At 43.0% G+C, this 72,089-nt stretch overlaps 1 protein-coding gene, 1 long non-coding RNA gene and 3 pseudogenes across 3 annotated transcripts; all 5 read left to right on the top strand.

Moving 5' to 3' along the window:
* The first annotated feature begins 32,060 nt into the window (after window positions 1-32,060).
* Window positions 32,061-33,568, top strand: LOC125528430 (noroxomaritidine synthase 2-like; annotated as a pseudogene).
* A 4,368-nt stretch (window positions 33,569-37,936) lies between these two features.
* LOC147972702 (noroxomaritidine synthase 2 pseudogene) lies at window positions 37,937-39,405 on the top strand (annotated as a pseudogene).
* A 6,683-nt stretch (window positions 39,406-46,088) lies between these two features.
* On the top strand, window positions 46,089-48,175 carry LOC125528428 (noroxomaritidine synthase 1 pseudogene; annotated as a pseudogene).
* A 46-nt stretch (window positions 48,176-48,221) lies between these two features.
* Window positions 48,222-49,762, top strand: LOC147972701 (uncharacterized). The gene is made up of 3 exons (XR_015603488.1): window positions 48,222-48,603; window positions 48,814-49,062; window positions 49,257-49,762. It is a non-coding gene; the product is annotated as an uncharacterized LOC147972701 (long non-coding RNA).
* Window positions 49,763-66,585: 16,823 nt separating this feature from the next.
* Window positions 66,586-68,370, top strand: LOC125528427 (noroxomaritidine synthase 2-like). 2 transcript variants are annotated; one of them, XM_087523522.1, is made up of 2 exons: window positions 66,586-67,937; window positions 68,037-68,370. In XM_087523522.1, exons 1-2 carry the CDS (start codon window positions 66,650-66,652, stop codon window positions 68,213-68,215), a joined length of 1,467 nt encoding a protein of 488 aa, XP_087379648.1. In that variant the 5' UTR covers window positions 66,586-66,649; the 3' UTR covers window positions 68,216-68,370. The 2 variants fall into 2 exon arrangements, with proteins under 2 accessions (XP_087379648.1, XP_087379647.1); XM_087523521.1 differs by having other exon boundaries at window positions 66,586-68,370.
* The last annotated feature ends 3,719 nt before the right edge of the window (window positions 68,371-72,089 follow it).

Here is a 72,089-nt window from a genome sequence, read left to right as displayed (position 1 = left end):
ATCACCCTAGCATATCCTTCTGGAATCGGCCGGCAGTGAAAAGTTGCGCCGGGTTCAGTAGGATAAACAGAGCCAACAGCCGCCTTGACCTTCAAATTCATCCATTGCGTCATAAGGTTGCAATTTTGAGACTCCGTTATAGCATCCATGGGATAGCTGGCAGGAGCCTTCAAGGCATGCTCCAGCTGAAGCAGCTCGGTGGAAGCCACGCTGCTTCTGCGCTGAGATGGCGGGGTAGCTTCGGGGGAGGCTTCGGCAGTACGTTTGCTGCGATTTGCTTCTCATTCCTCTATCGCGTCTACCCTTGCTTGCAGCGCCTGTATTTGGGTCTGCTGCACTTTTTTCCTCCTCTCATGGGATTTGTAACCGCCTGCGTCCGGAAACCCAACCTTCCACGGAATGGAGCCTGGCGTGCCTCGTGTCCGTCCAGGGTGCTCCGGATTCCCGAGGGCCATTGTGAGATCGTCGTTCTCTCTGTCTGGAAAGAACGTCCCTTCCTGCGCTGCTTCGATATACTGCTTAAGCTTACTGACTGGTATGTCCATTTGATCGTTTGTCCAAATGCACTTCCCTGTTACAGGGTCTAGGGTTCCGCCAGCCCCGAAGAACCAAGTCCGGTAACGGTCTGGCCAGTTAATTGTCTCTGGTTCGATCCCTTTATGAACCAGATCATTCTCAATCTTGGACCACTTAGCCCGGGCTATGAGGTAGCCACCTGACCCCGTGCGATGGTGAAGCTTCTTCTTCGCAGCATTTTGCTTGTTTGTCGCCGACATCTTCTTACTCTTTTCTGATGTCTTGTGGGCCACAAATGCGTGCCAGTGATCTCTGATCTTCTCATATCTGCCCTTGAATTCTGGTGTCTCATTATTTTCGACAAACTTCTTCAGCTCTTTCTTCCACCTCCTGAATAGTTCTGCCATCCTCTTCAGAGCAAAAGACTTGATTAATTTCTCTTTAACTGGGTTCTCTGGATTATCCTTAGGCGGTAGGGTGAAATTTGACTTCAGCTCAGTCCAAAGATCATTTTTCTGCATATCATTGACATAAGACACCTCAGGGTCTTCTGTAGCCGGCTTAAACCATTGCTGGATGCTTATCGGGATCTTGTCCCTAACCAGAACTCCGCACTGAGCAACAAATGCGCTCTTTGTCCGGAGGGGTTCAATAGGTTGGCCGTCGGGCGCGATTGCTATGATCTCAAACTTTTCATCCGAGCTCAACTTTTTCTTCAGGCCTCGTCTCTTTACCGAAGTTGTGCTCGATTCGGAGGGCTAGAAAAAAGAACAAAGACTTAATTAATATGTGTACATACCAAAACAATGAATGCGTCAATCAGCTAGTCAGCATAGGCTTAACTAATATATATACCTAGCCGGACTCGGTTCGGTCACCGGAGCCGTCATCACGGTCTCCTTCTTGCACCGGCATTGGGTCACCGGAGCCGTCCTCATGTTCTTCTTCTTGCACCGGCATTAGGTCACCGTAGCCAGCTTGTTCACCCTCTCCTTCCAGACCATCGGTTTCGTTGAGAAACAACGAGATGGCATCACTTCCTTCTGCGATTAGGTCCCTCAACAACGCTTCTTTTGTTGTTTCGTCTAGGGCGGTGTCCATAGTTTCTAGAAATATTTACAACATGGCAATTATTATTCAAACATGACAGATGGATATATTAGTGCCAAACGTAGAACTAGCTACCTAATCATAGTAAGCTATCGGGAGGGGGTATATATCGACAACGACGACACTACATCTATGTCCCTCGACGACCCTCGTTCCCGATAAAAAAAGAGGAAGAAGAAGAAAAAAAAAGAGGAGAAGAAAGAATAGAGGATCACCGAGGGGTCGGGAGGTTGCCTAGTGTCAAAGGATTCAACAAAACCATGTCTTCATCATTAGGCGAAAGTAACATGTGCATGATGGTACGAAGCTCTTCAAAGTTGTTCTGGAACGGAGTCCCAGATAGGATAATTCGCTTTTTGGTACAAAGTTCAGAAAGAGCCTTCCGAATATCGCTATTTGGAAGGCCTTTGCTGAATTCGTACCAAAAGGCGGATTATTCTATCCGGGACTCCATTCCAGAACAACTTTGCAGAACTTCGTACCAACATGCCCTGATTACTTCCGGCTAATGATGAAGGCATGGATTTCTTCAATACTTTAACACTAGGAAACCTCTCTCGACCCCTCGGCGATCCTCGACCCCTCGAACCCTCGACGACCCTGGAACCCTCGACCCCTAGACGACCCTGCTGGAACCCTCGACCCTCGACCCTATAGAACCCTCGACACGAAGAAGAAGAAGAAGAAGAAGAAGAAGAAGAAGAAGAAGAAGAAAATAGAGGAGAAGAAGAAAGGAATAGCTAGAGGAGAAGATCGAAGAAAAAAAAGAAGAAAAAAAAGAGGAGAAGAAGAAAGGAATAGTGGAGAAGAAGAGAAAATAGAATATATTCTATTTTCTCTTCTTCTCCACTATTCCTTTCTTCTTCTCCTCTTCTTTTTCTTCCTTTTTCTTCTTCTTATTTATTTCTCCTCTTCTTTTCCTCTCCTCTTCTTCTTTCTTTCCTCTTCTTATTTTCTTCTTTCCTATCCTTCTTTTTCTAAAATTGTAACTTTTGCATATATAAAACTCTTCTAAAATTGTAACTTTCTATATAAAACTTTCCTATCGGGAGGGGGAGAAGATCGAAAAAAAAGAAGAAAAAAAGAGGAGAAGAAGAAAGGAATAGAGGAGAAGAAGAAAAAATAGAATTTTTTTTCTATTTTTTCTTCTTCTCCTCTATTCCTTTCTTCTTCTCCTCTTCCTTTTCTTCCTCTCCTCGTCTTCTCCTTCTTCCTCTCCACTAACATAAAATGCACTAACCTAAAATGCAACAAACATAAAATACACTAAATCGATCAACTAACCTAAAATCAGTGATAAAATGCACTAACCTAAAATCGATATCTACTAACAACTTAAAAAAATTAGTACATATATGAAAAATGCATATATGAAAAAAACATCATCATATCATCAACAGAAAAAAACATCATCATATCATCAACAGAAAAAAACATCATCATATCATCAACCTAAAATCAGTGATAAAAAGGGCGCCGGCGGCCGGACCAAAAGTGGCGGCGTGTGGTCGGGGCGATGACGACGGGGTTGGGGAAGGGGCGGCGCGCGCGGCGACGGCGGCGGGGTCAGGGAAGGGGCAGCGCACGGCGGGCGCGGGGCGGGGCGGGCTCGGGGACGGGTGGGGCGACGACGGGCTCGAGGTCGGGGCGGGGCGACGGCGCGGGGACGGGGCGGGGCGACGGCGCGGGGACGGGGCGGGCTCGGGGACGGGGCGGGGCGGGCTCGGGGACGGGGCGGGGCGACGACGGGCGCGACGACGGGCTCGGGGACGGGGCGGGACGGCGGGCACGGGGCGACGGCGGCGGGCGCGGGGCGACGGCGACGGCGACGGTGTTAGGGAAGGGGCGGCGCAGGGCGACGACGGGCTCGGGGCGGCGCGCGGCGGGCGCGGGGCGACGACGGGCTCGGGGCGGCGACGACAACGACGAACGGCCTGGGGGCGAATGGGAGCGGTTGGCCAAAATTTCACAAGTGTTGGCTTATATAGCCAGAGCAATGGCCCCGGTTCGTGACACCAACCGGGACTAATGCCCCTCTTTGGTCCCGGTTGGTGCCACGAACCGGGACCAAAGGCCAATTTTCAGCAGCCGAAAGGGCGGGAAGCGGCGGCCTTTGGTCCCGGTTGGTGGCACCAACCGGGACTAAAGGGGGGCATTGGTCACGGTTGGTGCCACGAACCGGGACCAATGCCCCCTTTAGTCCCGGTTGGTGCTACCAACGGGGACCAATGGCCTTTGCTGCCCCGCGCCCAAAAGTTTAGTCCCACATCGCTAGCTGAAGGGCGCCGGCACTGGTTTATAAGCGCGGGTGTGCCTCCCCATTCGAGCTCCTCTCTAATGCAGGCTTTCGGGCCTAAACTTGCTACTGCTTGTGGGCCTATTGGGCCTTCTGCGGGCCTGAATCCTGGCCCATGTAGGGTTTCTAGTCGTATTCAGTTCGTGGAGGCCCAGTAGGAGGCATTTTTTTTGGTTTTTTATTTTTTATTTCTACATTTTTTGGTTTTTTATTTTTTTATTTCTACTTACAACTAAATACTTACAGTTTTTTAGTGATTTCTTTTTCCTTTTAGGTCACAAAAATTATAAACTTTCTGTTAGTGCCATTAGTTTTAAATTTTGAATAGTTTAAATTTGAATTTTTAAAAATTTGTTTGAATCACTAGTTTATGAATAACTTTACTAGAAAAATAGAATTTTTTTTCTATTTATTTTTTATTTATACTTACAACTAAATACTTATAGTTTTTTAGTGATTTCTTGTTGATTTTAGGTCACAAAAATTATAAACTTTCTGTTAGTGCCATTAGTTTTAAATTTTGAATAGTTTAAATTTGAATTTTAAAAAATTTGTGTGAATCACTAGTTTATGAATAACTTTACTATAGAAATAGAATTTTTTTCTTCTTTGCTATTTATTTTTTATTTATACTTACAATTAAATACTTATAGTTTGATTTTAGGTCACAAAAATTATATTCTTTTTGCTATTGAAGAATATTATAGTTTTATTTTAGTTGATCATAACATAATATTTTAATTGATTGTTTTTATTTTCATAAAAGTTTTGTAGTTCATTCTGTTTGCTATTAATTCATTCTTTGAGCTAAATGACTCTGAAATTGGAAAGCATTTCAAAATGAACTCTGAAAAGGTTGAAAGTTGGCATGGTATCATCATTTCACCCACATAGCATGCTCCAAAAAGTAGAGAGGGTTATGACAAAAAATTGATGCACTTCATGTACAAAATGGACAATCACTTTCGAAGTATAAAAGATTCGTACCGTAAGACATGAAAGCATTTCAAATGAACTCTGAAAAAGTTGAAAGTTGCGATGGTATCATAATTTCACCCACATAGCATGTGCATGTACAAAACGGACAATGATAGCATGTTCGTCTGTTACAAATTTGTCATGGTATCATCATAATAGTTGCGGGAGAAAGTCTTCACTTTTTCTTCGCTTGTGTCATTTGCTTATTGCGCCGTAACCATGGATAATCTTCATTGTTTATCAGGATGCTTGGGTCAGCCTTGACATTGAAGGGAGGAATTTCATGAAACTTTTCATAATCTTCAGACATGTCTGTCTTGCCGTCCACTCCCAGGATGTCCCTTTTTCCTGAAAGAACTATGTTGCGCTTTGGCTCATCGTATGATGTATTCACTTCCTTATCTTTTATTTTTCTCGGTTTGGTAGACATGTCCTTCACATAGATAACCTGTGCCACATCATTGGCTAGGACGAACGGTTCGTCAGTGTACCCAAGATTTTTCAGATCCACTGTTTTCATTCCGTACTGTGGGTCTACCATAATATGTGTCCTTTCTGCTCTCGGTTGCTGCATCAAAGCGGACACCGCTGTTTTGGTTGGTGCTCTTTTGATCTTGGGCGATCGTGTAAAATGTATTCCCATTTATCTCGTATCCTTTGTAAGTCAATACAGTCAAAGATGGTCCCCTGGACAACAAGTACAACTCATCACAAACACTGCTGAAAGTCCTGATGTGTTCACATGTAATCCAGTCGTCGCACTGCTCCGGGTGTGTGGAGCGCAGACTGTTCTTGTGTTCATCGACATACGGGGTCACCAACGTAGAGTTCTGTAGAACTGTGTAGTGTGCTTGAGACCAAGAATATCCGTCCCTGCATATTATTGAGTCTCTTCCAAGAGTGCCTTTTCCAGTCAGTCTCTCCTCATACCGCGATTTAGGGAGACCTATCTTGTTAAGGCCAGGAATGAAGTCAACACAAAACCCGATAACATCCTCTGTTTGATGGCCCATGGAGATGCTTCCTTCTGGCCTAGCACGGTTACGGACATATTTCTTTAGGACTCCCATGAACCTCTCAAAGGGGAACATATTGTGTAGAAATACGGGCCCCAGGATGACAATCTCGTCGACTAGATGAACTAGGACGTGCGTCATGATATTGAAGAAGGATGGTGGGAACACCAGCTCGAAACTGACAAGACATTGCGCCACATCACTCCTTAGCCTTGGTACGATTTCTGGATCGATCACCTTCTGAGAGACTGCATTGAGGAATGCACATAGCTTCACAATGGCTAATCGGACGTTTTCCAGTAGAAGCCCCCTCAATTCAACCGGAAGCAGTTGCGTCAGAATCACGTGGCAGTCATGAGACTTTAGGTTCTGAAACTTTTTCTCTGGCATATTTATTATTCCCTTTATATTCGATGAGAAGCTAGTCGTGACCTTCATACTGAGCAGGCATTCAAAGAAGATTTCTTTCTCTTCTTTCGTAAGAGCGTAGCTGGCAGGACCTTTATACTGCTTCGGAGGCATGCCGTCTTTTTCGTGCAAACGTTGCAGGTCCTCCCGTGCCTCAGGTGTATCTTTTATCTTCCCATACACACCCAAGAAGCCTAGCAGGTTCACGCAAAGGTTCTTCATCACGTGCATCACGTCGATTGAGGAGCGGACCTCTAGGTCTTTCCAGTAGGGTAGGTCCCAAAATATAGATTTCTTCTTCCACATGGGTGCGTGTCCCTCAGCGTCATTCGGAACAGCTAGTCCACCGGGACCCTTTCCAAAGATTACGTAGTGTAAATCATTGACCATAGCAAGCACGTGATCACCGGTGCGCATGGCGGGCTTCTTTCGGTGATCTGCCTCGCCTTTGAAATGCTTGCCTTTCTTTCGACATTGATGGTTGGTCAGAAGAAATCGACGATGGCCCAGGTACACATTCTTCCTGCATTTTCCAGGTATATACTTTCAGTGTCCTCTAAACAGTGCGTGCATGCGTGGTATCCTTTGTTTGTCTGTCCTGAAAGGTTACTGAGAGCGGGCCAATCGTTGATGGTCACGAACAGCAACGCCTTAAGGTTAAATTCCTCCTGTCTGTGCTCATCCCACGTACGTACACCGTTTCCATTCCATAGCTGTAAAAGTTCTTCAACTAATGGCCTTAGGTACACATCAATTTCGTTGCCGGGTTGCTTAGGGCCTTGGATGAGAACTGGCATCATAATGAACTTCCGCTTCATGCACATCCAAGGAGGAAGGTTATACATACATAGAGTCACGGGCCAGGTGCTGTGATTGCTGCTCTGCTCCCCGAAAGGATTAATGCCATCCGCACTTAAAGCAAACCATACATTCCTTGGGTCCTTTGCAAACTCATCCCAGTACTTTCTCTCGATTTTTCTCCACTACGACCCGTCAGCGGGTGCTCTCAACTTCCCATCTTTCTTTCGGTTCTCACTGTGCCATCGCATCAACTTGGCATGCTCTTCGTTTCTGAATAGACGTTTCAACCGTGGTATTATAGGAGCATACCACATCACCTTCGCAAGAACCCTCTTCCTGAGGGGCTCGCCGTCAACATCACCAGGGTCATCTCGTCTGATCTTATACCGCAACGCACCGCATACAGGGCATGCGTTCAGATCCTTGTATGCACCGCGGTAGAGGATGCAGTCATTAGGGCATGCATGTATCTTCTCCACCTCCAATGCTAGAGGGCATACGACCTTCTTTGCTGCGTATGTACTGTCAGGCAATTCGTTATCCTTTGGAAGCTTCTTCTTCAATATTTTCAGTAGCTTCTCAAATCCTTTGTCAGCCACAGCATTCTCTGCCTTCCACTACAGCAATTCCAGTACGGTACCGAGCTTTGTGTTGCCATCTTCGCAATTGGGGTATAACCCTTTTTTGTGATCCTCTAACATGCGATCGAACTTCAGCTTCTCCTTTTGACTAATGCATTGCGTCCTTGCATCGACAATGACCCGGCGGAGATCATCATCATCGGGCACATCATCTGGTTCCTCTTGATCTTCAGCAGCTTCACCCGTTGCAGCATCATTGGGCACATCGTCTGGTTCCTCTTGATCTTCACCAGCTCCCCCCGTTGCAGCATCACCGTATTCATAGGGCACATAGTTGTCATCGTAGTCTTCTTCTTCATCGTCTTCCATCATAACCCCTATTTCTCCGTGCCTCGTCCAAACTTTATAGTGTGGCATGAAACCCTTGTAAAGCAGGTGGGAGTGAAGGATTTTCTGGTTAGAGTAAGACCTCGTATTCCCACATTCAGTGCATGGACAACACATAAAACCATTCTGCTTGTTTGCCTCAGCCGCATCAAGAAACTCATGCACGCCCTTAATGTACTCGCGGGTGTGTCTGTCACCGTACATCCATTGCCGGTTCATCTGCGTGCATTATATATAATTAAGTGTACAAATTAATAGAAGTTCATCATCACATTAAAACCAAAGTGCATACATAGTTCTCATCTAACAACATATAGCTCTCTAGAGCATCTAATTAATTAAACCATACATTGAAACTATGTAAAACATTTCAATGCGAAAACAAATGCGATCATAATCGCAACCAAGGTAACAATTGATCGAACGGCATAATGATACCAAGCCTCGGTATGAATGGCATATTTTCTAATCTTTCTAATCTTCAAGCGCATTGCATCCATCTTGATCTTGTGATCATCGACGACATCCGCAACATGCAACTCCAATATCATCTTCTCCTCCTCAATTTTTTTATTTTTTCCTTCAACAAATTGTTTTTTTCTTCAACTAAATTTAATCTCTCGACAATAGGGTCGGTTGGCATTTCCGATTCACATACATCCTAGATAAATAAAATCTATGTCACGTTGGTCGGCATAATTTTCATAAACAATAAATGAACCAATAGTTATAAAGATAATATACATACCAAATCCGAATCATAGACAGGACGAGGGCCGACGGGGGCGGATACCAAAACCATCGCACTATACAAGATGCAATAATAAATGTAAGAAAATGATACAAGTATCTATCTAAACATACAAGTAAGAATATTTTTCCTTTCAGAAAGAAGATAAGAACAAGAGGCTCACCACGGTGGTGTCAGTGATGAGATCGGCGCGGGTGATCGACGGCGGTGAAGACGGGGACGGGGCATGACGGACCGCTAAATCTAGACAAATCTCGAGGAAAATGGAGCTTGGAGGTCGAGCTTCGAGAGGAGAAAGCTTAAGTAGTGTGGCTCGGGCATTCCATCGAACACCTCATGTGCATAGGAGGTGAGCTAGAGCACCACAAAGCCCTCTCCCCCTCGGCCAGAAAAAACAGAGCACTGTGCTCTGCTCTGGCACGAGCGGGGTATATATAGGCACCACCACTGGTCCCGGTTGGTGGCACGAACCGGGACTAAAGGGGAGCCTTTGGTCCTGGTTCAAGCCACAAACCGGGACCAATGGTGGTGGGCCAGGAGCGAGACCCATTGGTCCCGGTTCGTCCCACCAACCGGGACCAAAAGGTCCAGACGAACCGGGACCAATGGCCCACGTGGCCCGGCCGGCCCCCTGGGCTCACGAACTGGGACCAATGCCCACATTGTCCCGGTTCTAGACTGAACCGGGACTAATGGGCTGAGCCGGCCTGGACCATAGCCCTGTTTTCTACTGGTGATGGGTCCAATCTCCTGGACTTAACGGTTTGGTAGAGTGGTCTATAAGCAGGAGAAAGATCATGGGCACTAGAGCAAAACAAAATAGGGTTGCAGTAGAAAATACCAAACTGGACCAGAGAGCAAAAGAGGATGATTTGCTCAAATTTTCCAAAGGACACCAATGGGTTTATGCATATAGTTGAATTATACACTACTACTAACATCTCCCAATTTTGGTGGGAATTTTAAAGAAGTATTTGAAAGGGTTGTAGTGCAAATGGAACTCTAAAACTTATGAAAAATCATTTTTTTAAAGTAATAAAGCTCAGGAAAAATAATTGTAGAAATAATTCCACTAATAAAAGAAATGTTCTTGGGAAGATATACAATTCCATCAATATTTTTGAAAGGTTTTCACTTGGAGTGAAAACTCCACAATTCAGGAGAAAAGAGTGGTTCTGAATTAAAAGAAAATCCAGAAAATAATAATTTAATTTACCATGGCAAAATTTTAAATAATAAATCATGGTTAAATTTTTGGGGTGTTACATTAATCAGGGTACATAACCTGCGACCCCACGAATGTCCGACAAATCTTCACCACAAACTATAACAACTTACCCAAGGGAGCAGAGTTCGCCGCCATCTTTGATATCATGGCTGGCAGCCTCTTCACCATTGATGGTTCACCGTCTCTTTGACCACACACAAAAATCTAGAGGGTGCTTATCAACCCACGGTTAGTTTCTAGAATGGCAACTTTTTATTGTGACAAGGTGGAGAACGGCCTTCTCCCATTCTTTGCCCACCTGGCAAGCATCGGCGACGGGCCTCGCTCCGCTCTACTTTGGCCCAAGCCTATCGATGATGGGCCTCATTCCGTTCGCTCATCAGAAGTTTGTCTTTCTTTTTATACTTGAATTTGGAGCATGACATAATAGAAGAATCAAAACTTCTATATCTATCCATCGTTAACAAAGAACCTTGTCTAAATTACATTTTGTAAGCTCCACAGAAAGGAAGAGCTATAGTTACTGTCAATTTAATGTGTTGGGTCACATTCTCTATGTGTGTCTCATATGTGTGGGCGCTTCTTGTTTTTGTATCACCATTGTCGTGTTGTAGTGTTTTGTTATATGTCATGTTGTAGACATGAGAAGGGGGGAAACTATTGCTACAGTGGGGCATGCACGAGTGTGGGACAGTTTGGCCTTTCTGGTGGCATTGCGGTTGCACTCGATGGTGTCTACGCATGGCTGGGTCGGTGAAGGGAGAAGTTCTTTCGGGTGTGTGTACCATACTACACCCACTAGAAACCAATGCCTAAAGTTAACATATGAAAATAGAAAAATTGGAGGATCTGTGTGACTGCTAGTTCTATAAAAAAAGTTATATACTTGTAGTATATTACTAGATTATTTCGATTTGATGTTCAAGTTTTATGCCCACCCAAATCTATTGGCTTTCATATGTACCCTAGTACTTAATTATTCCCACTCCCTCTGTTCTTGAATATAAGTCTGTTTAGAAATTTCAATATGGACTAAATACAAATGTATATAGACGTATTTTAGAGTGTAGACTCATTCATGTTATTTTGTATTTAGTTCATTTCATTATAATTTCAAAAAACACTTATATTTAGGAATGATGGGCGTACCTTGGTATTCATTGGATCGACATTCATGGGTAGAGGGTCACAATGCACATAAGATACTCCTTCCAGTCCTTTTTACTCTACATATTAGATATATGGCAAGTCAAACATTGGAAAGTTTGACCAAATTTATAATGAAAAGTATCAACATCAAGAATACCAGAAAAAAGTATTTACTATGAAACTACATTTCAGAATGGACCTAAAGTATTGATTTGGCTTCATGAATGTTGATACTTTTTTCTGGAAGTTCGATCAAAGTAAAGATATTTTGACTTTGGAAAAAACTTATATGTAGACTAAAAAGGACCGAAGGGAGTACTTGTCATTTCATTCTTTGCTTGCTACCAGCCTATGATCACGATCGATATAAATATATATATCACTATAGCGATAATAATATCGACAACGACATAAATAAATATGGACCACACTTGATGCGTCCTAATAACTTTAACAAAACCATCTTCAAACACTACGAATGTGACCGGTCCTGATAGCTTGTGGGAAGCAAACCATCTACGTTTATACCCATCGTGATCCAAGATCCATGCCTAAATTCAAATTTTAACATCCATGAAATAGATACCATAGTTTGACTAGTAGCTTTAAAGATTCATTAACTGGCACATTTTGAATTTTTCATAGTTTCAGAAAGAATAGATACGGCTAAGTATATGTCTCAGGATCGACATCTGCAACCAAATAATTAAAAATACTATTGTATTTCCTAATCGGATAGTGATTGGCTACTAACCAACTGCTAATTAAGTACGATTTGGAGACTTTTCTCGAGCATATAACTACCTTTGTTGGAGCTGCAAATATAATCTTCTAGTTGCTAGCTAATTATTGGTTAGTCAACACACACTTCAAAATGCGAAAGAACGTGCACATCAATGGACTTAGATCGAGGGAACTTGTCTCTAAATGAAGCCATGGGCATCTCGATTGCAGGATGCATAAATCTAAGTAGTATGGCAGTAGCATATCCCCCACTACCCTCATGATAATAATCTCAAGTAGTTTCTCGCAAGAGCTGCTCATTTGCACTCTCTTGCTACGTGTCCCAATGTACATCTACTTTGGTTATAGTAGTAGATCAAAGAACGCAACAACTCTTCCCATAAATTGTCAAATATTGCACATGTTACCTTCCTTCGTGGCCAACACCCACAACTTGAATGACTATCTCACCATACTCCTTGCCGATTCAGGCCACAACTTCAGGGTACATGGCCCAGTTGGGAGCGGGGTGTGGTTAATCATCACCTGCGACCCTGCGAATATCCGACAAATCTTCACCACAAATTATACAACCTTCCCCAAGGGAGCAGAGTTCGCCACCATCTTTGATATCATGGTTGGCAGCCTCTTCAACATTGATGGTGCACTGTCTTTACGGCCACGCGCAAAAATCTAGAGCGTGCTTATCAGCCCGCAGTTGGTTTCTATAATGGCGACTTGTTACTCTGACAAGTTGGAGATCACCCTTCTCCCCATTCTTTGCCCGCCTAGCAAGCATCGGCGACGGGACTCGCTCGGCTCTACTTCGGCTCAAGCCTATCGGTGATGGGCCTCGTTCTGCTCGCTCATCAGAAGTTTGCCTTTCTCTTTATACTTGAATTTGGAGCATGACATAATAGAAGAATAAAAAATTCTATATCTATCCATCATCATGAAGAACCTTCTCTAAATTACATTTTGTAAGCTCCACGGAAAGGAAGAGCTACAGTTACTGTCTATTTAACACGTTGGCTCACATTCTCTATATGTGTCTCATATGTGTGGGCTCTTCTCGTTTTTGTAACACCATTGCCATGTTGCGGAGTTTTATTATATGTGGTGTTATAGACTAGAGAAGGGGGGACTATTGCTACAGAGGCACATGCACGAGTGTGGGACAGTTAGGCCTTTCTAGTGGCATTGCGGTTGCGCTCGATTGTGTCTACGCATGGCTGGGTCGGTGAAGGGAGATGTTCTTTCAGGTGTGCATATCATACTACTCCCACTAGAAACCAATGCCTAAAGTTAACATATAAAAATAGAAAAATTGCAGGATCTATGTGACTGCTAGTTCTATAAAAAAAAGTTATATACTTGTACTATATTACTAGATTATTTTGATTTTCTGTTCAGGTTTTATGCCCACCCAAATCGATTGGCTTTCATATGGACCCTAGTAGTTAATTATTCCCACTCCCTCATTTCTTAAATATAAGTCTGTTTAGAAATTTCAATATGGACTAAATACAGATGTATATAGACATATTTTAGAGTGTAGATTCATTCATTTTCCTTTGTATTTAGTTCATTTTATTATAATTTCTAAAAATCCTTATATTTAGGAACGATGGCCGTACATTTCTAAAAATCCTTATATTCGTGGGTAGAGGGTCACAATGGACATTAGATAATCCTTTTAGTCATTTTTACTCTACATATTAGATTTATGTCAAGTCAAACATTGCAAAGTTTGACCAAATTTATTTTAAAAAGTATCAACATCAAGAATACCAAATATACATACTTTGAAACTATATTTCATAATGAACATAAAGTATTGATTTGGCTTCGTGAATTTTGATACTTTTTTCTGGAAGTTCGGTCAAAGCAAAGATACTTTGACTTCAGACAAAACTTATATGCAGACTAAAAAGGACCGAAGGGATTACTTGTCATTTCATTCTTTGCTTGCTACCAGCCTATGATCATGATGGATATAAATATATATCACTATAGTGATAATAGTATCGATAATGACGTAAATAAATATGGACCGCACTTGATGGATCCTAATAACTTCAACAAAACCAGCTTCCATCACTACTAATGTAGCCGATCCCGATAGCTTGTGGGAAGCAAACCATTTACGTTTATATCCAGCGTGATCAAAGATCCTTGCCTAAATTCAACTTTTAACTTCCATGAAAAAGATACCATAGTTTGACTAGTAGCTTTAAAGGTTCATTAACTGGCACATTTCTAATTTTCATAGTTTCAGAAAGAATAGATACGGCTAAGTATATATCTCAAGATGGACATCCACCACCAAATAAGTAAAAAAGATTATTGTATTTCCTGATCGGATAGTGATTGGCTACTGACCAAGTGCTAATTAAGTACGATTTAGAGACTTTTCTCAAGCATATAACTACCTTTGTTAGAGCTACAAATATAATATTCTAGTTGCTAGCTAATTAGGTTAGTCAACACGCACTTCATAATGCGAAAGAACGTGCACATCAATGGACTTAGATCGAGGGAACTTCTCTATAAATGAAGCCATCGCCATCTTCAATCGTAGGATGCATAAATCAAAGTAGTACGACAGTAGCATATCCCCCACTACCCTCATGATAATATTGTCAATTACTTTCTCGCAAGAGCTGCTCATCTCCACTCTCCTGCTACGTGTCCCTATGTACATCTACTTTGGTATAGTAGTAGATCAAAGAACCAAACAACGCTTCCCATAGACTGACCAATATTGCACATGCTACCTTCCTTCTTGGTCAACGCCCACAACTTGCGTGACTATCTCATCATACTCCTTACCGATTCAGGCCACAACTCCAGGGTACATGGCTAGGTCAGGAGCGGGATGCGGTTACTCATCACCTGTGACCCCACGAATGTCCAACACATCTTCACCACAAACTATACCAACTTCCCCAAGGGAGCAGAGTATGCCGCTATCTTTGATATCATGGCTGGCAGCCTCTTCATCATTGATTGTGCACTATCTCTATGTCCACGCGCAAAAATCAAGAGCGTGCTTATCAGCCCGCGGTTGGTTTCTATAATGACAACTTGTTACTGTGACAAGTTCGAGAACAGCCTTCTCCCATTCTTTGCCCACCTGGCAAGCAGCAGCGACGGGCCTTCCTTCGCTCTGCTTTGGCCCAAGCCTACCGGTGATGGGCCTCGTTTTGCTCGCTCTTCAGAAGTTTGTCTTTCTCTTTATACTTGAATTTGGAGCATGACATAACTGAAGATTCAAAACTTCTAAGTCTATCCATCATTAACGAAGAACCTTCTCTAAATTATATTTTGTATACTCTATGGAAAGGAAGAGCTGCAGTTACTATCTATTTAACTCGTTGGGTCACATTCTCTATGTGTGTCTCATATGTGTGGGCTCTTCACGTTTTTGTAACACCATTGCCGTGTTGCAAAGTTTTATTATATGTGGTGTTGTAGACTAAAGAATGGGGGGGAACTAATGCTACAGAGGCGCATGCACGATTGTTGGATAGTTTGGCCTTTCTGGTGGCATTGCGGTTGCGCTCGATGGTGTCTACGCATGGCTGGGTCGGTGACGGGAGATGTTTTTTCGGTGTCCGCACCACACTGCTCCCACTAGAAACCAATGCCTAAAGTTAACATATAAAAATAAAAAAATTGGCGGATCTATGTGACTGCTAGTTCCATAAAAAAGTTATATATTTGTAGTATATTACTAGATTATTTTGATTTGCTGTTCAGGTTTATGCCCACCCAAATCGATTGGGTTTCATATGGACCCTAGTAGTTAATGATTCCTCTTCCCTCCGTTTTAAATATTGTTCTTTTTAGAGATTTCTATATGGACAAAATACAGATGTATATAGACATATTTTAAAATGTAGATTCATTCATTTTGTTTTGTATTTAGTTCACTAGTCGTTATGCACGGGCTAGCAACTTTAATGTTAGATACAACAAAGTTGTTACAAATTAGCAATGCCAGACAATAATATGAATATCTGGATATGGGTTATTGTTTCCACTGATGCATGTTTGTCTTTGTTGGATTCCCAATAAAGTTTATGATGTTAAAAATGATTTTTTTCCTATTACAGGTACTGTGTTTCTAAGGACGCTATCTTTTCTGTTTGAGGAACGGATGGATTTTTTTTCCAACGTTGGACAAGTCACATGCCATTGTCTGGATGGGGACATTTATGTTTGGCAAGATTTCTTTTTATCAGATATAAATTTTCAATTATGTGGTCTACTTAGTTTTGATAACTTCAACGATCCGGCCATATACAGGAGCCGTGGTTGCCTAAAAAATGTACGGGAGCCAATGTACATGCTTTCTCTTTTTTGGGGAGAGATGCTTTTTTTTCTAATTGGCAAGAAGGCTTTCACTATGAGCTGTTTGTAACGGAAGGGGCCTTTTTTGAGACGGAGACTATCTCCTTTCTTTTTTCTTTTTTTTTGAAACTATTTTTTTGAAACTAGACTATCTCCTTTCTAAAGGAACGGGCGGATACCTTTTGTATTTCGTTTCAAAAATTGGACTTGTCAAATTTTTTTTCTTTTTTGGAATAGACCACGGAAGCCAAGGTTACCTAAAAAATGTACATGAGCTGAGGATATGTTTTCTCTTTTTTAAGGAGCGATGCAACTCCTTTTTTAATTGCAGAAGAGTTTCACGAATCCTGCATGTCAAAAAAGATGTCTCATGGATCTTATAGAGTTTTTTTACATCTAAGATCATATATACTCCCTCCGTTTCTTTATCTAAGATGTATTATTTTGAACATGGTGACCAAGGCGCATAATTATAGAGGTGTTATGACAAAAGTACCCTTGGCAAATTTGTTGGTTAGTGGCAAGTAAATCCTTGAGTCCAAGAAAGTAAGAGATACATGCAATCCAGAGAGAGATAGTTTTCTTCTTTTGATACAAGGACAGACAAAGGAAATCAGGATAGAGATACTTTCCTCTTTCTGGAGGGATAAAAAGGGAATTACGAGGAATTAGAGCAAATGCACCTTACATTGTGGAATTTAACAAAAAAAACAAATACACCTAATATAAAGGAATTGAGGGAGTATAGAGTAATTATGGAAGGACTTTATCATTTGCTATAAAGGAATATATGGATTTTTTTTCGAAACATTGGCCGTGTCATATGTCTTTTTGGACGGCCGGAACCATCTGTGTTATGCAAGTTTTCTTCTTATCTTGGACTTAATTTTACAATCCAACGGTTTAATTGATTATGATGGTGTGGCTTAATTAAAACGCTTGAAAGGTGCCTCTAATTAGTAAATATATAAGGTTATTAGAATCTCTAAAAAGGCTTATATTTAGAAACAATGGGCGTACCTTGGTATTCATCGCAGGTTGGATCGACATTCGTGGGTAGAGGGTCACAATGGATATAAGATACTCCCTGCAGTTCTTTTTACTTTACATATTAGATTTATGTCAAGTCAAACGTTGCAAAAAGTTTAACCAAATTTATATTAAAAAGTATCAACATCAACAATACCAAATATATATGTACTATGAAACTACATTTTATAACCTATATCTATATCTATTAATAAAAGGACTAACACTTCATAAATTTCAAGATGATATGCCGGCTCAGTCTTTCGGATGTGCTCATAGGGGTAGGATGTGCGTGTGTGCGTTCATAGGGGTGAGTGTATGCGCGTGTATATGAGCGCTTGCGTCTGTGTTGTGTTCAAAAATAAATAAAAGGACTAAAGCTTCTTCCTCCCCACTAGTAGAAAAGGGGGCAACGGTCCAGGCTGGGTCAGCCCATTAGTCCTGGTTCAGTCCAGAACCGGGACCAATGGGGGCATTGGACCCGGTTCGTGAGCTCAGGGGGCCGGCCGGGCCACGTGGGCCATTGGTCCCGGTTCGTCTGGACCTTTTGGTCTCGGTTGGTGGGACAAACCGGGACCAATGGGCCTCGCTCCTGGCCCACCACCATTGGTCCCGGTTGGTGGCATGAACCGGGACCAAAGGCTCCCCTTTAGTCCCGGTTCATGCCACCAGCCGGGACCAATGAGGTGCCTATATATGCCCCCTCACGTAAGAGCAGAGCACACTGCTCTGTTTTTTTCTTGCCGAGGGGGAGAGGGCTTGGTGGTGCTCTAGCTCACCTCCTATGCACACAAGGTGTTCGATGGAATACCCGAGCCACACTACTTAAGCTTTCTCCTCTCCAAGCTCGACCTCCAAGGTCCATTTTCCTCAATATTTGTCTAGGTTTAGCGGTCCGTCACGCCCCGTCCCCGTCTTCACCGCCGTGGATCACCCGCGCCGAGCTCATCGCCGGCACCACCGTGGTGAGACGCTTGTTCTTATCTTCTTTATAAAAGGAAAAAATATTCTTACTTGTATGTTTACATAGATACTTGTATTATTTTCTTAATTTTATTATTGCATCTTATACAGTGCGATGGTTTTGGTATCCGCCCCGTCGGTCCTGGTCCTGTCTATGATTCGGATGTAGTATATATATTATCTTTATAACTAGTGGTTCATTTATTGTTTATGAAAATTATGCCGACCAACGTGACATAGATTTTATTTATGTAGGATGTATGTGAATCGGAAATTCCAACCGACCCTATTGTCGAGAGGTTAAATTTAGTTGAAGAAGAAAACAATTTGTTGAAGGAAAAAATAAAAAAAATTGAGGAGGAGAAGATGATATTGGAGTTGCATGTCGCGGATGTCATCGATGATCACAAGTTCAAGATGGATGCAATGCGCTTGAAGATTAGAAAGATTAGAAAATATGCCATTCATACCGAGGCTTGGTATCATTATGCTGTTGGATCAATTGTTACCTTGGTTGCGATTATGATCGCATTTGTTTTCGCATTGAAATGTTTTACCTAGTTTCAATGTATGGTTTAATTAATTAGATGCTCTGGAGAGCTATATGTTGTTAGATGAGAACTATGTATGTACTTTGGTTTTAATGTGATGATGAACTTCTATTAATTTTGACACTTAATTAGATATAACGCACGCAGATGAACCGGCGATGGATGTACGGTGACAGACACACCTCCGAGTACATTAAGGGCGTGCATGAGTTTCTCGATGCGGCGGAGGCAAACAAGCAGAATGGTTTTATGTGTTGTCCATGCATTGAATGTGGGAATACAAGGTCTTACTCTAACCCGAAAATCCTTCACTCCCACCTGCTTTACAAGGATTTCATGCCACACTATAATGTTTGGACAAGGCACGGAGAAATAGGGGTTATGATGGAAGACGGCGAAGAAGAAGAGTACGATGACAACTATGTGCCCCATGAATACGGTGATGCTGCAACGGGGGGAGCTGGTGAAGATCAAGAGGAACCAGACGATGTGCCCAATGATGCTGCAACGGGTGAAGCTGCTGAAGATCAAGAGGAACCAGACGATGTGCCCGATGATGATGATCTCCGTCGGGTCATTGTCGATGCAAGGACGCAATGCGAAAGTCAAAAGGAGAAGCTGAAGTTCGATCACATTTTAGAGGATCAAAAAAAAGGGTTGTACCCCAATTGCGAAGATGCAACACAAAGCTTGATACCGTACTGGAATTGCTGCAGTGGAAGGCAGAGAATGTTGTGGCTCACAAAGGATTTGAGAAGCTACTGAAAAATATTGAAGAAGAAGCTTCCAAAGGATAACGAATTGCCCGACAGTACATACACAGCAAAGAAGGTCGTATGCCCTCTAGGATTGGAGGTGGAGAATATACATGCATGCCCTAATGACTGCATCCTCTACCGCGGTGCATACAAGGATCTGAACGCACGCCCGTTATGCGGTGCATTGTGGTATAAGATCAGACGAGATGACCCTTGGTGATGTTGATGGCGAGCCCCCTAGGAAGAGGGTTCCTGCGAAGGTGATGTGGTATGCTCCTATAATACCACGGTTGAAACGTTTGTTCAGAAACGAAGAGCATGCCAAGTTGATGTGATGGCACAGTGAGGACTGAAAGAAAGACGGGAAGTTGAGAGCACCCGCTGACAGGTCGCAGTGGAGAAAAATCGAGAGAAAGTACTGGGATGAGTTTGCAAAGGACCCAAGGAACGTATGGTTTGCTTTAAGCGCGGATGGCATTAATCCTTTCGGGGAGCAGACCAGCAATCACAGCCCCTGGCCCGTGACTCTATGTATGTATAACCTTCCTCCTTGGATGTGCATGAAGCGGAAGTTCATTATGATGCCAGTTCTCATCCAAGGCCCTAAGCAACCCGGCAACGACATTGATGTGTACCTAAGGCCATTAGTTGAAGAACTTTTACAGCCGTGGAATGGAAACGGTGTACGTACGTGGGATGAGCACAGACATGAGGAATTTAACCTAAAGGTGTTGCTGTTCGTGACCATCAACGATTGGCCCGCTCTTAGTAACCTTTCAGGACAGACAAACAAAGGATACCACGCGTGCACGCACTGTTTAGATGACACTGAAAGTATATACCTGGACAAATGCAGGAAGAATGTGTACCTGGACCATCGTCGATTTCTTCCGACCATCCATCAATGTCGAAAGAAAGGCAAGCATTTCAAAGGCGAGGCAAATCACCGGAAGAAGCCCGCCATACATACCGGTGATCATGTACTTGCTATGGTCAATGATTTACGCGTAATCTTTGGAAAGGGTCCCGGCGGACTAGCTGTTCCGAATGACGCTGAGGGACACGCACCCATGTGGAAGAAGAAACCTATATTTTGGGACCTACCCTACTGGAAAGACCTAGAGGTCTGCTCTTCAATCGACGTGATGCACGTGACGAAGAACCTTTGCGTCAACCTGCTAGGCTTCTTGGGCGTGTATGGGAAGACAAAAGATACACCTGAGGCACGGGAGGACCTACAACGTTTGCACGAAAAATACGGCATGCTTCCGAAGCAGTATAAAGGTCCTGCCAGCTACACTCTTACGAAAGAAGAGAAAGAAATCTTCTTTGAATTCCTGCTCAGCATGAAGGTCATGACTGGCTTCCCGTCGAATATAGAGGGAATAATAAATATGCCAGAGAAAAAGTTTCAGAACCTAAAGTCTCATGACTGCCACGTGATTATGACGCAACTGCTTCCAGTTGCATTGAGGGGGCTTCTACCGGAAAACGTCCGATTAGCCATTGTGAAGCTATGTGCATTCCTCAATGCAATCTCTCAGAAGGTGATCGATCCAGAAATCGTACCAAGGCTAAGGAGTGATGTGGCGCAATGTCTTGTCAGTTTCGAGCTGGTGTTCCCACCATCTTTCTTCAATATCATGACGCACGTCCTAGTTCATCTAGTCGACGAGATTGTCATCCTGGGGCCCGTATTTCTACACAATATGTTCCCCTTTGAGAGGTTCATGGGATTCCTAAAGAAATATGTTCGTAACCACGCTAGGCCAGAAGGAAGCATCTCCATGGGCCATCAAACAGAGGATGTTATCGGGTTTTGTGTTGACTTCATTCCTGGCCTTAAGAAGATAGGTCTCCCTAAATCGTGGTATGAGGGGAGACTGACTAGAAAAAGGCACTATTGGAAGTGACTCAATAATATGCAGGGACGGATATTCTTGGTCTCAAGCACACTACACGGTTCTACAGAACTCTACCTTGGTGACCCCGTATGTCGATGAACACAAGAACAGTCTGCGCTCCAAACACCCGGAGCAGTGCGACGACTGGATTACATGTGAACACATCAGGACTTTCAGCAGTTGGTTGGAAACACGTCTCAGTGGTGACAACACTGTTTGTGATGAGCTGTACTTGTTGTCCAGGGGACCATCTTTGACTGTATTGACTTATAAAGGATACGAGATAAATGGGAATACATTTTACACAATCGCCCAAGATCAAAAGAGCACCAACCAAAACAGCGGTGTCCGCTTTGATGCAGCAACCGAGAGCGGAAAGGACACATATTATGGATACATAGTGGACATATGGGAACTTGACTACGGACATGATTTTAAGGTCCCTTTGTGTAAGTGCAAATCGGTTAATCTGTCAGGAGGCGGGGTACAGGTAGACCCACCGTATGGAATGACAACAGTGGATCTGAAAAATCTTGGGTACACTGACGAACTGTTCATCCTAGCCAATGATGTGGCACAGGTTATCTATGTGAAGGACATGTCTACCAAACCGAGAAAAAGAAAAGATAAGGAAGCGAATACATCATACGATGACCCAAAGCGCCACATAGTTCTTTCAGGAAAAAGGGATATCCTGGGAGTGGAGGGCAAGACAGACATGTCTGAAGATTATGAGAAGTTTCATGAAATTCCTCCCTTCAATGTCAAGGCTGACCCAAGCATCCTGATAAACGATGAAGATTATCCATGGTTACGGCGCAATAAGCAAATGACACAAGCGAAGAAAAAGTGAAGACTTTCTCCCGCAACTATTATGATGATGCCATGCCAACTTTGTAACACACTAGTATGCTATGCCAACTTTTTTAGAGTTCATTTGAAAACTATGAATTTAGGTCGAATTTTCTCTATAGGTGCATCTATGTTCATTTTTTAGTAAAGTTAATCACAAACTTGTGATTCACACAAATTTCAAAGAATTCAAATCTTAACTATTCAAATTTGAAAACCAATGGCACTAACAGAAAGTTTATAATTTTTCTAAAACTAATGGCACTAACAAAAAGTTTGTAATTTTGCTGACCTAAAGCAAAAAGAATTAAAAAATAAAGCAAAAAACAAAAGAAAATAAATAATGCAGAAAACAAAACAAAAAATCTGGAAAAAAAATTAAAAATAGCCACAATAAGTATTTTTTGTAAATAGAAACAAAATAAAATAAATAAAGCAACAAAGAAAACAAAAAAACTAAAAAAGTGTTTTCAAATTTGAAAACTAATGGCACTAACCTAAAGCAAAAGTAATTAAAAAATAAAGAAAAAAACAAAAGAAAATAAATAATGCAGAAAACAAAACAAAAATCTGGAAAAAATAGCAACAATAAGTATTTTGTTGTAAGTAGAAACAAAATAAAATAAATAAAGCAACAAAGAAAAAAACAAAAAAAAGTGTTTTCAAATTTGAAAACTAATGGCACTAAGAGAAAGTTCATAATTTTTCTAAAACTAAAAGCAAAATAGAATTTAAAAAATAAAGCAAAAAACAAAAGAAAATAAATAATGTAGAAAACAAAACAAAAAACTGGAAAAAACTATTTTCTAGTAAAGTTAATCACAAACTTCTGATTCACATAAATTTCAAAGAATTCAAATTTTAACTTTTCAAATTTGAAAACTAATGGCAGTAACAGAATGTTTATAATTTTTCTAAAACTAAAAGCAAAAAGAATAAAAAAATAAAGCAAGAATCAAAAGAAAATAAATAATTCAAAAAACAAAACAAATACTTGAAAAAAATAAAAATGCCACCTATTGGGCCACACGGCCTGCATACGACTAGAAACCCATATGTACATGGGCCAGGATGCAGGCCCGCAGGCCCAATAGGCCCAACAAGGCAGTGACAAGGGTAGGCAAGTACTGCCTGCATATTAGAGAGGAGCTTAGCACCTGAGCCGCAACGTAGCTTATAAACAGGTGCTGAGCTATCTCGGCTAGCGAGGTGGGACTAAACTTCCCACCGCACCGCGCCAGGCCTTTCGTCCCGGTTGGTGGCTCCAACCGGGACTAAAGGGGGCCATTGGTCCCGGTTCGTGGCTCCAACCGAGACCAATGCCCCCCTTTAGTCCCGGTTGGTGCCACCAACCGGGACCAAAGGCCACCGCTTCCCGCCCTTTGGGCTTCTGAAAAGAGGCCTTTGGTCCCGGTTGATGGCCCCAACCGGGACTAAAGGGGGGCATTGGTCCCGGTTTGTGGCACGAACCGGGACCAAAGCCTTCCCTATATAACCAAACACTTGGGAAATTTTCCCCCACCTGCCATTTTTCTCCAACACCGCCAGGCTGCTGTGCTGCTCCTCGACGTCGGCCCCTGCCCCGACGTCGTCGTCGCCTCCTCTAGCCACCCGAGGTCGTCGTCGCCGCCCGCTCGGCGTCGGCCGTGCCCTCGCCCGACGCCGTCGCCGCCCTGCCCCGACGCGCGTCGCGCGCCCCGGCCCGCCCGTCGTCATCGCCCTGCCCCGCCCGTCGCCGTCGCCCCTGCCCCGCCCCGCCCATCGCTGTCGCCCTGCCCCTCTCCTGTTTTTTTCATATATTATATGCTTGTGTATATTGTGTATATTGCTTCTTTGTGTATATTATGTATATATGTCAGTATATATATTGTGTATATTGCTTCTTTTCAGATTTTTTTCATATATATGTTTGTATTTTGTATTTTGCTTTTTTATAAAAATGTATATATGTTTGTATGTTCTTTGTGTATATATGTTCATACATGCAAAAGTTAGATTTAAATATTTAGAAAAGGATTACCTATATATGTTCTCTGATTTAGTACATTTTAGGTTAGTTTCATTTCTAGAAAAGTTTTATATATTTAGGAGAGGAAAAAGGAAAATAAGAAGAGGAAAAAGGAGAAGAAGAGGAGGGGAAGAAAAGGAAGAGGAGAAGAAGAAAGGAATAGAGGAGAAGAAGAAAAAATAGAAAAAATTTCTATTTTTTTCTTCTTCTCCTCTTTTGTTCTATTTTTTCTTCTTCTCCTCTATTCCTTTCTTCTTCTCCTCTTTTGTTCTTCTTTTTTTTCTTCGATCTTCTGCTCTATTCCTTTCTTCTTCTCCTCTTTTTATTTCTTCTTCGTATTCTTATGTTTTATCGGGTCTGTCGTCGTCGATATACCCCTCCCGATAACTTCAACACGAGGGGGGGGGTCGATATACCCCCTCCTGATAACTTCAACACGAGGGGGGTTGATATACCCCCTCCCGATAACTTCAACACGAGGGGGGGTTGATATATATACCACCTCCCGATAACTTCAACACGAGGGGGGTCGATATACCCTAAATAGCAAGTATCGTCGGTGTGAGATACATGTGGCCGTCGGTGTCGGACACTACATCCACGTCCCACAAGTGACGCGGGCTTCGACGCCCACGTCACTTGTGGGACGTGGATGTAGTGTCCGACACCGACGGCGACATGTATCTCACACCCACGATACTTGCTATTTAGGGTTTCCTCTACCGCTCGACAACCCTCGTTCCCGATAAAAAAAAGAGGAAGAAGAAGAAAAAAGAGGAGAAGAAAGAATAGAGGAGTAAGAACTCCTCTATTCTTTCTTCTCCTCTTTTTTTTATTCTTCCTCTTCTTTTTTTAATCCTTGAAGTGTTGTCGAGGCCACCCCAAACCCTAGAGAAGCAGCGTCAAGGCCACCCCAAACCCTAGAGAAGCAGCGTCGAGGCCACTAATTAATATTAGTTCTACGTTTGCCACTAATATATCCATCTGTCATGTTTGAATAATAATTGCCATGTTGTAAATATTTGTAGAAACTATGGACACCGCCCGAGACGAAGTACAAGAAGAGTTGTTGGGGGACATAATCGCACGAGGAAGTGATGCCGTCTGCTCGTTGTTTCTCAACGACACCGATGGTCTGGAAGCAGGTGGCTATGATTATGATGGCTCCGGTGACCTAATGCCGGTGCAAGAAGGAGACCGTGAGGACGGCTCCGGTGACCCAATGCCGGTGCAAGAAGGAGACCGTGATGACGTCTCCGGTGACCGAACCGAGTCCGGCCAGGTATATATATTAGTTAAGCCTGTGCTGACTAGCTAATTGATGCATTCATTGTTTTGGTATGTACACATATTAATTAAGTCTTTGTTCTTTTTTCTAGCCCTCCGGATCGAGCACAACTTTGGTAAAGAGACGAGGCCTGAAGAAAAAGTTGAGCTCGGATGAAAAGTTTGAGATCATAGCAATCGCGCCCGACGGCCAACCGATTGAACCCCTCCGGACAAAGAGCGCATTTGTTGCTCAGTACGGGGTTCTGGTTAGGGACAAGATCCCGATCAGCATCCAGCAATGGTTAAAGCCGGCTACAGAAGACCCTGAGGTGTCTTATGTCAATGATATGCAGAAAAATGATCTTTGGACTGAGCTGAAGTCAAATTTCACCCTACCGCCAGAGGATGATCCGGAGAAGCCAGTTAAAGAGCAATTAATCAAGTCTTTTCCTCTTAAGAGGATGGCAGAACTATTCAGGAGGTGGAAGAAAGAGCTAAATAAGTTTGTCGATAAAAAAGAGACTCCAGAATTCAAGGGCATATATGAGAAGATCAGAGATCACTGACCCGCATTTGTGGCCCACAAGACATCGGAAAAGAGTAAGAAGATGTTGGCGACAAACAAGCAAAATGCTGGAAGAAGAAGCATCACCATCGCACGGGGTCAGGTGGCTACCTCGTAGCCCGGCCTAAGTGGGCCAAGATTGAGAATGATCTGGTTGATAAAGGGATCGAACCAGAGACAATTAACTGGCCAGACCGTTGCCGGACTTGATTCTTCGGGGCTGGCGGATCCTTGGACCCTGTATCAGGGAAGTGCATTTGGACGGACGATCAAATGGAAATACCAGTCAAGAAGCTTCAACAGTATATCGAAGCAGCGCAGCAAGGGACGTTCGTTCCAGACAGAGAGAACGACGAGCTCACAATGGCCCTCGGGAATCCTGAGCACCCTGGACGGACACGAGGCACGCCAGGCTCCATTCCGTGGAAGGCTGGGTTTCTGGACGCAGGTGGTTACAAATGCCACGAGAGGAGGAAGAAAGTGGAGTAGACCCAACTACAGGCGCTGCACGCTAGGGTACAAGCGATAGAGGAACGAGAAGCAAATCGCAGCAAACGAACTGCTGAAGCTTCCCCCGAAGCTACCCCGCCATCTCATCGGAGAAGCAGCGTGGCTTCCACCGAGCTGCTTCAGCCGGAGCATGTCTTGACGGCTCCTGCCAGCTATCCCGTGGATGCTATCACGGAGTCTCAAAATTGCCACCTTATGACGCAATGGATTAATATGAAGGTCAAGGCGGCTGTTGGCTCTGTTTTTCCTACTGAACCCGGCGCAACTTTTCACTGCCGGCCGATTCCAGAAGGATATGCTAGGGTGATGGTGGATGAAATAACGGAGGGATTTGAGGACCTCCATCTTGACCACCCTACCGGTGATGGGGAGACTCGGCTGGGTTTTGCTCTGAAGACTCCATGCCTATGGCAGAAGGAGCTCATCAACCTTACGAACTGGACGCCTCTGCCTCCTCTGGCGAGTCAGGGCACTCCGCCTCCTCCACCGCCTCCTCCTCCGCCGAGTGACGATCAGGGCACTCGGCCGGCTCCTTCTCCGGCGCGTGGCGGCACTCCACCTACGCCGGCGCGCCCGAGAAGCCAGCCTCCTCCTTCTCCGCCTCGTCAGCAAGGGCGGAAGAGACCCGCCGCCGCTCCGACTACTCTGGCGCGTCGTAGTCCTTCTCCTCCGCCTCGTAAGCAAGTAAAGAAGACAGCCGCTCCGTCTGCTCTGCCGGCGTCTAGCAGTACAGCCAGAGGCGGGAGGACATACAGATTCAGTCCTTCTCTGAAGACTCCAGAGAAGTTACCATACGAGAGGACCCCGTAGGAGAACGCCGAGATCGCGCGAGAAGAAGTGAGGAACTACTTTAAAGGGGTGAAAGCAAAGAAACATCCACCTCCGGAGGAGAAGGTAGATCCGGTGAAAGCGAAGCGCACTCTGGCTGCCCTGACAAAACCACCTAAGTCTCCGCCGAAAGGCAACTATGACCGCATTATTGGAAAGGAATTTGCCGAAGCGGAGCGGTCGGGAAGTACTGTCAGTGATCAAAGGCTGAAAGAACGACGAGCTGGGAAACAAATTGCCCAGCTCGGCGAACAAGCGAAGCAATCGTGCCCCCCGCTCAAGGTGCCTAACGACATCGTCACTAATGATCCGAGGATGGTGCCCGGTTATAGCAATCTTGGAGATTACCTGCCCGACGATGTACATTATGATTTCATGGAGGTGCAGATACAAAGGTACGAGTATGGGAAGCCTCTCGTCAAAGATGAAAGATCTCTATCAACGATGATGCGAAGATTGCATGATTGGTACTTGAAAATCTGCAGAGGGTCTGGGGGGAGGAATACTTTGTATGTGAGAGTTAAAAAGGAGCATGACCTCATTGGAATTGAACTGTTGCATGTTCCATTTGAGGAGTTCTTTCAGTTTTTCAATCAATTGGCCCTCGATAAAGCAACGGTCACCTGCTACTGTCTGTAAGTAGTACTACTTCTGTCATTAAGTCTCTCTATATAGCTCAGCTCTTTCATTGCATGTATTTATAATTATCCTCACTATATTATGCAGATTGAAGATCGCCGAATTGAAGAGAAGACAAATCGGTGATATTGGGTTCATTAACACAAATCTCATAGATGCAATTGAGGTTAAATTTCATGCCGCAGATACCGAGGCCAACTTGCTACGATCGTTGGTAATAAATGAAAACAAAGATATAATACTCTTCCCTTACAACTTCAAGTGAGTGTTACTGTCTTGTGCATATTCGGTTTCCCTTATATATTAGTCAAGGTTATAGTAATGTAATTGATGAGTTATGCATGCGTGTGCAGTTTCCACTATATTCTCCTAGAGATTAAGCTTGAGCAGGGACTAGTAACCGTCTTAGACTCAAGACGAAAAGATCCCCAGGACTATGCGGACATGACTCAAATGCTCGAGAAGTAAGTTAAATCGATCATTATCCACCATATCAACAACTTTGTTCATTTCCTGATATATCAAGTAATTGTTTTCTTTGTCTGGCAGGGTTTGGAAAAAATTCACCAAAAGCTCCGGGACTCCTGAAGAAGCTACAATTTAGACACCCAAAAGTAAGTACTATAGTAGCATGTTCCGCGCATCTCCTAGTGATTCAAGCGCTAGTTTCATCAATACCATTTGGCATTCTTGCTTATCACTTTGATTGTCCTCTATTTCTTGTAAATTGGTTGTGGCAGGAACAAGGGAATGATTTCTGTGGATACTACGTTTGCGAGTCCATCCGCCACACGACCTGTGAGCGGGGCTACTCTGACAACAATATGAAGTATGTAAATAACAACATTCACAATTTTATTTTATTACCACCATTTGTGTTGAGTTTCATTCATTCATATATATATGTATTGACCCCCTTCTTCAAATTAGATGTTTCGGAAGCGGGATGAACTCCAAGCACCAGCTCGCATGCGAGCAATTCAAGAGGAATTGGCGGCATTCTTTCTTGACCACGTGATCGCTGAAGACGGAGAATACTATGTGGACCATGCGTCCATATGTTAGGAGATTATATTTGTAACAGATAATTATTGTATATATGTAGCCGATAGTGTCGGATAGATATACAAGAACTTGTTGTTCGACCAATCTCTCGGAGAAGGAGAGGTGGTCGATATCACTTCTCTTTGTATGCATATATGTTCATGACGATCTTCTGTTTCCTTCATTTGCTTACTAGCTAGCTAGCGTGTCTAGTCCTCTCTATACGTATGTATAGTACGTAGCGTCGACCAAGCACGGACATAAGAGAGGACACTTCTCTCTATTAATTATAGCTAGCTAACACAATATATGAAACACCTAAATTAACCCTCCAAAACCCCCAACCCCCCCCCCTTCAAAAAAAACAAAAACCCCAGCCACAGAAATGCTGACGCGTGGATGCCTATTGGTCCCGGTTGGGGCCACCAACCGGGACCAAAGGCCCTCCTGCCTGGGCTCCGCGCACAGGCCATGTGGAGGCCCATCTGTCCCGGTTCTGGATTGAACCAGGACTAAAGGGACAGGGCATTAGTACCGACCCTTTAGTCCCGGTTCAGGAACAGGGACAAAAGGCCCTTACGAACCGAGACAATAGGTCCTTTTTCTACTAGTGCCCTAATTTTCGTTCATTATTAGTTTCACCCATCAGTGTTCGTTTCGTCCATCGTCGGTGAGTATAATTCGTCCGACGGGTGAACTGAGCCCGCCCGTTCGCTCTGGCCCACCTATCATGTTTGAAGCAAAAAATACATGTCGATGAGAGGATTCAATCTCCAAACCTAACGTCCAACAGAAAATGGCACAGCCAACCAAACTAGTTGTGTTATTTGAAGAAACAAAGGTTGATCCAATTGTTAAATAGTCGCACCTTGCTCCCTCAAATCCAATCTACCCAATTTGAAGTGTGGGTCTCATGTTTCCTAAAGATAAAGATGGAAATAAGGGATTTCCGTGATTGACAAAAAAATAGGAAGGTGGGAACCTGTCCGGTAATAAGAAGGAAAGGAGGGCTTTCGAGGACTGAAAGCGAAAAAATAGGAAAGTAGGAAGTTGTCCCGTAATAAGAAGGAAAAGAGGGATTCGGGAAAAAACTGGGAAACCAGCCATCCCGTAATAAGAAGAAAGTGTCCTAACAAGGAAGAAAGAGAGAACAAAGAAGGAAAGGAGGGATTCCGGGAATTGAAAATAAAGAAAAAAGGAGGGATTTCTGGGATTGATAGAGAAAAATAGCAAAGTGAGAAGTCGTCCCGTAATAAAAAGGAAACTGTCCTAATGGCCTCGTGATTTTTTGTCATTTGTTTTGTCCCGTAATGAGTTGTTGATCTCTAAAAAGATTGTGGGAACAAAAGTATACCAGTTAGAAATCATTCAAAAGTGGCCCCCTCAGAAATATTTCATCCTCTGCCACTAGCTATTGTCCCATGAACGTGTAGTTTTACCCCTCCCATAAATGGAGACAAAATTATGTTAGAATTGTTTAACACCTGCAAGCAAAACTATGTCTAAATCATAATTAATTTTTTCTTCTTATTGTTCATCCACAATATATTTAAAAAATATATAATGAAAAAGATAGTACATGTAAAAAATATGTTCCTGATTGTTGGACACGAATAGTGCTATACTGCACAGTCCCTAAACCTAGCCAACATTGGTTCATGAAAATCCGTGTTACCTCCGTAGCACAAACATTGTACTAGAATGAACTTTACTATTTAGAGTATAATGTGATGTGTTTTGGGCATCACTAAGCAACTCCAACAAAGGCATGAAGGGATACTGACAACCCGGTCGATATTTATGTGATTCAAATTCCACACACCTTTAGTACACTTCTGAAATATGTTCATATTTTTTTCCGCAATACATATTTTCATGGCAGCATGGAGGATTTCAAAGAGTTTGTTCATGTCATCATGCCTAGCGGTGGATCATGGAATGAGGAATGGGGGCGGGGGGTCTTGAGCAATTGGGTTAGAAAAGTGTGGTTTTTTTCACCCGTTGCAATGCATGGGCATTTGTGCTAGTGAACCTAAAGTATTGATTTGGCTTCATGAATGTTGATACTTTTTTCTAGAAGTTCGGTCAAAGTAAAGATATTTTGACTTCGGACAAAACTTATATGTAGATAAAAAAAAGGACCGGTGAGAGTGCTTGTCATTTCATTATTTGCTTCCTAGTAGCCTACGATCAAGATGGATATAAATATATATCACTATAGTGATAATAATATCGACAACGACGTAAATTAATATAGACCAAAGTGGATGGGCCATAATATAGACCAGTTTCCATCACTGCTAATGTGACCGGTACCGGTAGCTTGTGGGAAGAAAACCCTCTACGTTTACATCCATCGTGATCAAAGATCCTTGCCTAAATTCAACTTCCAAGTTCCATGAAAAAGATACCATAGTTTGACTAGTAGCTTTAAAGGTTCATTAGCTATTATGTTTTTAATTTTGATAGTCTTAGAAAGAATAGATACGGTTAACTATCTCAAGATATATATCCACCACCAAATAAGAAAAAAGACTATTATATTTCCTAATTGGTGAGTGATTGGTTATTGACCAACTGCTAATTAAGTGCGATTTGGAGACTTTTCTCGAGCGTATAACTACCTTTGTTGGAGCTACAAATATATTATATATTCTTGTAGTGGCAAGCTAATTATTGGCTAGTCAACATGCACTTCACAATGCGAAACAACGTGCACCGCGATGGACTTAGATCGAGGGAACTTGTCTATAAATGAATCCATCTCCATGTTCGATTGCAGGATGCATAAATCGAAGTAGTACGACAATAGCATATCCCCCGCTACCGTCATGATAATAATGTCGAGTAGTTTCTCGCAAGAGCTGCTCATATCCACTCTCGTGCTACTTGTCCCTATGTACTTCTACTTTAGGTATAGTAGTAGATCAAAGAACTCAACAATGCTTCCCACAAACTGGCCAATACTGCACATGTTACCTTCCTTCCTGGCCAACTCCCACAACTTGCATGATTATCTCTCCATAGTGCTTGCCGAATCAGGCCACAACTTCAAGGCGCATGGCCCGGTTGGGAGTGGGATGCGGTTGCTCATCACCTGTGACCCCGCGAATGTACGACACATCTTTACCACAAACTACACCAACTTCCCCAAGGGAGCAGAGTTTGCCGCCATCTTTGACATCATGGCTGGCAGCCTCTTCACCATTGATGGTGCACCCTCTCTTCGGCCGCGCGCAAAAATCCAGAGCGTTCTTAGCAACCCGCGGTTGGTTGCTAGTATGGCAACTTGCTGCCGTGACAAGGTGGAGAATGGCCTTCTACCATTATTTTCCCACCTGGCAAGCACCGGCACTCCGTTCGACATGCAAGAAGTGTTTTCCAGGTTTATGTTTGACCTGGCTGCCACACCTCTCTTTGGTGTGGACCCTGGCCTCTTATCCTTCTCCTTAGACATGTCGATGCCACCCATGGATGTCGCGGTCGCGATGGACACGGTCATGGAGGTGGGATTTATCCGACACTTAATTCCAGCCTCATGCTCGAAGGCAATGAGGCGCCTAAACATCGGCTCCGAGAGGAAGCTTCGGATGGCGCACACAGTGGTAAGAAGATTTGCTGCAGAGATGATCGAGGAGAGGAGTAAGATAACTCTCAATGGGGGAAGATGTGCATTGAGTAATGATGATGAACACGAGGATATTCTATCTTCCTACATAAATGACCCAGACTACAAAGTCAATGACTTGCTCCATGCGGTGCTCCTTAGATTCATGCTTGCTGGGCGGGACATGATTGGTACCACTCTACCCTGGGTCTTCTCTCACCCATTGCATCACGCAAAGTACCCGCGAGTACGGGTGCCATGATGATCTTTGAACCAGAGGATACAAAACCTCTGGTCTATCTCAGAGCTGCATTGTATGAGACTCTTAGGTTGTACCCACCGGCACCTATTGAGCGCAAGACAGTTGCTGCTGCTGATATCATGCCTAGTGGCCATGAGGTGAAGGTCGGGGACACCATCCTTAAATCTCTCCACTCCATGGGGAGAATGGAAGACCTATGGGGTAAAGACTGCCTTGACTATAACCCGAATAGGTGGTTGTCAAAGGATGGCAACACCCTGACGTACGTACCATCTCACAAGTTCTTGGCCTTCAACTCAGGCTCGAGGATCTGCCCTGGCAAGGAGATTGCGGTTATGCAGATGAAGACCGTCGTTGCGACTGTGTTGTGGAACTTTGATGTCGAGGTGGTGGAAGGGCAGATCATCCAGCCCAAGCCACCTTGTATACTACAGATGAAAAATGGATTTATAGTTAAACTGAGGAAGCGAGAATTGTAACATTACACAATCCTTGTGTTTAAACTTATTTAAGGGTCCTGCATGGTTCTTCCCAGGCCTGGAATCTCATTATTGTATTTATATACATGGATTGCTATTTATTTGATAAAATAATAAGGACATATGTTAAAATTTACATCTATTATTTGCATACATCTTCTGTTGAGTCGGGGAGGAGGATGAGGATCGAAGGATAGCTTGCCTCGGAAGCATTTTCTGTCTCTCTTGGACGGACGAGTGGGCATAGTTGGCCTGGTTGTGGATGTGCTTTGTATTTTGTCTTGTTGATGCACTCATGGTTTCTACTTAGAATCAATCGAGAGGCCATCCCTAGATCATTAGGATTTTTGTTTGATTGAGCTGTATGTAATCAGACAGGTTTAGGTCGCTATTCAAGTTGAGTGAATGAATGCGCACCAGCTCCATGAACATTCATCCTCATTGAGCCCACCTATCTACTCCTCTGGTACCACGTTTTAGACATTAGCAATGAGAGAGACACACACACACACACACACAGAGAGAGAGAGAGATGAAGCCATCTAATGTATGGCAAGAACAAATGTTATACAGTTGGCTTTGATATATGGTACCCCTTTGATAGTTTGTTTATCACTTTTGGATACTAATTATTTTCTAAGGAAATGTCATTTATCGCATGTGGAATCAACATCTGTTTTGAAGGAGAGTCACGAAGGATATACATTTCTTTCTTCTGTTTCTATCGACCTACGACCACCATGGTCTTAAATATACACCACGATCAAAGTTTTAAATAGCGGCATAAGCGTTAGCAGATAAATGGGTGCTATATATAGTGCCGAGATAGCGTGCTATATATTTAAAATTATGACCAATATACATAATAATATGGATCACCATGAAATAAATATGAATCGCAATAAATAATAAGTAATAATAACATCGACAGGAAAATATCTTTCTTTGCTGCTTCTATGACCGGGTAACAAGCGAGAAATGAGCACTCTATATTTTAAGCATCACGGTCATAGATACTTGTGTGAATACAACCGTAAGTTATCTCCAAATACACATATTTGTAATAATGGCATTAGTGTCCATTACTAACTTGACACTCAATTAACCAAGAATTCGGTTATTTTGCTTTGGAGTCAAATGTTCTTTTTCACGTTTTCTATGCTCACCCGGCGGGCCATTTAGGTATGGGCGGGAATAAAACCTAACACACATACTTTACTATATGAATTATATGTTGTTGTAGTCAATAGCTATTTTTTGTCTTCATTTCTGATTAACTTGACCTAACACTGATGTTGTCGCTTGCTTGCGCGTGTGGCCATCCGGTGGCATGTGATGTCGTGGTTGTGTCCCATGTCGGTGGCCAGGTTGGCCGGTGATGCCCATGTCATGTGGGTTGGGTGGTAACGGTTTTAGCCCGGTTTTCTGTCAATTAACCAGGCAATTCTCTTCTCCTTAATCAATGAAAATGGCAAATCTTTTGCCTTGTTTCAAAAAGTTAAGTAAAGACTCAAAGTAACATGCCCACATGTAGATATTATTTCCTAATTAAATAGATATTCCTTGCATGTTGAATAAACATCCGAGCGGCTGGAGGGTCACAATCAATAGGATATTTATATACCGAAAGAGGCTTTCTCCCTACTTTATATATAAAGCACCGTTCAACATCACCCAGTACAAACTCACGCCCACACAACACACACACACACACACAAGGCAAGATACATAGGCGTTGAGCGCAGCAACACCATCCCTAGCACTACGCAAAGAGGTGAAAGCACATATGACGAACCGTGGGCTCCATGGCGGAGCCTTCATGAAGGGGACGACACCAGAGCGCCACCACCGCCCGATCCGATGATCAGAGTTTCCCCCGGAGCAACACGAAGGGCAATGAGAGCCACGACGACGCCTTCAAGAAGGGAACGAGTCTGCCGCCGCCGGTCCATCCGAAGAAAGAGCGGGTTTTCACACCGGCCATCATCCACCGCGGCCGAACGCCACACCTCGGTTACCATGCCGCCCACACGGCCATGGCAACTAGGCATCATTAAGCCACATGCTCTGCCCAAGAGCCCCGCGGAGCCACCATCAGGGCCGCCACCCCGACATCCAAGACCTTGGCACCTCCTCACACGAGATCAGCCGATACCCCGACCAAAGACATGAGTGGAAAGTACCTGCCTTTCGCACCCACGGGCTGCCCCAGTGCCGAGACCCAATAGGCTGGCCAAGGCTGGCCTCCATCACCCCGTCCTCGACACCGGGCACGAGATGAGCTCATTCCCGCTGCCGGGTGCGAGACGAGCATGGTTCTGCTGCCAGGAGTGAGACGGGCTCGGTCCTGCTGCAGGGTGCGAGACAAGATCGGTCCTGCTGCAGGGTGCGAGACAAGCTCGGTCCTCCTACCGGGTGCGAGACGAGTGATGGACCATCACTGGGGGAGGGCCAACCATCGACGAAGATAGTGGACGGACGCCCGAAGAGAAGGGTCGAAGGTCCACACACGCCGCACACCGACGGGCTGACACCGGATAAGCCCAGCCGCCGCCATGAATGACCTGGACTACCACCATGAGCCACCACCTCGAGGAGGAGATGATCATGGCAAACCTCCACCGCGCTGGCGCCACCACCTACCAATGTAGGGCGACCGCCCATGGCCCAAGCCGCCCATGACCCGCGCCGTCACATGGCCCACCGCCCGCCTGGATGCGCACCAACCGCCGCCACACCTCCATGCCCCTGCTGGCCACAGCCCTTGCTGCCGGACGGGCCGCCAGCGCCAGATCCGGCCGGATCAGACTGGGATCGCCCTGCACGAACCACCCGAAGGACGAAACTCCGCCTCCACCGCACAACCGCCGCGGCACCGACGAGCGCCCATGCCACCAGTGTCGCGACCCGCAGCCCCGCCGCTGCGCCCTGCACACAGCAACGCGCCACGCTAGATCCACAGCACCCGGCACTGGCGGAGACAGGCGGGGAGGAGAGAGCCCCCGCCGCCACCCAGGCCAACCAGGCTTCGGCTGGCGGCCCGCACAGGTGCCAGCGAGGAGGGCGGAGAAGGGCTCGGTCGACGGGCGCCGGGGAAGAAGAGGCCCGCCCGGCCGCCGCGGGGTGGCGGCGCGGACGAGCGGGAGGGCGGAGTCGAGAGACCTCCCTCTCTACAAATATACGATGAAATAAACTTAGGATATTTATTTTCCCATTCACTTTTGGTTCTAACCAGCCTACGATCGTGACAGACATCAACATATTTCATGATAAATAATAATATGGAGTACGGTCAAAATAAGTATGGATCATGACTATGGATAAGTGCTAATAACTTTGACAAAAACTTTTCCATCCCTTGCTACTTCATCCAGTAGCAAGGAAGAAGCAAACCCTGATCGAATATCCTTATCTTAAATATAATTACAATGTTCCTAGAAATGAACATGGATATGTAGTAGCATTTGGTTCTGTTAATAAGGCACTGAATAAATTGAGAATTCACTTATTTCAGTTTGGTATTTGGTTTGATATTCGGTTTCAAGTTTATTATGCCCACCCCCAGTGGATTCACTTCCATATAACCACCCTTAAGTAGTAGTTAATTATTTCCTACCTAGATGATCATCGCAGACTGGATCAACATTCCCAATTTCGCAACATAATATGATGGATTTTATTGCCTGAACTTATACGAAAAATGGTATGTTTTCGGTATGGTCTGCTTACTCTCTGGAGTGGAACTATCAGTATGGGCGCAAACTAAAATTTTCCAGTGGGATGGGATGGAGCATGCCTACCCTATATGGTGTCAGATATGGAAGTTATCTTGTCCGGCTGAAGTCAATTTTTTTATGGCGGACACTACATGGCACTCTCCCATGTCGGACAACACTCACTAATAGACACATGAAGGTCTTGCCCTCATGCCCTACCTGCTCTCAGGGTGTAGAAGATACGAAGCACTTGCTTTTCCTATGTAGAAATGCGAAGGAGGTTTGGAAAAGGTTAGGGTTGGATATGATTATTGAGAGAGCTTGTGAGATTGATCGTGCTGGAGAGGCAACATCGGAATACCTATTACTCCTTCCAGATCAAGCCTTGCGCATTATGGGGCATGAAAATGATAGAGAAATGATAGCTATCTCAGTTTGGTATATATGGTGGGAAAGATGGAAATTAGTGCACCAGGAATTAACTCAAAATGTGACTCAGATCTCAATGGGGATCATAGCTCTTACATATAATTTTGTAAATGCATCATCTTCAAAGGCGTCCATGAAAAAGGGGGGTTGGAAATGTCCTCCTAGGGGATTTGTGAAACTCAATGTTGACGCCTCTTTTGACCTTGACTTGCTGAAGGGTACGATGGGGGCAGTATTGAGAGACGACAAGGGTAGATTTATTGCAGGAGGGAATGGAAAGATAGACTACTGCGCGGATGTTATCATGGCGGAGGCCTTAGCTATCAAATTTGGCCTAAATTTAGCGCAAAGGGCGGGATGTAATCGCCTAAACATCAACTCTGAAAATCTAGAGGTGATTGAGACCATGCAGGACGGAGGACAGTTGGCGGGAGTGGCTGCGGCAATCTTCGATGACTGCTATCACTATGCTTGTGATTTTATCATGACTAAATTCGAATATTGTAATAGAGAGGCTAATAAAGTAGCACATGAACTTGCTAGATTAGCTAGATTTTTTTCGACTTCGGATTGGTTTAAGGAGCCTATTAGTGAAATTGTAACGTTTCTTACAAACGATGTATTGGTTATTGCTAATGACTAAAATTTCGTTTTAATTCAAAAAAAACATTCACAAGGAAGGATGGAGACAATGGATATAAAGTAATAGGCATCCTTCTTTGCCTGCTACCGGCACACGATCACGATGGATATAAATATATGTCGTGATAAGATAATCGGTGGAAATAAATATACTGATGGACTTTTGGAACCACTTGGTTATGAATCACTTGGTACTTGCGAAACGTGCCTCATGGGAAAGATGACTAAAACGCTGTTCACCGGAACTATGGAGCGAGCAACAGATTTGTTGGAAATCATACATACAGATGTATGTGGTCCGATGAATATTGAGGATCTTCCTACATAAATGACCCAGACTACATAGACAATGACTTGCTCCATGCGGTGCTCCTCAGCTTCATGCTTGCTGGGCGGGACATGATTGGTACCACTCTACCCTGGGTCTTCTACAACCTCGCCCAGAACCCTGGCATTGTATCAATTATCCGCAGTCAACTCTCACCCATTGCATCGCACAAAGTACCCGCGAGTACGGGTGCCATGATGATCTTTGAACCAGAGGATACAAAACCTCTGGTCTATCTCAGAGCTGCATTGTATGAGACTCTTAGGTTGTACCCATCGGCACCTATTGAGCGCAAGACAGTGGCTGATGCTGATATCATGCCGAGTGGCCATGAGGTGAAGCCGGGGACACCATCCTTATTTCTCTCCACTCCATGGGGAGATTGGAAGACCTATGGGGTAAAGACTGCCTTGACTATAACCCAAATAGGTGGTTGTCAAAGGATGGCAACACCCAGAGGTACGTACCATCTCACAAGTTCTTGGCCTTCAACTCAGGCTCGAGGATCTGCCCTGGCAAGGAGATTGCGGTTATGCAGATGAAGACCATCGTTGCGACTGTGTTGTGGAACTTTGATGTCGAGGTGGTGGAAGGGTAGATCATCCAGCCTAAGCCATCTTGTATACTACAGATGAAAAATGGATTTATAGTTAAACTGAGGAAGCGAGAATTGTAACATTACACAATCCTTGTGTTTAAACTTACTTAAGGGTCCTGCATGGTTCTTCCTAGGCCTGGAATCTCAGTATTGTATTTATATACATGGATTGCTATTAATTTGATAAAATAATAAGGACATATGTTTAAATTTATATCTATTATTTGCATATATTTTCTGTTGAGTCGGGGACGAGGATGAGGATCGAAGGATAGCTTGCCTCGGAAGCATTTTCTGTCTCTCTTGGACGGAGGAGTGGGCATAGTTGGTCTGGTTGTGGATGTGCTTTGTATTTTGTCTTGTTGATGCACTCATGGTTTCTACTTAGAATCAATCGAGAGGCCATACCTAGATTATTAGCATTTTTTTGATTGAGTTGTATGTAATAAGACAGGTTTAGGTCGCTATTCAAGTTGAGTGAATGAATGCGCCCCAGCTCCATGAACATTCGTCCTCATTGAGCCCACCAATCTACTCCACTGGTACCACGTTTTAGACATTAGCAATGAGACACACACACACACACACAGACGAAGCCATCTAATGTATGGCAAGAACAAATGTTATACAGTTGGCTTTGATATATGGGACCTTTTGATAGTTTGTTTATCACTTTTGGATACTAATTATTTTCTAAGGAAATGTCATTATCGCATGTGGAATCAACATCTGTTTTGACGGAGAGTCACAAAGGATATACATTTCTTTCTTCTGTTGCTATCGACCTACGACCACCTTGGTCTTAAATATACACCACGATCAAAGTTTTAAATAGCGGCATAAGCGTTAGCAGATAAATGGGTGCTATAGTGCCGAGATAGCGTGCTATATATTTAAAATTATGACCAATATACATAATAATATGGATCACCATGAAATAAATATGAATCGCAATAAATAATAAGTAATAATAACATCAACAGCAAAATATCTTTCTTTGCTGCTTCTATGACCGGGTAACAAGCGAGAAATGAGCACTCTATATTTTAACCATCACGGTCATAGATCCTTGCGCGTGTGGCCATCCGGTGGCATGTGACGTCGTGGTTGTGTACCATGTCGGTGGCCAGGTTGACCGGTGATGCCCATGTCATGTGGCTTAGTTTGTAATGGTTTTAGCCCGATTTTCTGTCAATTAACTAGGCAATTCTCTTCTCCTTAATAAATGAAAATGGCAAATCTTTTGCCTTGTTTCAAAAAGTTAAGTAAAGACTCAAAGTAACATGCCCACATGTAGATATTATTTCCTAATTAAATAGATATTCCTTGCATGTTGAATAAACATTCGAGTGGGAGGAGGGTCACAATCAATAGGATATTTATTTACCGAAAAAGGCTTTCTCCCTACTTTATATATAAAGCACCATTCAACATCACCCAGTACAAACTCACGCCCACACAACACACACACACACACACACACACACACCCAAGGCAAGATACATAGGCGCTGAGCGCAGCAACACCATCCCTAGCACTACGCGAAGAGGTGAAACCACATATGACGAACCGTGGGCTCCAAGGCGGCGCCTTCATGAAGGGGACGACACCAGAGCGCCACCAGCGCCCGATCCGAGGATCAGAGTTTCCCCGGAGCAACACGAAGGGCAAAGAGAGCCGCGACGACGCCTTCAAGAAGGGAACGAGTCCGCCGTCGCCGGTGCATCCAAAGAAAGAGCAGGTTTTCACCCCGACCATCATTCACCGCCGCCGAAAGCCACAGCCCGGTTACCACGCCGCCCACACGGCCATGGAAACTAGGCAGCATCAAGCCACAGGCTCTACCCAAGAGCCCCGCGGAGCCACCGTCAGGGCCGCCACCCCGACATCCAAGACCTTGGCACCTCCTCACACGAGATCAGCCGCTACCCCGACCAAAGACACGAGCGGAAAGGACCCGCCTTTTGCACCCACGGGTTGCCCCCAGTGCCGAGACCCAATAGGCTGGCCAAGGTTGGCCTCCATCACCCCGTCCTCGGCACCGGGCACGAGACGAGCTTAATCCTGCTGCCGGGCGCGAGACGAGCATGGTTCTGCTGCCGGGCGCGAGACGGGTGATACATCTCCAACGTATCTACTTTTCCAAACACTTTGGCCCTTGTTTTGGACTCTAACTTGCATGATTTGAATGGAACTAACCCGGACTGACGATGTTTTCAGCAGAATTACCATGGTGTTATTTATGTGCAGGAGCAAACATTCTCGGAATGACCTGAAACTTCACGGAGACACTTTTCAGAAAATAAGAAAAATACCTGCCAAAGATGAAGGCCAGGGGGCCCACCACCTTGCCACGAGGGTGGCGGCGCCCCCCCCCCCCCCACCTCATGGGCCCCCTGTTGCCTCTCCGACTCCAACTCCACCTCCATATATTGAGTTTCGGGGAGAAAAAAATCAGGGAGAAGAAATCATCGCATTTTACGATACGGAGCCGCCGCCAAGCCCTAAAACCTCTCGGGAGGGCTGATCTGGAGTCCGTTCGGGGCTTCGGAGAGGGGAATCCGTCGCCATCGTCATCATCAACCATCCTCCATCACCAATTTCATGATGCTCACCACCGTGCTTGAGTAATTCCATCGTAGGCTTGCTGGACGGTGATGGGTTGGATGGGATCTATCATGTAATCTAGTTAGTTTTGTTAGGGTTTAATCCCTAGTGTCCACTATGTTCTGAGATTGATGTTGCTATGACTTTGCTATGCTTAATGCTTGTCACTAGGGCCCGAGTGCCATGATTTCAGATCTGAACCTATTATGTTTTCATCAATATATGAGTGTTCTTGATCCTATCTTGCAAGTCTATAGTCACCTATTATATGTTATGATCCGTTAACCCCGAAGTGACAATAATCGGGATACTTACCGGTGATGACCGTAGTTTGAGGAGTTCATGCATTCACTATGTGTTAATGCTTTGTTCCGGTTCTCTATTGAAAGGAGGCCTTAATATCCCTTAGTTTCCGTAAGGACCCCGCTGCCACGGGAGGGTAGGACAAAAGATGTCATGCAAGTTCTTTTCCATAAGCACGTATGACTATGTTTGGAATACATGCCTACATTATATCAACGAACTGGAGCTAGTTCTGTATCACCCTAGGTTATGACCGTTACATGATGAACCGCATCCTGCATAATTCTCCATCACCAATCAATTGCCTATGAGCTTTCCATATATTGTTCTTCGCTTATTTACTTTTCCGTTGCTATTGCTATCATCACTACAAAATACCAACAACATTACTTTTACTACTGTTACCTTTTGCTACCGTTACCACTACCATCATATTACTTTGCTACTAAACACTTTGCTGCAGATATTAAGTTTCCAGGTGTGGTTGAATTGAAATCTCAGCTACTAATACTTGAGAATATTCTTTGGCTCCCCTTGTGTCGAATCAATAAATTTGGGTTGAATACTCTACCCTCGAAAATTGTTGTGATCCCCTATACTTGTGGGTTATCAACGGGCTCGGTCCTGCTGCTGGGCGCGAGACAAGGTCAGTCCTGCTGTAGGGTGCGAGACAAGATCGGTCCTACTACCGGGTGCGAGACGAGTGATGGACCGTCACTGGGGGAGGGCCAACCATCGGGGAAGATAGTGGACGGACGCCCAAAGATAAGGGTCGAAGGTCCACACAGGCCGCACACCGATGGGCCGACGCCGGATAAGCCCAGCCGCCGCCGTGAATGACCCGGACCACAGCCATGAGCCACCACCTCGAGGAGGAGACGATCATGGCAAACCACCACCGCGCAGCCGCCACCACCTACCAATGCAGGGCGACCGCCCGCGTCCCGAGCCGCCCACGAACCGCGCCGTTACAGGGCCGAGCAAGCAAGCCAGCCGCCCACTGCCCGCTTGGATGCGCACCAACCACCGCCACACCTCCATGCCCCTGTTGGCCACAACCCTCGCCGCCGGACGGGCCGCCAGCGCCAGATCCGGCCAGATGAGACTGGGATCACCCTGCACGAACCACCCGAAGGACGAAACTCCGCCTCCCCCGCACAGCCGTCGCGGCACCGACGAGCGCCCATGCCACCAGCGTCGCGACCCGCAGCCCCGCCACCGCGTCCTACACACAGCGACGCGCCACGCTAGATCCACAACACCCCGCACTGCCGGAGACAGACGGGGAGGAGAGAGCCCCCGCCGCCACCCAGGCCAACCAGGCTTCGTCCGGCGGCCCGCGCAGGTGGCGGCGAGGAGGGCGGAGAAGGGCTGAGTCAACGGGCGCCGGGGAAGAAGAGGCCCGCCCGGCCGCCGCGGGGTGGCGGCGCGGACGAGCGGGAGGGCGGAGTCGAGAGACCTCCCTCTCTACAAATATACGATGAAATAAACTCAGGATATTTATTTTCCCTTTTTTTCCCATTCACTTTTGGTTCTAACCAGCCTATGATGGTGACAGACATCAATATATTTCATGATAAATAATAATATGGAGTACGGTCGAAATAAGTATGGATCATGACTACGGATAGGTGCTAATAACTTTGAGAAAAACTTTTCCATCCCCTGCTACTTCATCCGGTAGCAAGGAAGAAGCAAACCCTGATCGAATATCCTTATCTTAAATATAATTACAATGTTCCTAGAAATGAACACGGATATGTAGCAGCATTTGGTTCTCTTAATAAGGCACTGAATAAATTGAGAATTCACTTATTTCAGTTTGGTATTTGGTTCGATATTCGGTTTCAAGTTTATTATGCCCACCCCAGTGGATTCGCTTCCATATAAGCACCCTTAAGTAGTAGTTAATTATTTCCTACCTAGATGATCATCGCAGACTGGATCAACATTCCCAATTTCGCAACATAATATGACGGATTTTATTGCCTGGAGTTATACGAAAAATGGTATATTTTCGGTACGGTCTGCTTACTCTATGGAGTGGAACTATCAGTATGGGAGCAAACTAAAATTTTCCAATGGGATGGAACGGAGCACACTTACCCTATATGGTGTCAGATATGGAAGTTATCTTGTCCGGCTGAAGTCAAATTTTTTTATGGCGGACACTACATGGCACTCTCCCATGTCGGACAACACTCACTAATAGACACATGAAGGTCTTGCCCTCTTGCCCTACCTGCTTTCAGGGTGTAGAAGATACGAAGCACTTGCTTTTCCTATGTAGAAAAGCGAAGGAGGTTTGGAAAAGGTTAGGGTTGGATATGATTATTGAGAGAGCTTGTGATATTGATCGTGCTGGAGAGGCAACATTGGAATACCTATTACTCCTTCCAGATCAAGCCTTGCGCATTATGGGGCATGAAAATCATAGAGAAATGTTAGCTATCTCAGTTTGGTATATATGGTGGGAAAGACGGAAATTAGTGCACCAGGAATTAACTCAAAATGTGACTCGGATCTCTATGGGGATCATAGCTCTTACATATAATTTTGTAAATGCATCATCTTCAAAGGCGTCCATGAAAAAGGGGGGTTGGAAATGTCCTCCTAGGGGATTTGTGAAACTCAATGTTGACGCCTCTTTTGACCTTGACTTGCTGAAGGGTACGATGGGGGCAGTATTGAGAGACGACAAGGGTAGATTTACTGCAGGCGGGAATGGAAAGATAGACTACTGCGCGGATGTTATCATGGCGAAGGCCTTAGCTGTCAAATTTGGCCTAAATTTAGTGCAAAGGGCGGGATGTAATCGTCTAATCATCAACTCTGACAATCTGGAGGTGACTGAGACCATGCAGGACGGAGGACAGTCGGTGGGAGGGGCGGCGGCAATCTTCGATGACTGATATCACTATGCTTGTGATTTTATCATGACTAAATTCGAACATTGTAATAGAGAGGCTAATAAAGTAGCACATGAATTTGCTAGATTAGCTAGATTTTTTTCGACTTCGGATTGGTTTAAGGAGCCTATTAGTGAAATTGTAACGTTTCTTACAAACGATGTATTGGTTATTGCTAATGAATAAAATTTCGTTTTAATTCAAAAAACATTCACAAGGAAGGATGGCGACAATGGATATAAAGTACTAGGCATCCTTCTTCGCCTGCTACCGGCACACGATCACGATGGATACAAATGTCGCAATAAGATAATCGGTGCAAATAAATATGGATACAAAATGGCTAATAAGTGGCAACAGTTCTGACAAAATCATCTTCCTTCACAGCTACTGTGATCCGGTAGCATGGAAGAAGGAACCCATCTATATTTATATACATCATGATCGAACATCCTTGTCTAAATGCAACTGCCGGTTCCCTAGCTAGGAGCAGACACATTTTTGTGTGGAAGAATTAGCTTTGTTAGCTGGCACGTTTTGATTGTTAGCAAAGACTATATGCTACAGCTAACCGTCACGATAGATACCCATTACTAAATAACTAAAAAAGATCCTCGAAGAAAAACGGAAAAGAGTGGTTGGCTACTGATCAACTGCTAATTAAGGATGATTTGGACATTGGTCGACTGTAGAACTCTTCATATAGGAGGTACTAAAACATACAGTATCTTTCTAGTAGGTTAATGATTGATTGGTCCATATCGAAAATCCACCACCAAATTCAATTATTTTATATATTTTTCTTTTTTTTAATTTACTGTTCATCCGGGAGCATATGCTCCCGGGAGCCAAAACGCCCCTCCCGGGTCCATATGCAGTACATGATGCAAAAAGATGTGCACACGACCAACGAGTTTAGATTCAGGGGTCATGTCTATAAATGAAACCATTGACATGTAGTAGTGTGTATCCTCCCACAGTAGTGATAAACAATGTTGATTCCATTCCGTGAGTTGCTCATCTCCACATTCGTGCTACTTGTTCCCATGTACTTGTACTTTAGGTCTCGTAGTAGATCAAAGAACCCAGCAGCTCTCCCCATAAACTGGCCAATAATACACATGTTCCCTTCCTTGCTGGTCAACGTCCACAACTTACTTGACTATTTTACCTTGGTTCTCGCCGGTAACGGCCACAACTTCAGGGCGCATGGCCCACCTGGGACCGGAATGAGGTTCTTCGTTACCTGCGACCCTGCAAACATCCGCCACATCTTCACGACAAACTACACCAACTTCCCCAAGGGCACGGAGTTCGTTGCCATTTTCGACATCATGGGTGACAGCCTCTTCAACGTCGACGGCGCACGAGCTCTTCGTCCACGAGTGAAGATCCATACTGTACTCAGCAGCCCGTGGTTGGTTGCCAGTATGGAGGCTTGCTGCCGCGACAAGGTGGTGAACAACCTTCTCCCGTTGTTTTGCCACATGGCAAGCACCAACCCTCTATTTGACATGCAGGAACTAATGTCGAGGTTTATGTTTGACTTGGCCACTACGACTCTATTTAGCGTGGACCCTGGCCTTCTTTCCACAGACATGCCGCCCATGGACATCGCAGTTGCCATGGATACGGTCATGGAAGTAGGCTTTTTTCAGCACATGATGCCGGCCTCTTGCTGGAAGGTGATGAGGTGGCTAAACATTGGGCCTGAGAGAAAGCTTGGTGCAGCGCACACAGTACTATGAGTGTTCGTCGCAAAGATGATCGAACGGAGGAACATCGACAAAGTACATGTTAGTAATGATGAGGAACAAGAGGGTGTGGATATTCTGTCTTCCTACATCAACGACCCAGACTTCGCCGATTACGACTTTCTCTGTGCGGGGCTCATTGGCCTCATGCTCGCTCTGCGGGACATGGTTCGCACGACCCTGACATGGATCTTCTACAACCTCGCTCAGAACCCTGACATCGTGGCAACTATCCGTAATGAATTGTTACCAATTGCATTACAAAAAGCACCCACGGGTGCGGGTGCCATGGTGATCTTTGAGCCAGAGGAGATCAAGTCTCTGGTCTATCTACGAGCCACCTTGTATGAGACTCTCAGACTCTACCCACCGGCGCCTTTGGAACGCAAGACGGTGGCCACTGAGGATATCATGCCGAGTGGCCACAAGGTGCATGCAGGTGACACAGTCTTTGTTTCCATCTATTCCATGGGAAGAATGAGGGGCGTGTGGGGTGAGGATTGTCTCGACTATAACCCACACAGATGGCTCTCAAAGGACGGCAACACGCTGAGGTATGTACCGTCTCACAAGTTCTTGTCCTTCAACTCAGGTCCGAGGATATGCCCTGGCAAGGACATTGCGGTTATGCAAATGAAGATCATCATCGCCACAGTGTTGTGGAACTTCGATGTGGAGGTATTAGAAGGGCAGAGCATCCGGCCCAAGTCGTCCTATATACTGCAAATGGAAAATGGGCTCATTGTGAAGCTGAAGAAGCGACAAGCATAACACTAGTCTGTTTATCTATAATAAAAGTACCTACATATTCTGCATGACTCTTTCGAGGTTCAGGGCTTCAATATTGTACTTTATATATGTGTCTTGCTGGAGAGGGGCGTTTTGGCGGACGAGCTGCCTGGAGGCCGTAATCCTCGTCGAGCGTCTTAGCATCAGGATGTGTGTCGTTTTCCTTTTGAGCTATATACGTCGGATATTTGAGATAAATACACCGGTGCCATCCTCTCGTGTTCACGATATGTACGTGGGCCTGCGTTTTAGCCGGTGCCTCACGTGAACATGATGTTCTCCCTGGGCGACTTTGAATTTGGCCCACTTCGCGGGCTGGTGTGGATCGAGAGTAAATGTATCTTGTAGGCCCGCTCGATGACCATTACGAGGTTGGGGCGGTGTGCCGGAGATGCGTGTTTGGCCCGTTGACACCTAGCTCGAGCATACCAGAGCAGAGTTGCTTTCGCCATAGATGGCATAGAGTTCTTCTTCGAGGAATCAGACGCAGGGTAAATTTTCCCCTAAATCTCACTTTTTGCCTGATTACGATCGCGGGGGGGGGGGGGGGGGGGGGTGTCCTTAGTTGGGTGGCAGTGGGTTGGATTAGAGTTTTCCCAGCTTTGTTCATCCAAAATCAGATCTGGTTGTGTATTGTTTGTCTGGGCAGGTTGGTCTCTCGTTTGGACGACGTGCTTGTCTTGAGAGACGGCCGTGCGCAGCTCATTGATGATGAGACGAGCGAAATTACTGGTGCCCAAGATGACTTGATTTATTCTGAGCCAGTGTGCCTGGATGGGTACCCTATGGAGGAGGCATTTGTAACGGAGAGGAACTGCAGCTCGTACAATGGTGGTGGCGAAGAGGTAGGGGATTCGTGCGACCCAGGCGCTGGGAGTATTGCCCGTGACACGGTAGCCGAGGTTAGAGAGGAAGACGGCGTGGTCGTGTCAAGACAAAGGGGTCTTGTTGGACCGGGAGGTGATGTTCCTGTTCTTCATATTAAACTTCATTCCATGATATTCGTCAGACATAATTTTGCAGCTGTGTTATGTGAGATTCAGAACAAAACACCTATATTGTTGGTTAGAATGAATCAGCAGCAGAAGCCGGCACAACACAGTCATTGCTTTGCATTGCAAAAAAAATGGCAGCTTATTTCCTGATTTATTGATGTGCCGTCGTTCACAGGGTCAGGACTAGTAAGGCAGCAGATGAGAGGGAGCACAGTTCTAGCAGTGTCTGCCCTCGAGGCTTCGGTTCGTGCCTATGTTGATCAAAACTGCAAATGTTATTAATCCAGCAATTGGAACTAGCTTTGAGTCTCTCGAGGAGGACTATGAGTTCTACAACCTGTACTCTTGGGAAGTTGGTTTTGGTGTCCAATACGTAAAAAGCCGTTTGAATGTACACCGGAAGAAGTGCGTATGCGCCTGTGCGGTGAGTAATCGACAGCAACTTATTTTATCAAAAAGTTTGTGCGGAATGATTCAATCTGTTTTTGTCATATATGTAGTGTGTGTCACATTGGACTGACCATTTTACATCTGCTGCTGGTCTCTGTGCGCATGTGTGTGTGTGTGTGTGTGTGTGTGTGTGTGTGTGTGTGTTTTCTACATGGTAAACCATTGCAGTCTAATGGCCGGTCGAAGATGTGGGTGCAATGCCATGATGCGGCTGCTGAGATCGGATGATTGTGGCTGGTATGTGTGCGAGCACAGGTCAGAGCACAACCATGATCTATCAGCTAACCGTGGGGAGAAATTGCATTGGAAGTCAGCTCGGCACATAGATAGTTACACAAACTAAGAACACAGGTAGCAACACGCCAAAAGTTGACAATCCACAATGAGCATCAGGCGTTTATTGACATTGTTCGTTTGTGGTTTGACGCCATTATAGATGACGTTTTGTTTTTATAAGAACCATTTTGAGACCTTCATTTATGTATTCTACTCCCTTTATCCCACAAAGAAAGACGTTTTTATAAGCTAGTCCTACATTATGGGACAAAGGGAGTACTAGACTGTATGTTTGCTGAATTTGGGGTAGCCATGGCATTAGCAGCTTGTTGCTTTTTCTGGTAGGTCATGATAGATTGTGCTGTGGTTTAAGAAAAAATGACCTTGTTTTTTTCCAATGATATCTTTGTTGATATATGGGCTGTGTCGTCTATCTTTCGACCGAGATGTGGATGACGACGACGCCATATCTATGGTGGTGTTCTTGTTAGCTTTGCTGGATTGCAATGAATAGGGCGGTGTTGTTCTTGGCCGGTATAAATAGATTGTTTTCAAACGGTCTGATCGTGAGCCTAGACGTTCGGCAACAGAACACTGATGTGCAACGGCCCGTGCTGTAATACTATGGGAACATGAGAGCGTGCGCGTGCCCATGTTCGTGAACTGCTCACACAGCATGGACTTGATGGGTGAAATGATGGCTTGTCTGACCAGCCTGGCAGCACTTCGTCGCCTAAATGGAATGACACTGTATGTAAAAAAGAAATACGGTGTGGTATGAGTACCTGACAGCTGAAATACACATAGTAAATGCGACACTGCAGCTGATCTGTACGATGACTGACGATGGAGATTACGAGCTGCATGGAGCTCGGCCTCCAAATGGTATTTTCGTGCTTTGCTGTATGTATACTATCTGTATATTTACGTATATATGCACTATATCCCTCGGGGCTGAGACGCTTGTCTCAACTCGCACTATCTTAGAAAGAACCGTATGCTTGATTTGATACACACAAAACGTATTCTGCATGGAAACACTTTGCTCTTAGCAGCACACTACCGACTCCAGTTCCTATATATTGTTAGGCTCGCGGCAAGACATCGGTGATTCCAATCTTCTATCTATCTATCTATTATATACTTAAAAACGATAGAAAAGTAACAGTAGAGATTCACCGCTCAAAAAGTTAAGAAATATGAACGGACTAGATTAAGGCAACTTGCCGTAGAAAAAAAAGGAAAGCTTGGCAACGCAGCATATGAGTTGGAATTATGCCTAAGTACAAGTCCAACCGGACATCTATTGACATCAGCAAGTCATTATTTTGTACTACTTGAAAAAAAAGTGATGCAGTGCCGGTTTTGACTGGCCAGCCATACAACTTCGGTGTAGAATAGAGTTTTTTAGATCATCACTTCAGTGCAGAATACCGTACCGTAAAGGTGCAATGGTGCAAACAGAAAAGGAAAAAACTTTCCAAACAAAACTGACGAATCAGAGTTTTGTTTCACATGTCACCTACAATAATGTAACCGGAGTCAACCAGGTTCGCACGTGTACGTAGTGAAGGCAAAAGTGGTGCAATCAAGTTCGTAGTATATAAGCTTCCTACAAACTACAAACAATGACATCACTTTGTTGTCATTGGTTAATAATTCATTTGGCTGGCTCATTTGCTTCTTAGCAATATCATAACCACTGGATAAAATTAATTCGTATTACTTCTCAAATAAAAAAGTATACACATGTTTCATCATTCAAAGTAAATAAATATTTGATATTTACATCTCAAATTTCATAATAGCTAAATTTAAAAATAATATTGAAATTAGCATTTGACTAGGATAAAGATGAGCTGAGATATATGTACTTCACAAAATTCATAAATAGCTAAATTATGAAAATTTATTAAATTATTAAAATAGGAGAAAAGTAATGGCTCACAGTAAGCACATAAAAGGAAACAGCTCGGGTTTAAAGTTTGGAAGACACGTACAGATAAATCTATAAGCTGACACATACCATCTAAACACGTACATACAAGGGAACTCATAGTCCCAATCCATCACGTATGAAAAAATTACCAAGCATGTTAAATTAAAACATGTCCGACGTCCAGTCAAAGGGGCAAAACATAGCTGATCATACGGACATGAGCAAGAAGACTCAGACGCGGACGCACGTGGACGTGCTTCAAGTAGATAAGCAAATCACATAAGACAATTTGCTTGCAACTAGGCGCATCACGCATATAAATTTGTTTTCCTTTTTTTTTACGAACAGCATGTGGATTTGTTAAACTTGCCATATGTGAATGCATGCATATATACATTATGGTGGCCTTCGATTGGGCTTCAGCTACAGATTCCCAGATTCTAGACCTTTCAAAATCAGAATCCCAAACAAACACGTGAGATTTTTACGTAAGCAACCACCTCATCCGATATCTCAAGACTTGAGGCAAACCATATAACACAGCCAGTTAACTATTTCCATGGGAATTCAGCGGAAACCCCTGTACTTGACAAGCAAGTGAGGGATTTTTTATCTATTGTTTGATTAAATAAATATGTTAAATATACACCGATAAATACATATCATTAGCATTTTTTGTACATCTCCTACATGAAACCCAAGTAGCGAAATTTCAGAATAAATTTATCAAAAATATTATAGGTTAAACCTAAGAATACAACTATATTTATTTGAAAATATTGAAATTTGACGTTCTCCTACTCAGTGGAAAAATTATATAGAAAGCTATGTTTCTCAAAATGTATTAGAAGTATGTATTTATTTATAATTCGTATGAACACCATAAACAACTACTTTTTAATAATCTATAAAATACAAAAAAATAACTAAGAATTGCATAAAAACTGATAAATTGATTTTACTCCATGTGAGTTCTCTAAATAGCAAAATTATTAAATAGTCATGTGTAGAAATGAATAGGAACGTGAATGTGGAATAATATATAAAATAAATTTCACAATATACTTTACATTTGATAACATTGAATATATAGTGACGAGATATCTAATAACAGAACATGCATCATGTTGGATGTATCAACATGCACATGTTGCTTAAATGTATAAACATGCATAGCGAGAAGGGAGCAAGAAAAGAGGTTGAGAAAATGGAGCAGAGAATCAAAAGAAAATTGTGGCGGGAAATGAGATGGATGGAGGAACATGATTCTGTTTTAGTCCTCTGAAAGAAAATCTTATGGGCTCTAAGGTACAAGAAAGACTAGAAGAAAAATATATAAGAATGAAGAAAATTGCAATTTCACGACAATCTACCTTTGTTCCACACCAATGTTTCTTACCTTTGTTACACACCAATGTTTCTTACAAGCAACTTAATGTATCTTTATTTAGTAAATTCCATTTGTGCACCTGATTTTGATTGAAACTGATAGTGAAAATATTATGGTTACACAGTTCTCAATAATTTAAAATACCCACGTAACAACACTTTAATAATATAAATATGATAGAAAGTAAGACATAAATTTATGATATTTAGCTAATCTAGCCGCGCAAATGCGTGGGTAACCCACTAGTTATATTATTACAAAGATAGTAAAACTCAGCTAGCGATGGCTTTTCCATAGTATTTTAAGTTTGTCAGACGTCCGCTCTCCCGTATGAACACACAAGATTGTCGGGTCGTTACAGTGCTGCGCGTCATGGCCGCCTCAACATATCAAGGCTGCTGCTCTGGGAGCTTGTACATAGCGCTCACTACAAGCACTACAATCAGGTCGCCCGCAGGCGCACACGTCCATACTTCTCCCTCTCGCTGGTAGCCAAGTACGTACTCCCTCGGTCCGGAAATACTTGTCACCAAAATAAATAAAAAGGAATATATCTGGATGTATTTTAGTTCTAGATTCATCCCTTTTTATCCATTTTGATGACAAGTATTTTCGGACGGAGAAAGTATGTTTTGGGAGTTTTCTCCCTTTTTGGATGGGCCGGCCCCATTACCTTCGGCCGCTGACTTCTGTAACGTAGACAAATAGGTATGATTTTGGGGTGTTGTCCTTTTTTTCTACGGCACTAAAAAAACTTAAAAATGTATGCAAATTTGAAAAATGTTCAAAAACTCAGCTAGCTACGACTTCGCATAGTGTTTGAAGTTCATCGGCCGCTGGATCTCCCATGTGAACGCACAGGATTGTTGGCTGGTTACAAAGCTGCGCGTCACTGCCACCTCAACATATCTAGGCCGCTGCTCTGGGAGCTTCTATATAGAACTCGCTAGTAGCGTAGTGCGCATATGTCCAGACATCCCTCTCGCTGGTCGCGCGTGGGGTGAGCCGACCCCATTACCTTCCGTTGGTGACTTCTATTTATTTATTTTTTTCGAGAAAACTTTCAATATATTCATCTTCTATCATGGCAGTACAACAAACACTAGAAATAATAAAAATTACATCCAAATCCGTAGACCACCTAGCGACGACTACAATCACTGAAGCGAGCCAAAGGCGCGCCGCCGTTATCACCCCTCCCTCGCCGGAGTCGGGCACAACTTGTTGTAGTAGACAGTAGGGAAGTCGTCGTGCTAAGGCCCCGTAGGACCAGCGCACCAGAACAGCAACTGTCGCTGATGAAGAATAACGTAGATCGAAAGGATCCAACCTGAGGACACACGAACATAGACGAACCACAATCAGATCCGAGCAAATCCATCGAGGATAGATTCGCCGGAGACACACCTCCACACGCCCACCAACGATGCTAGACGCACCACCGGAACGGGGACTAAGCGGGAAGACCTTTATTCCATCTTCAAGGAGCCGTCGCCGTCTCGTCTTCCTGAGTAGGACACAAACCCTAACAAATCTTAAAGGAATGACTAACAACGGAGCCCTCCCGTCGGCCCTTGCCAGGATCCACCGCGCCCCCATGGCCCTAGGGCCACCGGAAACGAGGCGGACCTGCAGCAGAGCCGGCGAGAGGCACGAACCCAAGCTTTTCTTGGAAGAGGAGGCGGCGGCTGGAAAGAGTTCGGACTTTTCAAGAACGGCCTAGAAGTAGCTTCGTATCTATGATTTTGTTTTTTCTCTACCATACTAAAAACTGTAAAAATGTAAAAAATGTATGCAAATTAAAAAATGTTCATCAGTTTGAATATTTTTTCCAGATTTGACAAATGTTCATGTATTCAAAAAATTATCAGGAATTCAAAAAATGTTAGTGATTTTCAAAACTTCAAGAAGTTTAAAAATATTGACAGATTAAAAAGTTTATGAATTCAAAAAAGTTGGTAAATTCAGAAAAACTTCATGAATTCAGAAAATGTTCACAAAATTCAATAATATTTGAATTTATAAAAACATAAAAAATGTTCAACGTATTAAAAATTGTGAATTGTTTTTTCATGAAATTCAAGAAAAGTTAGTGAATTCAAAAGAGCTTCATGATTTCAAAATATAAACCCAACATACAAAAGAAGTTCACAAATTCAGAAACTATTCATGACTTTAGAAAAAAATTGCGAATATGAAAAGTGTTTGTAAATTCAACATATGTTAATGAGTTTGAAAAACATTCCCTTATTTGAATAATATTCATAAATTTAAAAAGTTTGTGAAAAAAATTATGAATTAAAAACATGCAAATTTGAATGACATTGACTAATTTTAAAGAAATTTGTGAAATTCAAAAAATCCTGGATCTCGGTAATTTTATGCGAAAAAATTAAAAAGGTTTGCGATTTTGAAAAATGAAAAATAAAAGGAATAAAAATAAAAATGCAAAAGAAATGCTGATGAAACAAAATAATAGAAGAAATAGTGGGGAAAAAGGAATGACAATTGACAGAAAAAACAACTAGAAAAAAACCCGGCCCGTAAGCTTCCCAAAACCAGTTGGGAAGCTCTCGAAAAATTCACCAATCCCGCTCGAGAAGAACGCTTCATAGCCCATAGCCTTTGATGGGCTGGCCCATGCCAATGATCATGTGGGCGATCACAATGATAGGCAATACGTATCAATTGTGTGCTGCTCCCGTGACCGACCAAGGCGCCCTCTCATCGAACGGGGTGAGAAAATACCCGCTTGCGCTTTTTTCACAGAGGTTTGCAGGATCTGGCTGGCCCTACACACTCATAACTTGTTTGATGATTCTCAAAAATTCATACCATGTTTGATGTAAAGCGAGATTTCTGGAGGCTGGCGGTGCCGGAATCACGGTATCGGGGAAGCTTTACTGTTCCCCTTCCTTCTGTTATTTCATTGATGGCTAGTTGTCGGCGTTGGTCGAATCAGTCCCCACTCTACCTCATTTTTCTATTGGGATGTCAAAACGCCATATCTTTTGGCCACTCCCCTTCCCCTCTTCCATCCACGAGTGATCGTCATACTGGCAGTGGTTCTGCTCTCCCCTTCCATGATGGTATGTATGTGACATCATCTGCTCTTCACTCTCGCGGCTACTTGATGGTCGAGGAACAATGACGTTGCGCAGTGCTGGCTTCTTTGAGATGTGAGTGTAAAAGTAGTTGATTTGATTGATTCATGGTGTTTTGGTTTTATTTTCATTGCGCCTACATATCCTGTACAACTGGACCCTGTTTCCACAAGGGCACATCACCAAGGTTAAGTACCACAGTGGCAAGATATTCATCACCTAGCATCATTGTCGCTTCCTCGGGCCCCCATAGACATGCTTGTGCCAAGAAACGGCAATTCAAGGAGGTTCCCAACAGGCCAACACAACAACACTGGACGCTTGATATTCCCCCACCCCCCTCCGCATATATGTGATGATTGGTTGGTCTTCTTTCCCGTCAGTGTTTCCTTAGGATGCCGCAGTGGAATTTTGTACTACCCGGATTATTCCGAGATAACGGAGTAATACCCTGTAAGGGCATCTCCAACGATGAGCCGCAAATTTGCTCTTGCATATGTCCGCGTACAGGTGGACCAATGCGAGGACACGGGTGCGAGAGCTGGGGATCCAAAGCTAACTGCATATGCCCGGTTACATTTCAAATGAAATTCAATTTTATTGGATTATCCGAGGTTATCAATATGATTAATTAATAATCAATCGACAAACCGAGATATCCAATAAGCTCACTAATTAGAATCACCGCATATAAATTGTTGTGTATTGGTGCAAACTATAACTTTAAATGCTTGGTCACTCTCTAGTTTTATGCAGTTGGAGAAAAAAATGTTTTCATATTGTTTGCATAGTAGAAATAAAATCATGACTCATTGCACATATGACTCGATATTTTTTGCCAGTTTCCAGTGCGAGTCCACTCCATTTTTGCTCTGACTCCACGATCAAATCTACATCCTGCCATTATGTGCTCCGTTCTGAATCTGACAAAAAAATACGGTCTGCGTATAGGGAAATCATTATCCGGTGTGCTCCGTTCTGAATCCGCGACAACTTACCCAAGGGAGCAGAGTTCGCCGCCAGCTTTGATATCATGGCTGGCAGCCTCTTCACCATTGATGGTTCACCGTCTCTTCGACCACACACAAAAATCTAGAGGGTGCTTATCAACCCATGGTTAGTTTCTAGAATGGCAACTTGCTATCGTGACAAGGTGGAGAACGGCCTTCTCCCATTCTTTGCCCGCCTGGCAAGCATCGGTGACGGGCCTCGCTCCACTCTGCTTTGGCCCAAGCCAATCAATGACGGGCCTTATTCCGTTCGCTCATCAAAAGATTGTCTTTCTTTTTATACTTGAATTTGGAGCATGACATAATAGAAGAATCAAAACTTCTATATCTATCCATCGTTAACAAAGAACCTTGTCTAAATTACATTTTGTAAGCTCCACGGAAAGGAAGAGCTATAGTTACTGTCAATTTAATGTGTTGGGTCACATTCTCTATGTGTGTCTCATATGTGTGGGTGCTTCTTGTTTTTGTATCACCATTGTCGTATTGCAGTGTTTTGTTATATGTCATGTTGTAGACTAGAGAAGGGGGAAAACTATTGCTACAGTGGCGCATGCACAAGTGTGGGACAGTTTGGCCTTTCTGGTGGCATTGCGGTTGCGCTCGATGGTGTCTACGCATGGCTGGGTCGGTGAAGGGAGTGTTCTTTCGGGTGTGTGTACCATACTACACCCACTAGAAACCAATGCCTAAAGTTAACATATAAAAATAGAAAAATTGGAGGATCTATGTGACTGCTAGTTCTATAAAAAAAAGTTACATACTTGTAGTATATTACTAGATTATTTCGATTTGCTGTTCAGGTTTTATGCCCACCCAAATCGATTGGCTTTCATATGTACCCTAGTACTTAATTATTCCCACTCCCTCTGTTCTTAAATATAAGTCTGTTTAGAAATTTCAATATGGACTAAATACAAATGTATATAGACGTATTTTAGAGTGTAGACTCATTCATGTTGCTTTGTATTTAGTTCATTTTATTACAATTTCAAAAAACACTTATATTTAGGAATGATGGGCGTACCTTCGTATTCATTGGATCGACATTCGTGGATAGAGGGTCACAATGCACATAAGATACTCCTTCCAGTCCTTTTTACTCTACGTATTAGATATATGTCAAGTCAAACATTGCAAAGTTTGACCAAATTTATAATGAAAAGTATCAACATCAAGAATACCAGAAAAAAGTATTTACTATGAAACTACATTTCAGAATGAACCTAAAGTATTGATTTGGCTTCGTGAATGTTGATACTTTTTTCTGGAAGTTCGATCAAAGTAAAGATATTTTGACTTCGGACAAAACTTATATGTGGACTAAAAAGGACCGGAGGGAGTACTTGTCATTTCATTCTTTGCTTGCTACCAGGCTATGATCACGACGGATATAAATATATATATATATATATATATATATATATATATATATATATATATATCACTATAGTAATAATAATATCGACAACGACATAAATAAATATGGACCACACGGGATGCGTCCTAATAACTTCAACAAAATCATCTTCAATCACTACGAATGTGACCGGTCCTGATAGCTTGTGGGAAGCAAACCATCAACGTTTATACCCATTGTGATCCAAGATCCATGCCTAAATTCAAATTTTAACTTCCATGAGAAAGATACCATATTTTGACTAGTAGCTTTAAATATTCATTAACTGGCACATTTTGAATTTTTCATAGTTTCAGAAAATATAGATACGGCTAAGTATATGTCTCAGGATCGACATCTGCACCCAAATAATTAAAAATACTATTGCATTTCCTAGTCGGATAGTGATTGCCTACTGACCAACTGCTAATTAAGTACGATTTGGAGACTTTTCTCGAGCATATAACTACCTTTGTTGGAGCTACAAATATAATCTTCTAGTTGCTAGCTAATTATTGGTTAGTCAACACGCACTTAAAAATGCGAAAGAACATGCACATCAATGGACTTAGATAGAGGGAACTTGTCTCTAAATGAAGCCATGGGCATCTCAATTGCAGGATGCATAAATCGAAGTAGTACGGCAGTAGCATATCCTCCACTACCCTCGTGATAATAATGTCTAGTAGTTTCTCGCAAGAGCTGCTCATTTGCACCCTCTTGCTACGTGTCCCAATGTACATCTACTTCAGGTATAGTAGTAGATCAAAGAACCCAACAACGCTTCCCATAAATTGTCCAATATTGCACATGTTACCTTCCTTCCTGGCCAACACCCACAACTTGAATGACTATCTCACCATACTCCTTGCCGATTCAGGCCACAACTTCAGGGTACATGGCCCTGTTGGGAGCGGGATGTGGTTACTCATCAGCTGCGACCCCGCGAATATCCGACAAATCTTCACCACAAATTATACAGCCTTCCCCAAGGGAGCAGAGTTCGCCACCATCTTTGATATCATGGCTCGCAGCCTCTTCACCACTCATGGTGCACTATCTTTACGACCATGCGCAAAAATCTAGAGCATGCTTATAAGCCTGCGGTTGGTTTCTATAATAGCGACCTGTTACTGTGACAAGTTGGAGAACAGCCTTCTCCCATTCTTTGCCCGCCTACCAAGCATCGGCGACGGGACTCGCTCTGCTCTACTTTGACCCAAGCCTATCGGTGATGGGCCTCGTTCTGCTCGCTCATCAGAAGTTTGCCTTTCTCTTTATACTTGAATTTGGAGCGTGACATAATAGAAGAATAAAAAATTCTATATCTATCCATCGTCAACGAAGAACCTTGTCTAAATTACATTTTGTAAGCTCCACGGAAAGGAAGAGCTACAGTTACTGTCTATTTAACACGTTGGCTCACATTCTCTATGTGTGTCTCATATGTGTGGGATCTTCTCGTTTTTGTAACACCATTGCCATGTTGCGGAGTTTTATTATATGTGGTGTTGTAGACTAGAGAAGGGGAACTATTGCTACAGAGGCACATGCACGAGTGTGGGATAGTTAGGCCTTTCTAGTGGCATTGCGGTTGCGCTCGATGGTGTCTACGCATGGCTGGGTCGGTGAAGGGAGATGTTCTTTCGGGTGTGCGTACCATACTGCTCCCACTAGAAACCAATGCCTAAAGTTAACATATAAAAATAGAAAAATTGGAGGATCTATGTGACTGCTAGTTCTATAAAAAAAGTTATATACTTGTACAATATTACTAGATTATTTTGATTTTCTGTTCAGGTTTTATGCCCACCCAAATCGATTGGCTTTCATATTGACCCTAGTAGTTAATTATTCGACTCCCTCATTTCTTAAATATAAGTCTGTTTAGAAATTTCAACATGGACTAAATACAGATGTATATAGACGTATTTTAGAGTGTATATTCATTCATTTTTCTTTGTATTTAGTTCATTTTATTATAATTTCAAAAAATCCTTATATTTAGGAACAATGGGCGTACATTGGTATTCATTGGACCGACATCGTGGGTAGAGGGTCACAATGGACATTAGATAATCCTTTTAGTCCTTTTTACTCTACATATTAGATTTATGTGAAGTCAAACATTGCAAAGTTTAACCATATTTATTTTAAAAAGTATCAACATCAAGAATACCAAATATACATACTTTGAAACTATATTTCATAATGAACATGAAGTATTGATTTGGCTTCGTGAATGTTTATACTTTTTTCTGGAAGTTCGGTCAAAGCAAAGATACATTGACTTCAGACAAAACTTATATGTAGACCAAAAAGAACCGAAGGGAGTACTTGTCATTTCTTTCTTTGCTTGCTACCAGCCTATGATCATGATGGATATAAATATATATATCACTATAGTGATAGTAGTATCGATAACGACGTAAATAAATATGGACCGCACTGGATGGGTCCTAATAGCTTCAACAAAACCAGCTTCCATCACTACTAATGTAGCTGGTCCCGATAGCTTGTGGGAAGCAAACCATTTACGTTTATATCCAACATGATCAAAGATCCTTGCCTAAATTCAACTTTTAACTTCCATGAAAAAGATACCATAGTTTGACTAGTAGCTTTAAAGGTTCATTAACTAGCACATTTCTAATTTTCATAGTTTCAGAAAGAATAGATACGGCTAAGTATATATCTCAAGATGGACATCCACCACCAAATAAGTGAAAAAGATTATTGTATTTCCTAATCGGATAGTGATTGGCTACTGACCAAGTGCTAATTAAGTATGATTTAGAGACTTTTCTCAAGCATATAACTACCTTTGTTAGAGCTACAAATATAATATTCTAGTTGCTAGCTAATTATTGGTTAGTCAACACGCACTTCATAATGCGAAAGAACGTTCACATCAATGGACTTAGATCGAGGGAACTTCTCTATAAATGAAGCCATCGCCATCTTCGATCGCAGGATGCATAAATCAAATTAGTACGACAGTAGCATATCCCCCACTACCCTCGTGATAATATTGTCAATTAGTTTCTCGCAAGAGCTGCTCATCTCCACTCTCCTGCTACGTGTCCCTATGTATATCTACTTTGGTATAGTAGTAGATCAAAGAACCAAACAACGCTTCCCACAGACTAACCAATATTACACATGCTACCTTCCTTCCTGGCCAACGCCCACAACTTGCGTGACTATCTCATCATACTCCTTGCCGATTCAGGCCACAACTCCAGGGTACATGGCTAGGTCAGTAGCGGGATGCGGTTACTCATCACCTGTGACCCCACGAATGTCCAACACCTCTTCACCACAAACTATACCAACTTCCCCAAGGGAGCAGAGTATGCCGCTATCTTTGATATCATGGTTGGCAGCCTCTTCACCATTGATTGGGCACTGTCTCTACATCCACGCGCAAAAATCAAGAGCGTGCTTATCAGCCCGTGGTTGGTTTCTATAATGGCAACTTGTTACTATGACAAGTTGGAGAACAGCCTTCTCCCATTCTTTGCCGACCTGGCAAGCAGCAGCGAGGGGCCTCGCTTCGCTCTGCTTTGGCCCAAGCCTACCGGTGAAGGGCCTCGTTTTTCTCGCTCTTCAGAAGTTTGTCTTTCTCTTTATACTTGAATTTGGAGCATGACATAACAGAAGAATCAAAACTTCTATATCTATCCATAGTTAACGAAGAACCTTGTCTAAATTACATTTTGTATAGTCCATGGAAAGGAAGAGCTGCAGTTACTATCTATTTAACGTGTTGAGTCACATTCTCTATGTGTGTCTCATATGTGTGGACTCTTCTCGTTTTTGTAACACCATTGCCGTGTTGCAAAGTTTTATTATATGTGGTGTTGTAGACTAGAGAATGGGGGAAACTAATGCTACAGAGGCGCATGCACGAGTGTTGGATAGTTTGGCCTTTCTGGTGGCATTGCGGTTGCGCTCGATGGTGTCTACGCATGGCTGGGTCGGTGACGGGAGATGTTTTTTCGGTGTCCGCACCACACTGCTCCCACTAGAAACCAATGCCTAAAGTTTACATATAAAAATAAAAAAATTGGCGGATCTATGTGACTGTTAGTTCCATAAAAAAGTTATATATTTGTAGTATATTACTAGATTATTTTGATTTCTTGTTTAGGTTTTATGCCCACGCAAATCGATTGGCTTTCATATGGACCCTAGTAGTTAATTATTCCTATTCCCTCCGTTCTTAAATATTATTCTTTTTAGAGATTTCCATATGGAATAAATACAGATGTATATAGACGTATTTTAGAATGTAGATTCATTCATTTTGTTTTGTATTTAGTTCACTAGTCGTTAACCCGTGCATCTGCACGGGCTAGCAACTTTAATGTTAGATACAAGAAAGTTGTTACAAATTAGCAATGCCAGACAATAATATGAATATCTGGATATGGGTTATTGTTGCCACTGATGCATGTTTGTCTTTGTTGGATTCCCAATAAATTTTATGATGTTAAAAAATGGTTTTTTTCTATTACAGGTACTGTTTTTTTAAGGACGCTATCTTTTCTGTTTGAGGAACGGATGGGTTTTTTTACAACGTTGGAATTGTCACAAGCCAATGTTTGGATGGGGACATTGATGTTTGGCAAGATTTCTTTTTATCCGATATAAATTTTCAATTCAGTGGTCTACTTAGTTTTGATGACTTGAACGATCCGGCCATATACAGGAGCCGTGGTTGCCTAAAAAATGTACGGGAGCCAATGTACATGCTTTCTCTTTTTTGGGAGAGATGCTTTTTTTTCTAATTGGCAAGAAGGCTTTCACTACTAGCTGTTTGTAACGGAAGGGGCCTTTTTTGAGACGGAGACTATCTCCTTTCTCTTTTTCTTTTTTTTTTGAAACTAGACTATCTCCTTTCTAAAGGAACGGGCGGATACCTTTTGTATTTCGTTTCAAAAATTGGACGTGTCAGATTTTTTCTTTTTTTTGGAATAGACCACGGAAGCCAAGGTTACCTAAAAAATGCACATGAGCTGAGGAGATGTTTTCTCTTTTTTTAAGGAGCGATGCAACTCCTTTTTTAATTGCAGAAGAGTTTCACGAATCCTGCATGTCAAAAAAGATGTCTCATGGATCTTATAGAGTTTTTTTACATCTAAGATCATATATACTCCCTCCGTATCTTTATCTAAGATGTATTATTTTGAACATGGTGACCAAGGCGCACAATTATAGAGGTCTTATGACAAAAGTACCCTTGGCAAATTTGTTGGTTAGTGGCAAGTAAATCCTTGAGTCCAAGAAAGTAAGAGATACATGCAATCTAGAGAGAGATAGTTTTCTTCTTTTGATACAAGGACATACAAAGGAAATCAGGATAGAGATACTTTCCTCTTTCTAGAGGGATAAAAAGGGAATTACGAGGAATTAGAGCAAATGCACCTTACATTGTGAAATTTAATGAAAAAACTAATACACCTAATATAAAGGAATTGAGGGAGTATAGAGTAATTATGGAAGGACTTTATCATTTGCTTTAAAGGAATATATGGATTTTTTTTCGAAACATTGGCCGTGTCATATGTCTTTTTGGACGGCCGGAACCATCTGTGTTATGCAAGTTTTCTTCTTATCTTGGACTTAATTTTACAATCCAACGGTTTAATTGATTATGATGGTGTGTCTTAATTAAAACGCTTGAAAGGTGCCTCTAATTAGTAAATATATAAGATTCTATTAGAATCTCTAAAAAGGCTTATATTTAGAAACAATGGGCGTACCTTGGTATTCAACGCAGGTTGGATCGACATTCGTGGGTAGAGGGTCACGATGGATATAAGATACTCTCTCCAGTTCTTTTTACTTTACGTATTAGATTTATGTCAAGTCAAACGTTGCAAAAAGTTTAACCAAATTTATATTAAAAAGTATCAACATCAACAATACCAAATATATATATGTACTATGAAACTACATTTCATATCTATATCTATATCTATTAATAAAAGGATTAACACTTCATGAATTTCAAGATGATATGCCGGCTCAGTCTTTCAGATGTGCTCATAGGGGTAGGATGTGCATGTGTGCGTTCATAGGGGTGAGTGTATGCGCGTGTATATGAGCGCTTGCGTCTGTGCTGTGTTCAAAAATAAATAAAAGGACTAAAGCTTCTTCCTCCCTAATTTTCGTTCGTTATTAGTTTCACCCGTCAATGCTCGTTTCGTCCGTCGTCGGTGAGTATAATTCGTCCGAGCCGGGTGAACTGAGCCCGCCCGTGCGCTCTGGCCCACCTATCATGTTTGAAGCAAAAAATACATGCCGATGAGAGGATTCAATCCCCAAACTAACGTCCAACAGATAATGGCACAGCCAACCGAACTAGTTGTGTTATTTGAAGAAAGAAAGGTAGATTCAGTTGTTAAATAGTCCCACCTTGCTCCCTCAAATCCAATCTACCCAATATGCATACATCTTTAATCTCCTTGATATATCAAGAAGCCATCTAGCGAACATAGTGAAGTGTGGGTCTCATGTTTCCTCAAGATCAAGATGGAAAGAAGGGATTTTCGTGATTGACAAAAAAATAGGAAGGTGGGAACCTGTCCGGTAATAAGAAGGAAAGGAGGGCTTTCGGGGATTGAAAGCGAAAAAAATAGGAAAGTAGGAAGTTGTCGCGTAATAAGAAGGAAAAGAGGGATTCGAGGAAAAACTGGGAAACCAGCCATCCCGTAATAAGAAGAAAGTGTCCTAACAAGGAAGAAGGAGAGAACAAAGAAGGAAAGGAGGGATTCCGGAAATTGAAAATAAAGAAAAAAGGAGGGATTTCTGGGATTGATGGAGAAAAATAGCAAAGTGAGAAGTCGTCCGGTAATAAAAAGGAAAGTGTCCTAATAGCCTCGTGACTTTTTGTCATTTGTTTTGTCCCATAATGAGTTGTTGATCTCTAAAAAGATTGTGGGAACAAAATTATACCAGTTAGAAATCATTCAAAAGTGGCCCCCCTCAAAAACATTTCATCCTCTGCCACTAGCTATAGTCCCACGAACGCGTAGTTTTACCCCTCCCATAAATGGAGAGAAAATTATGTTAGAATTTTTTAACACCTGCAAGAAAAACTATGTCTAAATAATAATTATTTTTTTACTTATTGTTCATGTACAATATATTTAAAAAATATATGATGAAAAAGATAGTACATGTTAAAAATATTTGCTTGATTGTTGGACACGAATAGTGCTATATACACAGTCCCTAAACCTAGCCAACATTGGTTCATGAAAATCAGTGTTACCTCCATAGTGAAGCACAAACATTGTACTAGAGTAAACTTTACTATTTACAGTATAATGCGATATGTTTTGGGCATCACTAAGCAACTCCAACAAAGGCATGAAGGGATACTGACAACCAGGTAGATATTTATGTGATTTAAATTCCACACACCTTTAGTACACTTCTGAAATATGTTCATATTTTTTCCGCAATACATATTTTCATGGCAGCATGGAGGATTTCAAAGAGTTTGTTCATGTCATCATGCCTAGCGGTGGATCGTGGAATGAGGAATGGGGGTGGGGGGTCTTGAGCAATTGGGTTAGAAAAGTGTGGTTTTTTTCACCCGTTGCAACGCATGGGCATTTGTGCTAGTGAACCTAAAGTATTGATTTGGCTTCATGAATGTTGATACTTTTTTCTAGAAGTTCGGTCAAAGTAAAGATATTTTGACTTCGGACAAAACTTATATGCAGATAAAAAAGGACCGGTGAGAGTGCTTGTCATTTCATTATTTCCTTCCTAGTAGCCTATGATCATGATGGATATAAATATATATCACTATAGTGATGATAATAATATCGACAACGGCGTAAATTAATATAGACCAAAGTGGATGGGCCATAATAACTTCAACAAAACCAATTTCCATCACTGCTAATGTGACCGGTACCGGTATTTCGTGGGAAGAAAACCCTCTACGTTTACATCCATCGTGATCAAAGATCCTAGCCAAAATTCAACTTCCAAGTTCCATGAAAAAGATACCATAGTTTGACTAGTAGCTTTAAAGATTCATTAGCTATTATGTTTTTAATTTTTTAGTTTTAGAAAGAATAGGTACAGCTAACTATCTCAAGATAGACATCCACCACCGAATAAGCAAAAAGACTAGTATATTTCCTAATTGGTGAGTGATTGGTTACTGACCAACTGCTAATTAAGTGCGATTTGGAGACTTTTCTCGAGCATATAACTACCTCTGTTGGAGCTACAAATATATTCTTGTAGTGGCAAGCTAATTATTGGCTAGTCAACATGCACTTCACAATGAGAAACAACGTGCACCACAATGGACTTAGATCGAGGGAACTTGTCTATAAATGAAGCCATCGCCATGTTCGATTGCAGGATGGATAAATCAAAGTAGTACGACAAAAACATATCCCCTGCTACCCTCATGATAATAATGTCGAGTAGTTTCTCGCAAGAGCTTCTCATCTCCACTCTCGTGCTACTTGTCCCTATGTACTTCTACTTTAGGTATAGTAGTAGATCAAAGAACCCAACAATGCTTCCCACAAACTGGCCAATATTGCACATGTTACCTTCCTTCCTGGCCAACTCCCACAACTTGCATGACTATCTCTCCATAGTGCTTGCCGAATCAGGCCACAACTTCAAGGCGCATGGCCCGGTTGGGAGCGGGATGCGGTTGCTCATCACCTGTGACCCCGTGAATGTACGACACATCTTCACCACAAACTACACCAACTTCCCCAAGGGAGCAGAGTTTGCCGCCATCTTTGACATCATGGCTGGTAGCCTCTTCACCATTGATGGTGCACCCTCTCTTCGGCCGCGCGCAAAAATCCAGAGCGTGCTTAGCAGCCCACGGTTGGTTGCTAGTATGGCAACTTGCTGCTGTGACAAGGTGGAGAATGGCCTTCTACCATTATTTTCCCACCTGGCAAGCACCGGCACTCCGTTCGACATGCAAGAAATGTTTTCCAGGTTTATGTTTGACTTGGCTGCCACACCTCTCTTTGGCGTGGACCCTGGCCTCCTGTCCTTCTCCTTAGACATGTCGATGCCACCCATGGATGCCGCGGTCGCGATGGACACAGTCATGGAGGTGGGATTTATCCGACACTTAATTCCAGCCTCTTGCTGGAAGGCAATGAGGCGCCTAAACATCGGCTCCGAGAGGAAGCTTCGCACGGCGCACACGGTGCTAAGAAGATTTGCTGCAGAGATGATCGAGGAGAGGAGTAAGATAACTCTCAATAGGGGAAGATGTGCATTGAGTAATGATGATGAACACGAGGATATTCTATCTTCCTACATAAATGACCCAGATTACACAGACAATGACTTGCTCCATGCGGTGCTCCTCAGCTTCATGCTTGCTGGGCGGGACACGATTGGTACCACTCTACCCTGGGTCTTCTACAACCTCGCCCAGAACCCTGGCATTGTATCAATTATCCACAGTCAACTCTCACCCATTGCATCGCGCAAAGTACCCGCGAGTACGGGTGCCATGATGATCTTTGAACCAGAGGATACAAAACCTCTGGTCTATCTCAGAGCTGCGTTGTACGAGACTCTTAGGTTGTACCCATCGGCACCTATTGAGCGCAAGACAGTGGCTGCTGGTGATATCATGCCGAGTGGCCATGAGGTGAAGGTCGGGGACACCATCCTTATATCTCTCCACTCCATGGGGAGAATGGAAGACCTATGGGGTAAAGACTGCCTTAACTATAACCCGAATAGGTGGTTGTCAAAGGATGGCAACACCCTAAGGTACGTACCATCTCACAAGTTCTTGTCCTTCAACTCAGGCTCGAGGATCTGCCCTGGCAAGGAGATTGCGGTTATGCAGATGAAGACCGTCGTTGCGACTGTGTTGTGGAACTTTGATGTCGAGGTGGTGGAAGGGCAGATCATCCAGCCCAAGCCATCTTGTATACTACAGAGGAAAAATGGATTTATAGTTAAACTGAGGAAGCGAGAATTGTAACATTACACAATCCTTGTGTTTAAACTTACTTAAGGGTCCTGCATGGTTCTTCCCAGGCCTGGAATCTCAGTATTGTATTTATATACATGGATTGCTATTTATAACATAAAATAATAAGGACATATGTTTAAATTTATATCTATTATTTGCATACATTTTCTGTTGAGTCGGGGACGAGGATGAGGATCGAAGGATAGCTTGCCTCGGAAGCATTTTCTGTCTCTCTTGGACGGAGGAGTGGGCATAGTTGGCCTGGTTGTGGATGTGATTTGTATTTTGTCTTGTTGATGCACTCATGGTTTCTACTTAGAATCAATCGAGAGGCCATACCTAGATTATTAGCATTTTTGTTTGATTGAGCTGTATGTAATCAGACAGGTTTAGGTCGCTATTCAAGTTGAGTGAATGAATGCGCACCAGCTCCATGAACATTCGTCCTCATTGAGCCCACCTATCTACTCCACTGGTACCATGTTTTAGACATTAGCAATGAGAGAGAGACACACACAGAGAGAGAGAGAGAGAGAGACGAAGCCATCTAATGTATGGCAAGAACAAATGTTATACAGTTGGCTTTGATATATGGGACCCCTTTGATAGTTTGTTTATCACTTTTGGATACTAATTATTTTCTAAGGAAATGTCATTTATCGCATGTGGAATCAACATCTGTTTTGAAGGAGAGTCATGAAGGATATACATTTCTTTCTTCTGTTGCTATCGACCTACGACCACCATGGTCTTAAATATACACCACGATCAAAGTTTTAAATAGCGGCATAAGCGTTAGCAGATAAATGGGTGCTATAGTGCCGAGATAGCATGCTATATATTTAAAATTATGACCAATATACATAATAATATGGATCACCATGAAATAAATATGAATCGCAATAAATAATAAGTAATAATAACATCGACAGCAAAATATCTTTCTTTGCTGCTTCTATGACCGGGTAACAAGCGAGAAATGAGCACTCTATATTTTAAGCATCACGGTCATAGATCCTTGTGTGAATACAACCGCAAGTTATCTCCAAATACACATATTTGTAATAATGGCATTAGTGTCCATTACTAACTTGACACTCAATTAACCAAGAATTCGGTTATTTTGCTTTGGAGTCCAATGTTCTTTTTCACGTTTTCTATGCTCACCCGGCGGGCCATTTAGGTACGGGCGGGAATAAAACCTAACACTGATACTGTACTATATGAATTATCTGCTGTTGCAGTCAATAGCTATTTTTTGTCTTCATTTCTGATTCACTGGATCTAACACTGATGATGTCGGTTGCTTGCGCGTGTGGCCATCCGGTGGCATGTGACGTCGTGGTTGTGTCACATGCCGGTCGCCAGGTGGTCCGGTGATGCCCATGTCATGTGGGTTGGGTTGTAACGGTATTAGCCCGGTTTTCTGTCAATTAACCAGGCAATTCTCTTCTCCTTAATCAATGAAAATGGCAAATCTTTTGCCTTGTTTCAAAAAGTTAAGTAAGGACTCAAAGTAACATGCCCACATGTAGATATTATTTCCTAATTAAATAGATATTCCTTGCATGTTGAATAAACATTCGATCGGGAGGAGGGTCACAATCAATAGGACCAGCCTATGATCATGATGGATATAAATATATATCACTATAGTGATAATAGTATCGATAACGACGCAAATAAATATGGACCGCACTGGATGGGTCCTAATAACTTCAACAAAACCAGCTTCCATCACTACTAATGTAGGCGGTCCCGATAGCTTGTGGGAAGCAAACCATTTATGTTTATATCCAGCGTGATCAAAGATCCTTGCCTAAATTCAACTTTTAACTTCCATGAAAAAGATACCATAGTTTGACTAGTAGCTTTAAAGGTTCATTAACTGGCACATTTCTACTTTTCATAGTTTCAGAAAGAATAGATACGGCTAGGTATATATCTCAAGATGGACATCCACCACCAAATAAGTGAAAAAGATTATTGTATTTCCTAATCAGATAGTGATTGGCTACTGACCAAGTGCTAATTAAGTATGATTTAGAGACTTTTCTCAAGCATATAACTACCTTTGTTAGAGCTACAAATATAATATTCTAGTGGCTAGCTAATTATTGGTTAGTCATCACGCACTTCATAATGCGAAAGAGCGTGCACATCAATGGACTTAGATCGAGGGAACTTCTCTATAAATGAAGCCATCGCCATCTTCGATCGCAGGATGCATAAATCAAATTAGTACGACAGTAGCATTTCCCCCACTACCCTCGTGATAATTTTGTCAATAAGTTTCTCGCAAGAGCTGCTCATCTCCACTCTCCTGCTACGTGTCCCTATGTACATCTACTTTGGAATAGTAGTAGATCAAAGAACCAAACAACGCTTCCCACAGACTGACCAATATTGCACATGCTACCTTCCTTCCTGGCCGACGCCCACAACTTGCGTGACTATCTCATCATACTCCTTGCCGATTCAGGCCACAACTCCAGGGTACATGGCTAGGTCAGTAGCGGGATGCGGTTACTCATCACCTGTGACCCCACGAATGTCCAACACATCTTCACCACCAACTATACCAACTTCCCCAAGGGAGTAGAGTATGCCGCTATCTTTGATATCTTGATATCATGGCTGGCAGCCTCTTCACCATTGAGTGTGCACTATCACTACATCCACGTGCAAAAATCAAGAGCGTGCTTATCAGCCCGTGGTTGGTTTCTATAATGGCAACTTGTTACTATGACAAGTTGGAGAACAGCCTTCTCCCGTTCTTTGCCGACCTGGCAAGCAGCAGCGACGGGCCTCACTTCGCTCTGCTTTGGCCCAAGCCTACCGGTGATGGGCCTCGTTTTGCTCGCTCTTCAGAAGTTTGTCTTTCTCTTTATACTTGAATTTGGAGCATGACATAACAGAAGAATCAAAACTTCTATATCTATCCATCGTTAATGAAGAACCTTGTCTAAATTACATTTTGTATACTCCATGGAAAGGAAGAGCCGCAGTTACTATCTATTTAACGTGTTGGGTCACATTCTCTATGTGTGTCTCATATGTGTGGACTCTTCTCGTTTTTGTAACACCATTGCCGTGTTGCAGAGTTTTATTATATGTGGTGTTGTAGACTAGAGAATGGGGGAAACTAATGCTACAGAGGCGCATGCACGAGTGTTGGATAGTTTGGCCTTTCTGGTGGCATTGCGGTTGCGCTCGATGGTGTCTACGCATGGCTGGGTCGGTGATGGGAGATGTTTTTTCGGTGTCCGCACCACACTGCTCCCACTAGAAACCAATGCCTAAAGTTTACATATAAAAATAAAAAAATTGGCGGATCTATGTGACTGCTAGTTCCATAAAAAAGTTATATATTTGTAGTATATTACTAGATTATTTTGATTTGTTGTTCAGGTTTTATGCCCACCTAAATCGATTTGGCTTTCATATGGACCCTAGTAGTTAATTATTCCTATTCCCTCCGTTCTTAAATATTATTCTTTTTAGAGATTTCCATATGGACTAAATACAGATGTATATAGACGTATTTTAGAATATAGATTCATTCATTTTGTTTTGTATTTAGTTCACTAGTCGTTAACCCGTGCATCTGCACGGACTAGCAACTTTAATGTTAGATACAACGAAGTTGTTACAAATTAGCAATGCCAGACAATAATATGAATATCTGGATATGGGTTATTGTTGCCACTGATGCATGTTTGTCTTTTTTGGATTCCCAATAAATTTTATGATGTTAAAAAATGGTTTTTTTCTATTACAGGTACTGTTATTTTAAGGACGCTATCTTTTCTGTTTGAGGAACGGATGGGTTTTTTTACAACGTTGGAATTGTCACAAGCCAATGTTTGGATGGGGACATTTA

The sequence above is a fragment of the Triticum urartu genome, chromosome 5A (genome assembly GCF_056163025.1).
Source record: "Triticum urartu cultivar PI428250 chromosome 5A, HENAU_Tu73, whole genome shotgun sequence".
Classification (NCBI taxonomy): Eukaryota; Viridiplantae; Streptophyta; class Magnoliopsida; order Poales; family Poaceae; genus Triticum; species Triticum urartu.
This window is presented reverse-complemented; position numbering and strand designations above follow the sequence as displayed.

Excerpts from the sequence above, each read along its gene's own strand:
- LOC125528427 (XM_087523521.1), top strand. The coding sequence starts at position 66,650 with ATGATAATAATGTCGAGTAGTTTCTCGCAAGAGCTTCTCATCTCCACT.